The 72,089-nt window shown below is 42.6% G+C and overlaps 3 protein-coding genes across 4 annotated transcripts; all 3 read right to left on the bottom strand.

Moving 5' to 3' along the window:
• Positions 1-25,284: 25,284 nt before the first annotated feature.
• On the bottom strand, positions 25,285-39,102 carry LOC118232044 (toll-like receptor 6). 2 transcript variants are annotated; one of them, XR_004766205.1, is made up of 3 exons: positions 38,984-39,102; positions 35,083-37,674; positions 25,285-26,201 (listed from the first exon to the last, which is right to left on the bottom strand). XR_004766205.1 is itself a non-coding variant. In XM_035426583.1 (2 exons), exons 1-2 carry the CDS (start codon positions 38,995-38,997, stop codon positions 35,235-35,237), a joined length of 2,454 nt encoding a protein of 817 aa, XP_035282474.1. In that variant the 5' UTR covers positions 38,998-39,102; the 3' UTR covers positions 33,336-35,234. The 2 variants fall into 2 exon arrangements, 1 of the variants encoding a protein (XP_035282474.1); XM_035426583.1 differs by lacking the exon at positions 25,285-26,201 and having other exon boundaries at positions 33,336-37,674.
• tlr1 (toll-like receptor 1) lies at positions 25,665-30,533 on the bottom strand. Its single transcript, XM_035426584.1, has 2 exons — positions 30,435-30,533; positions 25,665-28,793 (listed from the first exon to the last, which is right to left on the bottom strand). Exons 1-2 carry the CDS (start codon positions 30,446-30,448, stop codon positions 26,354-26,356), a joined length of 2,454 nt encoding a protein of 817 aa, XP_035282475.1. The 5' UTR covers positions 30,449-30,533; the 3' UTR covers positions 25,665-26,353.
• Positions 39,103-42,023: 2,921 nt separating the features above from the next.
• Positions 42,024-58,589, bottom strand: LOC118232513 (Krueppel-like factor 3). The gene is made up of 5 exons (XM_035427566.1): positions 58,249-58,589; positions 46,842-47,304; positions 46,072-46,225; positions 43,357-43,514; positions 42,024-43,262 (listed from the first exon to the last, which is right to left on the bottom strand). Exons 2-5 carry the CDS (start codon positions 47,260-47,262, stop codon positions 43,081-43,083), a joined length of 915 nt encoding a protein of 304 aa, XP_035283457.1. The 5' UTR covers positions 47,263-47,304; positions 58,249-58,589; the 3' UTR covers positions 42,024-43,080.
• Positions 58,590-72,089: the final 13,500 nt, after the last annotated feature.

Here is a 72,089-nt window from a genome sequence, read left to right as displayed (position 1 = left end):
TGGTATAATAATAATAAAATAATAATAATATCCTTGCATTTATATAGCACCTTTCCGAATGCTCAAAGTGCTTTACAGTGAAGGGGAACTCACCTCATCCACCACCAATGTGTAGCACCCACCTGGGTGATGCACGGCAGCCATTTTGCGCCAGAAAGCTCACCACACATTAGCAAAGGTGGAGAGGGAGGGAACATATTAAAGTAACATAAAAGTACTCCTTCATCATTGGGCAACCAGAAGACGGTTTTTAAAAAAAGAATGCCTTCCTTTAAAATGTTAAATTAATGATATGCTAATTTAAAATACGATAGCAGGATTATAGAACAGTGCACCCATTCTGATCTCAGCGTGATTCAGCCAGTAAAAGCAGATCAGCCGACTATTCCCCGCTCCTATTTGCGGTCCACAGTGCGGAAACTGTCTTTCCAGGCCTACCCACTCCCGAGACTACAAACGCACACACTCAGGACTTTTTAATTAACCGAGCGCCGAGATAATACCTCAAAGGTCAACATAACGTTCTGCGCTTCAGTAACAGAACATCAGGCGAAGCAGCCACATCACACAGGCGGCCCGTGTGATGTGTCTGCAACTTCTTGAACAGGAAAAAAAAAACCACATCACACATCGCGGCATGTTGCGAAATATGAAATCGAAAGAAAGCTTTTTTTTATTTTTTCATCAACACAAACAGTGATGTCACAATAAGCTGTGGTATATTGTGGATATGGTTAGGGAAAGATTTTACAAGCCATTGATGAATTGCAATGATACGCAGCAATAACAATAATATCAATGCAGGTAACTGAAAAACTAAACATGATTGCAGTTAACCAACCAAACTGGGTTGCTACATCGTTACTGTGTGCCGCGTATGTAATTAATTCAATGAACGGCCCACCAGCCCAAACATGCATGTCATTTCCTGTTTTCAAGCAGGGGAATGTTGCCAACTCCAGCTCATTAAAGCTTCTAGTGTAAGGGATTAGACTCTGAGACAGGACAGAGATGGCAGGGAAACTCCAGAAATAAATCACATGTAGAGACAAACATGCACATCCACACATTCACACACAGACAGAGACATGTTCATTAACGAGACACATGCAAAATACACAGCCAAACAGGGTCTGCAGACAAACTAGCAGGACACATAAACAAAGATATTCTTATTAGCATGAACACTAGACATGCAGGTACACTGCGCACACACACACGCACACACACACACACACATACATGCACACAAGCACACACACAAACACACACACACATGCACGCGCGCACACACATCAACACACACACGCACACGTGCGCACATGCACATACCCACACACACACACCCACCCAAGTACATCTGATTTCTTTTCCAAACTCCAACAGTGGTGGTATTGTTCAATTTAACCCTACACTCTAATACCCCTTTCACATCCTAACAGTGACTGTACCTCTTAGCATCACAGTACAGTCACTCATTAGACCTTTATCAAGCCTTTGCTTAATCACTCAGAATATAAAGGGTTATTATTATTATTATTATTATTATTATTATTATTATTATTATTATTATTATTATCATTATTATTATTATTATTATTGTGACAGTGTGGTCGGCAACGGGAGTAAAATGTTTCTGCTGTAGTTTTCCTGAAGATTTAGAAGCCGGGTTATTCTCAGGAGTGTAGATGCTGTCAGCCCCAGTGATGAACAAGCATCCCCCCACACAATGGAGGCCACAATATTTATTTCCAGTCCCCGCTGTCATCTATTTTTCGGTCTTTCCTCTTAGCAGCATGCTTCCCCAGCCTCTTATACCCTAATGATGAACGATTAAAAGTCAAGGAGTGTTGACTACAGCACAGTCATATTTTATCCAGATTAATATTTTCTCATTTTTTTGTTGCTTTATCATTTGTTCCACAAGCAAAGTGAGGTGCTTTAATGTGTGAGGAATTTAGTAATGGGGGGCATATAAAGGTGACTACCAAACCAACATTTCTTTTCCAGAACATTCCCAGAATGTTAGTAAAGCTAGGGTAAATGTTCTCAGCCTGTACATTGGTGCAGTTTCCTGGGTGCCCCTTGAACATTTTCTATAAGTCAAAATTAACGTTGCAGAGATGATGTTACGCAGTGTTGCTCATTTTAATAGGAATGTTAGAAATGCTAAATCTTCGGTTTCACTATTTTAATTTGAACCATTATGAAAATGTATCTGACATGTATGTGCTTTTCAGAACTACATAGCCATCAGGGAATTTTGCCTGTAAATGTGTATACAGCATTCCTCAAATGCTTTTCTGTGACTTCGATAGAACCTTTTTTTTTTCAAAAAATAAATTCTTGAACTGATTGGGGTAGGTTTTCATCACAGCCTTATCTTACAACCAAACTATGAACCATAAAGGTTCCCAATGAAGTCTTCCCAATCTTACACTAGCTGGGTACCAGCAAATCAGCTTTCCAAACAAATGTGAGAAAGCATTTATCAGGATAAAACATGACTGTGTTCGCCATACTCAACACCCCTAGACTTTTCCCCTCTGAAGAGAATCATTTGCACATGGGACAGCCCCAGGGATGATATCCTGTAATAAATTCATATGCACTGGCAACACATTAACTTTGTCCATCAGGACACTGATCTTGAGCAGCGCTGTTCACTTTTCTTCTAAGAATATCGATCGCCTTTTCACGCATTCTTGAAGGTCCATTCTGTAATCCCAGCACCGCCCGACCCATTTCCCAATGCGCCCAGCTCATATCATCACTCCAGGCCTGGGCCAGTCCCTCACCCTCGGCCCATATTAACCTCCCTGGCCCGGCGAGTTCCGCAACACCTCTTCATCGATTTCCTATCGCATCATATCCATCACCATGGCAGCTTGCGTAGGGGAGCAGTGTGCTTGTGCCATCAAGCACAGCGAGGGCCTGTGGCGTAGATCTCACCACTCAACTCCATATACCCCGGCCCTTACACACACACACTCACACATACACAGAAATGTGCACAGATGCGCACACACACAGATGCATACACACAAAGACACATGCACACACACACACGTGCACACATGCACACACACACACACACACCTGCATACATGCACACACACACACACACACAAACACGCACACACAGACTTGTGCACACTGCACAGATGCGCACACACACACATACACACACACACACACACACACACACACACACAGCAGCGGCAGCAGCAGCAGCATTAAAGCCAGCCAAGTGTGAGTCGTATTGTCGAACCCTTCGTGATGTATTCCCTCATTGCTCATATAGGAAAAAGTGCTTAAGCTTTCCCTCTTTATGGCAATGTATAGCTTTTTCCTCCCCGTACAGTTCAGGCTAAGGAAATGCCAATTTCAGTGCAGATGGTTCCCCTCTCCCTCAGACAAATGGTCCTTCTGACCTTTGGATTTAAAGCCCACATAGGTGTCAAGAGGAATCCCAGTCTGAACTTGCAATGATACTGATCCCCACAAGACAGATCCATCACGCAAAGGGTAGGGCCGGGCCAGCGTGCCAAAGAATCATAAAACACCTCTCTCCAGGAGCTGTAGCAGGGGGACCTGTCAGACGTCTCTGAAGAACACCTCATACTCCCCTCTGGCTGTGCTGAGAGAGAGAGAGAGTAAAAGGTCATCAACACTTTCGTAATAGCCGCCCAAAACTTTCCAATTTCTGCTTACCTCTCCGGAACTAACTTTTCAATCTTTTTCTTTTTCCTACTGTATAATTTTTTTCCTCACTACGGAGATGAAATGCTAAGGTCAGATCTAGAGGGATTTCTGAGTTGCTGTGGGACTATGCAGTGCAAACTAATGACTGTAGTCAGCTTTCCATACATAAGTGCAAGTATATAGTATAAGACAATAGCAGCCTAAAATTATGCTAAGCTGTTGGAAATGTGAAAGAGCAAGAGTGAGCATTGCATAATTAGCTATAAATGTCACATATAACATTTTTATGTGAATGTTCAAAATATTGATGCAATGAAACATTTCCTAAATGTCTTCAATATTTGTTTTATGTATGAAATATAAAATTGGGAAAACCTACATTTAGTAGTAATAGCAATTAAACAATACATTTAAATACAATATGGAAGCCATCATTCAAAACCTCAAGACTGGAGAAAGGAAATAGAGGATTTTGAGAAATATGGATAAAATACCCATATTAAAATAAAACTTTTTCATGTTTCATTTAGGTTTCTGTTCCAAATGTATTAAGTTAAGAAAGCTTGAAAGGTAACTAAACAGCCTTGATGTAAGCATTACTCCCAGAAAGTACATTTCAGTTTTCCCAAAAAACAGTGGCATTTTTCAATTCTCTAACAAGGAAGTTCATCTCATGTCCTAAAAATAAGGGGAGGGGAGCTTTGAAGTGCCACAAATTTTTTGGTCCAATATTACAGCATGTTAGTGTTCACTGTGACCTCTCCCTCATCCTCATTTTGTAGGACTACTGTTCTCGGTATTAATAAATAGCAAAGAAAAGCATCAATATTTTCAGATATTTTCATCCATGGAGGGTAATTCACTCTGTTACAAAGAGCAGGTGATTCTTTGCCCGTTAATTATAAATGAAAGGTTAACGTCACTCTCTAGCACTTCCAGCCGGAGCAAAAAATGCTGACACCGTGCTCGTACACCAGATGCGCCAACTTATAATTGGTTCAGGAGAGGCTAGGAAGAAAGATCCGGAAAAAAAAAACAATATAAACAGCTTCACCTTTTGTTCTTGGATACCATTCAAAGTGTTTGAGCCAGAGCTGAAAGACTTAAGAGGGCGAGAGGAACCAAAGAAAATCATTAAAGATGAAAGCCACTGAGGGTGTCTCATTTGTGAGTTTGAAAAAGACGAAGGGTTGAGACAGAGAGGTGGAGTAGATATGTTTTCTGGATCAGTGCTTGTGTGTGCGTGTATGCGTGTGTGTGTGTGTGTGCATATGCGTGTGCATGTGCATGTGTGCGTGTGCATGTGTGCAAGGTAGGCCTGTAGTCTTCACCTGGGATGTAATATTTGAAATACCGACTAAAATGTGTTTAAACAGTGACCATTAGAAGGAACAGAAATGCCATGCTACTATGCTGTATATGACTATCAAAGAGGTGTTTGAAATAATAGGAATAAGTAAAATTATGTAATATTCATTATTTCTTGGTCCTACAGTTTAGTTCCCACTACAGTTGCTAAAGCTCCTACGCAAGTACTCACACACATTCAAGCGCATGAAGCAATAGTACTTACACACACTGTATGGCTTATACAACCTCCCAGTCTCCCCAAGGACATGCTAACATTTCATATGGGTTTCTACAGAGAGCCACAATTTTTTATATGCATCAGCAATGGGAAGAATACACATGGTAAAGCAAAAAAAAAAAAAAGATTTTATGCTCAAGTTTAGCTTTTATATTGCCTTATCCTGTTTCAAGTCATATTTATGTCGGTTGAGGTGCCATAACTCGAGGATCCCGCCACCTAATTTTCAGAGAAACACTGCAACTCGGCAATCTGTTGTTAAGGATTATCCAGTAAATGTCAGAACCTGTTTTATAGAGGATACTGAGCGCCTTTCATGTGAGTTTATGGGGGACAGCCTGTCTGCATCGTTTCAAATGGGCTTATGGTGAGAAGCGTACAATCTCAACAGCAGACTCAGTGTTTCTGCACAAAGGGCTTCAGGAACAGCAGGTTTATTTCAGTGCGGTCATAGAACAGATGTGTGGCAGCCAGCAACCAATGGCAGAACTTCACTTCGCAACAGGGGCAAAGAAAGGTTTTCAGTCCTTTCAAGATTTTAGGTGTCAGTGGTGGAGATTTCCACTATTCTATCTCTTTATCACACACACGCACACACGCACACACGCACACACGCACACACAACAAGGACCACAGGCCACAGGGCTGCAGAGATGCAACTCCTGTTTCATAATGTCCCCATTACGAGCGCCCTCAAGCCTCACAGCACCACGGGGACATCACTCAAGTGCCTACATTAATAAACAGCAGGGCCAATGTATTTCAATTTCACTCCTTTTAAGGCATGACTAACCATGTGCCCAGTTTTTCATTTTCTTTAATGAATTCTTTTTTCGCATTTTTATGAGGATCGGGACGATCGGAACGAGGAAGCGTTTTGAAGATGTGCTACAGAGAGAAGTTAATTGATTCCTCGGCTTCACAACAGTTGTAGTACAGCACCCGAAAGGCACAACTCTGTCCCGCCTTAGACACCAAACGGACAGAAAGGCAGGGGCAAAATGGCTGCCAGAAGGACATTTTTAAAAATCTAATACATAAAATGAGAGCTCTCTTCTCCCCTAAAAATTGCATCTGTCCTCTTGCTGAAGTATGCTCATTTAAAGACTTTCATCTCTTAATAGTCTCCAGAGTTCTGGTAACAGAATACATTAAAAAATGAATTAGGTGAATCAAAATTGGATCCAGCTAAGACATTTCTCCATTCATTTTGTCAATCACATTGTTTTCAGAACTCAGACTCGATTAATCTAAATAATTTAACAGACAAATTATCTTTCCTGGGATTATACATTTAATCCATAGGCTAAAATAATGTTAACTCACACCCTTTAAAGGTGTTTCAAGGGGCAATAAAAATTCAAGCAAAAAGCCTGAACCACATACTTTTCAGCCTTACAGAAATTAAGATAATATACATTAATTTATTATTTAATGGTCAAATTCTCTTCCCCAACAAAACACATGATCTGGTCTCATAGCTCAATGCCTTGTCTATACTAGGTTAATTGTGCAGGTTCATGTGATATATACAGTATATATACACAAGTCAGGGTTTCATAAATCAATGTCCAGGTTTCATTTGCTTTTGAATGAAATAATGATCCATTCTTTGCAGTGTGGATGCATAACACAAGACCGCTGGTGAATATGAACAGACTGCCATTATTTCTATGTATTACATTTCATATTTCAGGTGAATTCTCATTATGTGAAGCTTGTTATGTTGTTCTCTCTCTCTCTCTCTCTCTCTCTCTCTTTCTCTCTCTCCATCTAACTGTCAGGCTGTTTTTCTCATTACAGCTATGTGATGGTTGCTTGCAATTTCAGACATTTTCTGCTGAATTGGCCCACTGTACTGAAACCTGTCTGCCAAATCCCCAGTGACCCAGTCACATGACCAAGTTCCAACCGAGATTTCATGCTGAGAGTTCTGCACCAAGACAGCATCCTGTCACACACACACACACACACACACACACACACACAGACATAAACTGGACATATGCAGTATATGAACCTGTACAGCTACACACTAAACAATGACATATGAGAGAATCATGAAAATCATGCATTTGTTAATACTATAGAGGTATTATTGTCTCAAAAATAAATAAATAAATAAATAAATGTAACTGATCCACAAATAAATGTAGCTGATCCACAAATACATGCAGTAGATCCACAAATAAATGTACCATTGTTGCAACACTTGAGTATCATGCTGCAAAAGGGAAACAATCCTGATCTCATTTGCAGTTTGCACGTTGCAACACTTCAATATCATGCTGCAAAAGTGAAACAAATTTGGACAACAGTCTGCAGTTTGCAAGTTGCAACCCTTGAGTATTATGACATCAGACAGTAGTTTTCTGGTTACAACTTCTTATATCTAACGAGCTAGCTTGCTATAAGTAGCCACTTATTCAATACAGTCCTAGCTGAAGATACGTCCCACAATGAAGTACCGCAAATAACATATTGTCAACATACTTGGCCAGCAGCAGCTAGCCAGCTAACATTTGTTAGCGTGCCTTCAGTACTATAATGACATCAGCCTGTTATGCTGTAAAATGAGTGTTTGTGCAGAGCCTACAGTAAGCAAGCTAACTAGTTAAATATAAGAAGTTGTGTCGCAAGTCTTCACGGCTGGCCTTGTTGACCATACATTACAGATTTTTTCCTCAGCCCCTCTCCAGATCTAGACAATAATACCTCCATAGCCCAGTCAGGTCCACTGCACAACCAAACATGGTGGCATTCTTTAAGATGCACCAAGACTGTAGAAAGACACCCAAAGGGTTCTCATTACATTCTTTTGAGAATCCAAACTGTTAGGCCAGAAAGACCCTGCCCCCTTTTTACAGGCCAATTAAATGGACTGAATAAAGTCCTGCTGAGTGTGCCAGATGGACACTGTAGCCCTGTGGTGCTCCAAATGCCTCATATTCTTGTCCACTCATTCACTCACTCACTCACTCACTCACTCCCACTCTCTCACCCTGTCATTCAGTCCATTCCCATCTGTCTGATCTCTGTCTGGTCCCTGGTCAGAGGCGATCATGCCCAAACGCGTTTGCACGTCATTCTAAACAAAGCCCTGTGTAAAAGCCCCAAACACCGTGATTGCAATCAGCATCACCCGCATCAATACGGACAGCAGTGTGGCCCATGCTTTCGTTAGGACCTGTTTTTACAGAGCAGAACCCCAGACTGCATTCATATTGACAGCTGGACTTATTGCAAATAATGAAACGGTGAGACAAAATGGCTTCAGTGACCTGAATCTGATGGCCAGCAGTCAGGTCTGCCATTCGCCCGACTTCTTTCGAGTCAGTGGATGGGCAGAGATTTCAGACAGGATGATTTATACATAATTGCTTTCCAAAAATAGTCCACAGAACTTCTGCCATGATGTCTGAACAGATACTGACAGAGAAAGAAAGGAAATGAAAATGCTCAGAGTGCCTTTTCCATAACCACAAGGGATTGTGGACCGAGGGGATGGGGGGGGGCATTTTGGCGGTGGCGGATGGGTGGTGGAGGGGGGGTTTGGCTGCTGACTCATGCGGCAACACATTCTCTTGCTATTCTGTATTCCCCTCTTCTGTCGATATCCCCACCCCAGACGGATAGCGCCCTAGACGACCGTCCTTGTCATCTATGCCTTAAGCTCCTGTCAGAATCACTTGTGTGGTAGAAACTTAACTTTGGTACACTCACATCTTACCGGGACACACAGGTGTCCCTCAATGCCAGGCCCACAGTAGAGGCTGTCAACAAGCACCCTCCCTCCTCCCAGGACACCATTTTGAAAAGGATCAGAAATTGTGTATGTAAAGAGGAAGCTGCCCCTTTGGCCAGAGGGATGATGGAGGTGTGATATCACTGTTGAATTAACGCATAGCCAAAGCAACAATACTGTGGGCTGAGGCTTGAAGCTGTATGCTTTCTATTGAATAAGTCAGAAGATTGGAAGAATTACGGCAAGGCTGTACAGACTTGCGTGCAACCAGCAATGTCTCAGCTGAAAAAGCCAAGAAACCCTTCAGAAAATATGCTTTTTCAGCAGGGAATTGTACAGCAGAGCAAAGCAAAGGATTGTGGGAATGCTGCAAGTGATTAGAGATGCGTGTCAAAGAAGGCTGTAAATAATTAGTGATGTCTGACCAGAAACTGCAAAGAAAATAATGTAATTCATTGGGGAATTGGGGAGATCGAAGCGGGGAATTGTGGGAAGGGTACACCGGACTAATTGTGCAGTGCAGGTGTCTTGCAGGGGCTGAACTGATGGCTTTATGAAGGAGCTAATGTAGCATAGAGCCCACAGCTGCCACAGCCACTGGAGGTAGAGGATGACTGTTTAACAGGAACAATGACAAACAACCACAATGTTCAGTGAACTCTTCTTGCATATTCAGCCTTCTTACATATTCAGCCTCAGTTCCTGTCACAGTCTCTCAATAGACACTCTTCTGTTTAGCTAAACCCCCATTTGATTATGAAACTCACAGCTGAAAATATTTTGGAAGTCTTTTATCCACTTTCACATTCGATGTGACCTCATCTGTGTTGCTAAGCTATGAGAGTTCTGTTATGGTTTGTCTGACTAATTGAGATCATAGAGGCACTACTATGCAGCATTTATACATGAGCATTCCATCCTTGTTAAGATTCAAAAAATAAAACGTGTTGGTGTCATTTGACTTTTCACTTCATAGTCAGTTATTTTAAGTATTCTTTGTACAAATAACAGAGCAAGAGCTTTGTTATTTTTGGATGGGGTCATGTTGATCTAATCTGTGAAACAGGAAGTGACTCGTACACTCAACCTATTCTCGTAGTATCTGAACATCTCTCCTCTGGCTGTCTCTTTCTTTGGACTATGTTGCAGATCCCATAACTTCCAACAGCACGTGCATCAATTATTTAGCAACCCCCACGGCTAGAATTGGAACTTTGCCTGGGAACAAGGATTGAAGCAATTAATACAAACTGTGTACAAAGACTTCAAACATTAGGCCTCTGGACAAGACCCAAGAGTGCAGCTTTTAAACTTTCATTTTATGAAGAACAATAATTATTGGACTTCACGTCAACTGTTGTAAACTCAGAAAGATGACTCAACATTACACCCTGTGTCATTTCTGTCAAATGGCTTTAGTTTTCATAAACATAATTAAATATATATACATTAGAGACTGAATTGCAATATTAGCTTAGTACATTAACATAAATTGAACCACGCAGTGATGACGTAAATCGCGATTCTAAAACCTGATCCCATCAGTTATACTCAATTCAATGTGTGAATTCAAAGACAGCTTTTTAATGTGCAGGTGTCTGTGCTTCTAGCCCCTTGCCTCCCTGCTCTCAATATACCGCATATGGAACTTACACACAGACAGTAAAGCCGCATTTCCACCGCAGGAACTTTACCCCGGAACTAGGAACCTTTTGAGGAGCTCAGTGCGTTTCGACCGCAGAAACTATGGTCTAAATTAAGTTCCGGGGACTTTATTTTACCCCCAAAAAAGTTCCTGCTCGGGGGGTAGTACTTTACAAAAGTACCGGAACCTTTGGGGTGGGGCGCAAGCACTGAAAATTTCTGATTGGTCGACTACTTGCAGTGTTTTATTTCAACCGCCATTTTTAAAAATCTGCAGCCGCAAACCTATTTATTTTCATAATAACTTGAAATCAAACTTGTATGTTATGCGGCGCAGTAGCCTACTTTTGGTTATAGCCTGCCAACGTCTTGGACTTATAACGTGTGCTCTTCTGTTCTTGTCTTGCTTTAGTATTCGTTTTATAAAATGCTAAGCATTCGTGCTGGGACAGCATATTACGTACCAAAACATTCAAACGGTTTAATTCGGTTGCTGAATATTTTCTTCCGGATTTTCTTTGTTAGCCCGTTGTAATTGACTCAAAACGTTTGATACAGTTATGTGAGGTATGCGGTAGTTTACATTGGTGATACAGTAAAAGCAAACTGGAAATCACCTTCCGCACTTTTTGTCAGGGTAAAATAACAGGTTAATTCTAGTAATCGTCCCTTTTGCTTTTTCAGACTGCCTTAATTTCACTCTGCCATTCTTCAACTCCACAAAAAGACCAGGAAGACGATGGACTAATTTATGGTGCATGGTTCGCATCTGGAGGGCACCACTTCGCTGCTCGGCTAGCAGTAACTTTGAAGGAAAGCAAACGGTGGCTGTACCACTGCTAATTAAAATTTTCACGCAAGTCCGAGTTTTCTTTCTATTCTTGTCATTTTGCAATTAGCCTATACGGAATTGACGATGAGAAAGTAATCAATTCAACAGCAAATTGTTTAAACGTGTGCATGTTTTCTGCTGTTGTTGCCAGTTATTTGTGGAATGTGAATGCATTCTGTCGCCTCGGATGTCAAGACATGAAAGTGAATGTTCTCATAAAAACATAATGAATGTGTTTGAGAGGATATATAAAACAGTTACAATCTGACTATTGGCCTGTTATATCCTATTTGTTGCATAACAACGGTCCAAGTTCAACTACCAACGGCAGTTTTGCTTGACAACGGTAAAATATGCCCAAACGGCTGCGGAAGAATATTTCAATTTCAGGTGATTAAATCGATAAAAATCAATAAATACAAAAGTAACCATATATAGTCATTGTTGGTAACCCGTTGTATATAAGTGGAATAAACCCCTCCGGGCTGTCCCGGTTATTAGAAAATAATGTAGGCTACTTTGGTGGCAGTATGGAGTTACAGAAGAAATAATAGGACAGATGGACCGACAACAACGTCGCTTTTTCATATGTCAGTGGGCTAATTTGCCTAATCTTCGTGGGACTTTAGACCGCGGTGGAAACGCAAACAACAATGGGCTGAAGGAACCTTTTAGTTCCTTGAAAAGTAGTTCCTGGGACTAAAAGTTTCGGGTACTTTTGGTGGAAACGCGGCTTAAGAGAACGATACAGTACTGCTACAATTCACTAAACCGATGGACAGATCCCTACAAATAGCATTTGTGACAAGCATTTGCTGCTTCTTTGCTGCTTAGTCCTGTAAATTTGTCTTTAGGTGTAGACTAGTCTCTGTATCAATAATTTTCAGACTGTGATGAACGGATGTGTATCTTTTTTCTTGTATTCATCCTTTGACTTTTTGAATCGCATCGCCTGTTGTCAGGACCACGGGAACATGATGCTCTGTGCTATCGAACTGCCGGGGCAGGTGAGGTAAACTCTCGGAAGCCTAGCGCTCCTAGCTGACGCAGAGCCCATTCTCTTTCTGCCACGTTTACAGAGCGAGGCTTTATTGGTCCTGTGGCTCGGCCAACCCCCGTCACATGACAGCAGAGGACAAGTTTGGCGAAGCGGCTGAAAGCAGAGGTGCGGGTCAGTGTTTATTAGATGGATTGTACCGTCCTTAAGGCTGTCATTGAATCAGCAGGTCTGCACCACCGTAAACGTAAAAGCTGCGCCTGCACAGTCCGCCAGTGAGACGCTGCTGACAGAGTGCAGAGAGCATCTCCTGTGATAAATATCCTTTTCATGGGTGCTCTGTTGATTCAGCCATCCTTACTGCACTATTCAACAAACAGTACCTGTAATGGGGGCACGTTCCATTCATGTCTTTCTGCCGACGCAGCATGGCATTCCCAACACACACGCACGCACACACACACACACGCACACACACACACGCACACACACACACATGCACACGCGCACACGCGCACACGCGCACACACACAAATAATATGCTGGAGGAGCGAAGAGCCAAGCACACAGTAGACCGCTAATTTGTTGGCTATGGCTGTTGGATAATACTTCATTCACATATTGAATAGGAAAGAGTGACGTAGCATCTTTGTTTCGGCTCTCAGATAAATATCTAGGTACCTGCAGCTAATGGACTTCTGCAATCCGCAGAAGAAATCGCGTTGCTGTGTAGAATTTGGATTCCACACAATTTATTACATTATAGTAGTAATAACAGACTGTTTTCCAGTTAACATTACATTTACATTACGGGCATTTAGCAGACACTCTTATCCAGAGCGACTAACACAGCTTTTAGCATTTTTTAAAAACATAGTATCCATTTATACAGCTGGATATATACTGACACAAGGCAAGTTAAGTACCTTGCTCAAGGGTACAATAGCAGTGTCCTACCTGGGAATCAATAAATTATTCGTTTTGATTTCAGGTGAGATGACACATGACTCACTAATCCTGTGGACTAAAACCAAACACCATGTTCTCACTATTAAGCTACAGTCAATACTGAGAACAATGAGTCTGATGACCGATAATAGGGACCATGTTCGAATTAAATCAAACATGGGAATTGAGAGAAACTGACCACCGAGGTCACCTAGACCACTGAGACCCCTCTTATAAACCCCTCAACAGGGGGCAGCGTAGAGCGAGACGCAGCTCCCAGCCGGCTCGTTCGAAGAAAACCTGCAAATGTGCAATTTGTTTTAAAGCGAAGCGGGCCAATTTTCCCCCCCCGGCCGAGAAAAAGAATAATTTAGCGAAACAAACAAAACAACTCGCCAAAGGGCTTCGGGCATCAACAGCGCGGATTTCGCCGCCGATGTCTTAATCGCGCCTACCTGCGCCGGTAGCGGCTGGCTTCGCTATCAGCTCGGTGGCAGCAGCGGGGATGAGCGGAGTGGGGGGGGGGGGATGGGGGGAGCGCTCCGGGATGGCAGCAGACAACTGCCTGTCTGATTTATGCGCCCTCCCTGGCTCCCACTTGGCCTGAATGAGCGGGCTGTCATCCCTCCGGAGCGCTGCCGGGGCATTAGCCCGCGAGGCCCAGGGCGGCCGTAAATCACGGGGGCCCCACGGCTTGTAATTCACCGGACGGGCTCTCCGGCCTCAACCGACCTCCTCGCGCAACAGTCCCCCGTCCGCATTGAGCAAGGGAGAGGGCCGAGCTGCCGAAAATCGCTGAGGAGAACACCCATTCCCCCCCCCTACCCCCATACTGGTATCTGCTTATAACAACTCTGTCACCGAGAATCCAAATTGACCTAATGCATCAATTTACATACGTAACATTTCAGCATTTGATTGCTTCTTGCTTTGATACTCTTATCCAAGGAAGAAGCAATCACATGCTGAAATGCTCATATGTAACACTTTAATGTTTTGAGAGCTTATTCTTTCAATGCTCTTACCCAAGGAAGAAGCAATCGAATGCTGAAATGCTCACACGTAACATTTCAGCGTTTGATTGCTTCTCTTTTTGATACTCTTATCCAAGGAAGAAGCAATCTCATGCTCAAATGCTCATATGTAACATTTCAGTGTTTTGATAGCTTATTCCTTCAATGCTCTTATCCAAGCAATAAGCAACCAAATGCTGAAATGCTCATGTGTAACATTTCAGCATTTTGATTGCTTATTCCTTAGATGCTCTTATCCAAGACTATAAAGGCATGGTACACAAAGTGGAAATCATAAACTTTGACAACAAGGGCATGTGTATAGATAACTATTACCCTGGGCCATCCAGCAGAGCTGGGTTTCTCCCAAGATTTCTTCCCATTAGGGAGTTTTTTCTCACCACCGACTGAGTGCTTTTCATCCCACTGGGAAGCTTTTTTCGCCTCAGTTGCTGGCTTTTGGGGGGTTCAAGCCTGTTTTTTTCCCCCAATTCCACTGAAAGGTTTCTCTGCAAAAAGCATGATACAAATAATGTCAAATTGAATCGAACAGAATAACTGTAAGGGGAAAGCTGAACAGTAGCAAGACATACACTATGGCACAACTTATCTTGAAAATCTGAGCCTAAAATCTAAAAATAAAATCTTCAAAAATGAGTGGTTTCTTTTTCAAGGCTGTGCTTGCGATTAAAAATGGACGCTGCCCCGCTGTGTGAGCATAACGTCCTCTTAGATGTTTTAATCAAGGCCATGTTCAGCTGTGGGACGCAAAGTAGGAAACTAAGGGATACGTCAGACACTAACAATCGAAGAGCGTGCGCACCAGCGATCGTGATAAAAGTCGAATGCTAGCGGGGGTTGCACCCTTCCTACACTTCCTGTTCCATTGTTTGGGAGAAAGTGGGTCAGTTGCTGGCTGTTGGATTGAGTACAGAGAGGGAGAAAAGGCTTTAAGAGGAGGGAGGGGGAGAGCGAAAGCAAGATGGACAGAGATAACCGACAGATAGAAAATGAGAAAAATTAAATTAGGAGGAATAAATTTGAAAAGAGAGCCCCAACACACAAGCAAACCCATATCTGTTGGTGAATGCTTTGTTTTAACGAAGCCATCTGTTCATTCTGGCTAACAAGCACTTAGAACACCCTGCATTGCATCTACTGACAACACAACAATACAGCAATATCTCATAAAGTTTCAAAAAGCATTTGTAAATCAACAATCTGAAACTGCTTGCACTCATTGCTCTGACACTCATAAGTTCATTCAAAATAAACTACAAAAAAATACAGAAAAATACAGTATCTGACATAAAAAGGGAAGGTACAAGACAACACAACAAGACAGGACATACAGGAAATTCTGGCATTGTGATTTTGCCATTTAGATATGGTGCCCCAGCACAAAGGTGTCCCTTCTTAGTCTTATTAATGACCTGATCATGAAACCTTGCTCTGTACAGAGCTCTAAGGGTTCATCTAAATTTACAAGCTTATTTATTTGCCATGTTCTCTTAGCTTTAGAAACTTCCAAGGCTGTCGTGGTTAGACACATTAAGCCATGATAGAAGAGGAATGAGAACCCATGAATGTGTACAGAAGAGAAAATTACAGTACTACATGAGTGATGAAGTGACAAGCTCATAACAAAATATAGATGTATCACATATTCACTCAGCAGGGCTAATGTACAACCATGCAACTACAACTTTTCTTAGTCTGCATGCAGACGTGTAAAAACAAAATGGACCAAACATTTGCCGTGTGTGGGATGATTTTGTTCCTGGAGCCAAGGTTTCTGTCTGTCCAGGTTTTTCCGAAGCACGTTGTGTGGACAAGTGGCTTTTGAGTCAGGCAGACAGTGCACAGTTCAGCAGCACTGACAGCTGCGGGAAGCTTCATCGACAATTCGAGGGCCGAGAGGCAAACAAAATATGTTTGGACGCGTGTCCTTGATGGAACCACCAGACCAGGACCAGGAGCACGTACAGAAGTGTTCGGTCTGATAAAAGGTACAGTATGGTAAGGTTGTGCTTCCGATTCCCATTTAAAGTTGATGCAAACGGAAACAGACAGCGGAGAAAAGCAAGGGGGATGGGATTTATGGCTGTACTTAGGAAGATTTATTGGCAGCTGACCAACCGTTTTCCTAAATGACCTGGGGTGACTTTATAGCACAGGCAGTTGCAGGTGTTAGTGTCCAGACAGGTGCGATTTGGCACAGAGTTGCGTGAGTTTCAGGCACCGCATATAACAAACTGATACGTGCACGCCAGGGAAGGGAAAAAACACCTTCCTGCACCAACGTTTGCTGCCATCCTCCTAGAGAGAGTATGTGTTTTTTTCTGACTAAACAGAAAAAAATTTTCTTCTGCACAGACATCTGAGGTTTTAATTATCTGGTTTAAAAGTCTGATTAAACAACAAAGCGATGTTTAGATATTTAAAAAACATGCATTTCCGGTGTTTGCTTTGTTTTTTTTTTGTTTTTTTTTGCTTCGTCCTGTCAGACATGACAGGACATATGGGTCCGTGACTCACAGTTATTCACCAGCGTCCTTGTACTGCACAGCTTGTGCAAATGATTTGTCGTTCCGGCCGCATAATGAGAACGGCTTTAAAAAAAAAATACAAAGAAGAAAATCATCATTTAAATTCACACCGCCTATGATGAATAGATGCTCTCATGCACTTAAGAAAGGGATGGATATTGTTATGCATCATTTGATACAGATCATTTTTTCATCGGGAAAGCTCATTTTAATAAGGCCATGTTTCCTGACATATCGCTTGAAGCGTGCTGGGAAAAAAAACCCTGGTGGTTTTAATGGAAAAATAAGAAGAGTGGTTTTAACTGAAAGAGAAAATTGAAAATCATTGAAAAATTAATTGTAGTTCACCTTCCATTTTTCATGTACACTTGTATACCAAGAACTTCATTCTATTTTCTAGGGGGGGGAAAGGCAATCAGTGTATTTAGCTCTTCGCATCAGAGAAGGTTCCAGAAAAGGAAGGGTTGAAAGGAGTAGCGCTTTTGATACGGGGGAGATATGACAGACATGTCCCAGGCAATGCACACACTGATCTGTCTTTTCCTTTTAAATAAATGCACCAACTAAATGGATTTCTTTCTCGCTGTCCTATCTTCCCGACTACCCTTATGACAGAATAACTATGCAGATTGTTTGCCTTGGCAAGTGCAGCGAGAGGACAATGCATTTTTTTGTTTAATCTCCCGCGTTTCTCTGCGTTAAGAAGTTTTACGATTAAATCTGTTATAAATAAGTGATGTGGTGCGGGCCTAAATATTGAATGAGGACGCAATTACTCTTGGATGCTGATCCCAAGGAGGAAACGATCTTGCATTTGGCTCAGAGGAAACAATGTTTGGGCATCGGCAATGCACTTTACTTTCTTTGCAGGGTAAAGCGATTTTTGCGACATCTAGAAATGTAAACCAGTGGATTGTCTGAGTAGCTATGGCAGGTGTACCTCTTCCAATGCACTTCCAAAAGGCAGCCATTTAGTGGTTTGTAATATATAATGAAGTATTAGCAGTTTACAGTACAGTATGTCCATGGTTGTTTCCAGTTGTCTGCTCAAAATGGATAATCTGTGGACATGACAGATGAAAGAAGCTTTTTTTTATATAGTTTGCAGAGACCTTGCAATACATCAAAACAAGATGAAGCAGTAGGAGTCCTGGAACATTTTAGAATTCAGTTAATGACTTTCCAGTATAAATGAACAAAAACTAAGCACTGTGCTATAACAACAATCTCTCTCACTATTTCTATACTAATTTTGGACATGCAGTCTTTCTCTCTCTTTACTTTCCATTCATGCCTATCTCTCCCTTCTCATCCATAGTATCTCTCATTTACCAATTACATCTAGCCTTTCATTTCTTCCTATAGGCCGTCTCATTCGCTGCTCTCCACCACTAGCATCCAGTGCTCCACAGTGAGGCTTGACTCTTTCTAAGCCCTGAAGGACTTTGTATTATAATAGGATAAAATGGCTCTGCACTGCCAGTTTGTGTGACTGTGTAATATGACTTGTACAGCATATTTATTTATTTTCCATTTGCATAGAGCTCCAAGTGCTCCATTGCTCTGTATGTCGCTCCAGATAAGGGCGCCGACACAACAAACAAACTGACAAGCCAACTGAGAAAATACTCTTTCACTATCCCCGTCTGACTTCCTCCCTCCCTCCCTCCCTCCCTCCTTCCCCCCGTTCATTCTCGTACCTCACAGGCAGACGGTTCACAGTCGGCCTCCTGCGGATGTCATGTGAGAGATCACAGCGTACGCTAGAGCGACACATCTTCGGTGAGGCCCAGCGGGACCCGAGCAGCGGCACAAATCTGCACAAGGGGCCGCAGTGAGCATCGCCTTTTGGGAAGCGCGACACGCAGAATGTCTCGCCATGCTGTGAAAGCCTGCCCTCAAAGCATACGGCCACGGTGACGGAAGATGAAGAAAAAAAAAAACGATCCATGGCAGGCGGTGTCTACCACTCTTTTAAAGTGTAATTATAGCGCACAAAGACGCGCGTATATTCTGATTTGCATTTTGTTGCTGTCAGGGCTCCTAATTGCGCTGCACGCTCCGCTGCTCAGTTGATTTCCAGAGACGGTGTAAATGCAGCGTCGGTGCAGCTGGAATCTGCAGGAGAGTTGGAATTTAATTCATGGGAAGACAGCGAACTGAAAATCCCAGGACTGTGCCAGTCAGGAAACATTAATGAGCTCCTCTGAGTCTCTCAGGTAAGAAAGAACACTTTCCACTGTGTGTGGAATGAAGTGAAGGCCTTATTATGACTCTTTAGTAATGACACCACAATTCTTATTATTATTATTATTATTATTATTATTATTATTATTAGTAGTAGTAGTAGTAGTAGCAGTAGTAGTAGTAGTATTATTCACAACAATTTCCAAAGTAGAATACCCATACTGTGAGTACCCTGGGTACCTTTTATAGGTTTCTTTGGCCCTCTGTAAAATAAAACTCTCCTCGAAGGTGTCAGGGTAAATTTAGCTTTTGCTCCAGTCAAAGGTCACATTTGAGGTTCACCGCATTGGGGGAGTGAGACGGATCAAAGCTCATTTCGCACAATAATGACAAGCCTCCACTGAATCTCGACGGCGAGGCAAATCACTGTACAATCCATCAGCCGGATGAATTAAAAGCCCTGAAAGGCTCCCATTAATTCAGCATGGATCTTGTGTCAACGCAGAAATGTCTCGAGCGGCCGGGCGCTGAGCGCCGCGTCAAACACGAGCAAGCGCCGCGTAATCACACCAGGGAAAAAAACCGGAGTGTTTACTTCCAGGTGATGACACACAAGGTCGTGTGTCAGTTTACCCCGCTTTTGCTGAGTGTACCTTATCGTCTGTGGCGATCGCAACAATATTACTAGCCGGAGCACTTAAGTTCTTGCGCAAATTGCACAGGCCAGCACAATAGCTGCACAAATAGAACACATTTCCGTGCACTTCCTCCAGTTTCAGCCTCTAAAAGGCTGGTTTTATGACAGTGAAAATGGTCAGTGCTGAATGACGGTCAGGTAAACCGGAATATTTTATCGATCTTGGTGTACCTCGATCTGCCCTGCACTGCTCGCTCTGGCATTGGAGATGGGTCTGCTTACTGATCCGTAGGTCTGTCCAAAAAGCAGTATGTCTTTCCATAGTAATCTGTGCCAACCTTACCGTTTATGCCAGACCAATCCCAAATGTAACTGTAACCCTGGCTAAACTGAGTGGGAATAGCTAAAACAATGTCACATTGGCATACAGGCTTGAATGGAGGTTGCCTTCTCTGCCTACCTCTATTGTCAGCTTGTGATTTATATTTTTCTAATATTTCTCAAAATCGCCCTTCTGCCATTGACCCTACTATTTACCTCGGAAACTGGTCTCATGTATTGATTTTTTTCTAATAAAACTGAAATCCTGGAAGAACCTCTACTTAATAGGCCAGGGTACGGCACCTTCTGCGGAGTGAAAAGGTGTATGAGCGCCCTCACTTGGACTGAAGTAGTAGTACTGCTTTTAGAAACCTGCCTCTTGCTTGCACTAGGGGGTTTAGGACCACAGTCTAGAAATAGATCTGAGCTGACTCTAGCTGGATGAGCGTTTGCAATTCAGAGCCTAAAGTATTAATGTCAGCAAGAAACTGGGAAATGTAGGGCTTCTTTTGTGCTACATTTTCAGACGAGCACATTTGCTGAAGAGTCAAACCGTTTCCCCTCTTTCTACTGTTTGAAAAGCATAATCAATTACATTACATTACAGGCATTTAGCAGACGCTCTTATCCAGAGCGACTTACACAACTTTTTACATAGCACTTTACATTGTATCCATTTATACAGCTGGATATATACTGAAGCAATGCAGGTTAAGTACCTTGCTCAAGGGTACAACGGCAGTGTCCTTACCCGGGAATCGAACCTGCGACCTTTCGGTTACAAGCGCAGTTCCTTACCCACCGTGCCACACTCCGTCCAATTACCATATCGTTTCTTGTTTCGTTTTTCCGTTAGCAGAAAGCTTCTGAGCCGCTCTTAGAAAAGTTTAGCTCTTCTTCCTCCAGACAAATTAAAAATAGTTGTTGATTATTAAACCCTGTGAAAAGGGGGGGGGGGCTGTGGTTGGCTGCAGTGTGTCAACAGCAGATAGCAAACACTGCCTGCAAGCTGACTTGTGCCCTTGTTTTCTCTGGCTGTGTGTGTTGTGGTGAGGGACAGGATACATGCATTAGCCTACACTACGTTATAATCATTTAGCAAACACTCTTATCCAAAAGTGGAGATCATCAGTATTAGTCTCAGAAATGCAACAGTGTGAGAATACATTAAAGCACAGAGAGAACTATATACAGACTATACCTGCTGATGGTAATTTGGATAGTTTTCATGCATCTCTAGTTGGGAATTTGTCTAAGCACCACCTTCTAACTCTGTTGATGACCTCACAGTAACATACCCCTAGGTACAGTAATTTCAGGGGTGCAGCCAAATTATACAGTTGTGAGGCTCACAGATGATGTAGCTGCATAGCTTACAGTATCTAGCAAAAGCACTCCAGCTCAGTGTATGAATTCACTGAATCCAGACAATGCTATTAGCAACTGATTCATACAGCCCTGTTCAGTGACACAGAAACTGGCAATAGTGTTGGGGGGTGGGGGGATGATTGGGGGTGGCAGGTGGCAGGGTGATACCCGCCTCATTATGCCGTAGTGATCTGGTTGATTATACTCCTGTGGGCTGCCAGTTGCGCAATCCTCTGGCTTGACAGCTGGCTCGGCTGATGGATCTTTGAGACGAGGTGAAGGGATATACAACTGCGGAATTGAGCAATAAAGAAGAACAGTGATAAAACAGCGGGCACAGTGCATGTAAAGCACCCTCTTATTTGGCAGTGCTGTTTAGTAGATGGGCAGAAAATGTTTCTGGTGCCATTTTGTTGGGACAGCAATATCCACTTGCGTTCTGATTGGCTGCAGGAGGAATGGAACATCAGTCAGGCTATGGATGTCTCACAGTTGTGCCCGTCCCATCATCACTTTCAGTTTTTGTCAAAACGATGTTGCAACACGGCACAATAATTCAATATTGCGCTCTACCCTCCTCTATAAATCTACTCCGACCAACCAGATGGAAGAGAAATGAGGAAATGGTGATGGGAGAATTCATACGCACCGTTATTAAATACGCACTGCATCCCGAGAGCTCCAAGCCGCGCCTGAGTAGAACACGGCACATCTATCAGGCAGAAAAGGTTGTCAGAACAAATTGTGGAGCTAAACAGAGACAGAGCAGGAAAGCTCCCGCTAATTAGGAAGCAGAGTGGTTGCTGTTTCAACCACGGTGATTGATATGGTAATGAATCCGGAATGAGTAAGATCCGTCATATCCAAACTCGCGAGCAGAAGATCGCCAGACAGCACCGACGAAGACTTCTCCCTTGTTTGAAGGTTTCAGAAGTTTCAACACTTGAAACAAATGCTTCTGCCATCACCTCCGCACCCCAAGAGAGACGAGAGGGCAAAAGCGTTCAAACACATTTTATGAAGTATGATGAGCACATCGAATCTGCAGAAAAATAAGAACTTTGAACTTTGAAGTTCAAACTCCTTAGGCTTCCATGAATCATACATAAGGATTTGGTAAAGAAGCCTTTTTTTCTTTCCAAAGCATTCCTAACCAAATAGAGTGCACTGACAGAGATGACAAGAATTATACTCCATTCATATTCTATAATAAAGAGTTATTATTACTACTGTTATATAATATGATAACTTTTGCCTTCATTGGTTCCACTTAAATGTTGTTGTACCTTTGGTGCCCTAGAATTGCTCTGGGTGTTTTTAATAACCTATTGGCAAAGTAGCGGTCAGATACACATAGAGATTTTTATTGGACGCTGATATGTACAGTGGTGGCAAAGTTGTGGAGGACAAGGTGTAAGGTGGTTGTTATCCAGGTAAACATCTCCAGCGATGTAGTCTTCAGCCAGGTAGTCACTGAACTGAAAAGAATGGGAACTTTGGACATACAACAAAAGAAACATACACCATGGAACCTAATCAAATTGTAAATTTGATTATGTAATATTAATGTGCATTTTAAATAAATATATATATATATATATATATATATATATATATATATATATATTCTTTCTGTCTTTTCTTGTATACCATTTTGTAAATGTGTAAAAAAGAATACAAACACTGAAGTACTTATCAAAAGCAAGCACCAGAGATTTATGTCCCACAGATTGGGCCGTAATGCAGCTGCTGCCAGTTCTCAGAGCCTCATGCATGCATTCTGGCACCACTGCGGTGTCGTAACCCACCTGCTCGTCCCCTTCCTGGTCTTATGCTTGGGGAACAAGATGAATGAACAAAACAGTGACTGCGGTGACATCAAGCAAGAGATTATCTCTGCATTCCATCTGATTGCAAAACTCACTTTAGAAAGACCTGTGTCACTGCAGCACCCTTCTTGTTAGCCGCCTGAATTCTTCAGCTACAGTCCAGGAGACCAATCAGGGGTCACTGAGTTCAGGCTGCACAAGGCCATACAGGAAGAGAATAATAATCTGTGATTCATGCATTCATGTTGCGTTTTAGAGTGGGAAAAGGAAAAAAAGAAAAGGTTTCAGTGTTTAGCCTTTTCACTGAGAAGAGGGAATACATCAAAAATCATTTTTAAAAGCCTTAACTCATATAAATGCGTTTTTATTTTTGCAAGAATGCATATGTGGAAAAAAAAATGAAAAAGCAGAACACGAATGGTTTGTTCATTTAAAAGGTTTTTTTTTTCTTAGTGTTTTTTTTTTTTTTTTTTTAATTTTTGGGTATGTAATTGGGTGAGGGGGTGTTGAAAAAGTAACCGTGTACTGCTTCCAAGTTTCTTTGCAAAATCGAGGTTTGCCCATCAAATAGTTTAAAGACCTTTTGCTATAAAATGTTATATTCATAGCAATTTTAACAACAATAGTCAATAATTTACAGGTGAATAAAATTGAATATTTCATGAACATTTTGAAAACAAAACAGTTAATTCCAAATGTTTTTTATTTTATTTTATTTTATTATATTAGATTAAAGCAGAAGTGTTTCATAAAAGCTACCAAATTTAATCCTTCCCACTTACTTAATCCTTCGTCAGACAAACAAATATAGAACTCCTATAATTTACAATAATGGCTGTATCAAAAATATCTCTGGTGGTAGTAATCCGTTGCATTACTAAACCCAGAACATGTTGGCAATTTTTGTCACTCTGATTTTGGGATGCAAATGCAACTCTAAACAGAGGGAAACATATTAAGAGAAATTGCAATTAAAATTGCAGATGATAGGGCACATCGGCGGTTGATTCCAAAAGCTATAACTGTATTAATATTATGTTGACCTACCTGCTGGAAACAGCTTACAAAAGGTTTGCATGGTGGCCAGAAGACTGCAAAATGAAATTGCCCCTTCACTGCCTGATCCTGTCCCAGAAGTGTTGTCCATGAACATCACATGCTTTACAGGCCATCTATAAATGGCCCCAATTTCTTTTGTGTGTTCAGAAAGAGGCTTCGGTGAGTCATTTAACTTCCCCTTATGTGTTCCTTTTAGATTACAACTCTCACTACGTCTTGATTTGCGGCTTCAAAATGGCTTCAAAATATCATTCTGTGGGCGCCATTTGACATTTTGTAACGGTGTTGCTAGGGTATCATCTCTAATTTGTGTTGCGGTTAGAATCAGTATGTAATAATTCCATAAGAATAGTACAACACATTAACCCTGGAATGCCAAAAACAATATTTGTTTTTCAGGTTTTTCCAATTCTTTGCCAGTAAAGTGGTGACACATCAATTTTACAAGCTCCACGGTAATTACTTTTTATTTGTGAATGAGAATAGTTGATTTTTTTAAAATACAGCCACTGTGTGAGTTATATTATACAAATTAACACTGTTTTAATTTGCCTTCAAACACATTTTAGACAAACCCATCTTTCTAACTATGGGCCCAAAACACATTTTGATTAGGTAGCCTGTGTCTGGCCCTAACGGGAGCAATAGTGACTATCGTAGAGACTTCACGTAACACTCAGATATCTTCATTAACCTGAACACAAACGGGGCCCAGAGGCCAGTTCTTAGGAACAAGCTCTAAACCCACACTGCCCACAGACAGTCTGCTAGTTCAAGGGTTCCCTCTTGTGGTCAATGCCTGTTATTGGTCCAGGCTTTAATGAATGCACAATGAAATTTTTGGTTTTTAAAGGGGGGGTGGGGGGGGGGGGGGGGGGGGCGTATTGGGTTGGGGTTGTGTTAAAAACCCCATTTACTAATGTAACCACAGGAGGGCCTCTAATCTGGATGTGGATTACAGTGCTCTTTGGTTTACAACCTAAAACTCTTTTACATTTCCGTAGTCTGGCAATGAGGTTTCAGTTCATTTGCTAGTTGCATGACCCTGCTGTTGCCGCTAGCTACTCTAAAAGCCCCGCGTCTGTATGTTCAGCTGTGGAGGAACTTGAAACTCCTACTCATGCTGATGATGGGAAACAGACTGGGTTAAGGATATGAGGAACCTGTTGGGGATCTCAAGACTTGAGCTTTGTTAAAAATAAAAGTTGCACAATTGCACAGGAAAAAACAGTGCACAGGGCAACAAACCAAAGAGAAGTGTATGAGGCGAGGGAGTGAAATTAAAACACAAAGGCTAAACGTTCAGATCAAACATACTCAATATAACACTGTAACGAGTATCAGCATTGATTCTTTTGTTCACTTTCTGACATTTGAACAAGATAACAGCGGTTCGAATCAGTGGCTCCAGTTCTGGCATTTATCTGACAATGCATGTCCCTTAGAGATGACACAGTGAAGCTTCATTAGCTTGTCATGGATGGAGTTACCAATGAAAACATTGCCCTCCATAGTAAAATATGTCGAATTGTCCTAATAAGGGATTGACACCTGACACATGGTGGCTCCACCCATTTGGGAATCAGGAAACACATAGGAAACTTTAGAGCAGGGAAGAAAAGTCTACCAATGCTTCCAACAGGTAGAGTCTACCAACAGAGAATGGGTGATGAGGCAGCCATATTGTTTAAGAGGCCTTGAGGTCAAGTCCGCTTCGATTTCACTTGTAGCTCCTCGATTTCACTTGTAGCTCCAAAAGATTGTTTGACTTCTATGAACCTCAGTTGATGAGATGAGATGTTGGACTGAAAATGGAAGCCTGACCTCAGTCGGTTTCTACATGCAGAGAACATTTCTGTACAGCAGCGATGATTATCGTCTGTTACATCTTGAAGCAGAAAAATCTAGAGGTCTTGAGATCGGCTAATCTATCACAAGTCCCCCGCTATCAGAGGTTGCTGGTCTTGGTCGAGAGGCGCAGGGGGCAGGGGGGCCTGAAGGGCAGCCCGCAGGTGGGCCCAGAACAGCCTTTGCTTGTTGGGGTCCTGCGGCCACTCCAGGTAGGTGCGCCGAGCCATCATGGCCTTCAGCTGGTAGAACTTGGAGGGGATGAGGTACTGGGGCAGGGGCTCGCGGAGGACGAGGATGACGCTGTCGGAGCCGCGGGACAGGCGCTGGTGCTGGGCGAAGTAGAGCTCGTAGTGGCACCAGCTGCTGCGGACGAAGTGCGAGGAGAGCACGAAGATGCAGCGGTAGCTCCTCTCCACGCAGCGGACGATGTTCTCCACGATGGTCTTCCCCGGGACGAAGTTCCTCTCGTGGTGGCAGATGCGCAGCGCCCCGCCCTCCTCCAGGCCTGGCAGGAGGCGGCCATTCACCCAGTCAGCGTCCTGCTGGCTGTACGACACGAAGGCGTGGAAGTGGACGCCCTCCAGGTCCTCCCGGCGCCTCGTCCGACGTTTGGCACGCGTCCACTGCCAGGTCATTCGGAGGTACCAGGGCACGTCCAGCCTCTTGCACAGGACCAGGGTGGCCACGGCGACGGCAACGGCCGGGCAGAGGATGGCGGCCGCCAGAAATCCAGCGCTGCAGGATATGGCGGGCAGGCGGAAGTCCCTGAGCAGCTTGTCCCTCCAGGCCTCGGGATATTTGCAGCTGTAGGCCCGCGGCCAGTGGAGAAGTTTAATGGGGTGGCGCTGCTGCAGGGCCGCAAACTCCCTCAGGCCACAGGTGCACATGAACGGGTTCCCGCGAACGTCCATCTCCCTCAGCCTCGGGCAGCTGGCCACGAAGCGCATGGACGGGGTGTGGAGGGAGTTGTCTCTCAGAAGGAACACTGCCAGGTTTGTGAAACCACGGCAGCTAGGGACGTCCAGGAGCTGATTGGAGCTGAGGTCCAGGTATGTCAGCATGTCCAGATGGAAGAGTCTGTCTGGGAGGGCTTCGATTTGATTGTTATGCATGTCCAGAGTCTCTATGTTGAGAGGGAGGCAGCTGAAGACAGATTTGCCAAGGCTGTTGGAGGACAGATTCAAGTGTACTATGCTGGAAGGCCAGTGGCAATTCCCAAGTGTATCCGAGTAAAACAGAGAGTTGAAGCTGACGTCCAGGTGTTGCAGTGAGGTCATGTACTGTAGCCGTCTGCTTAGCTCCATTAGGTTCTGCACACGGTTCCCTTTTAAAATCAAAGTGTTAAGGTTCTGTAGACTAACACATTCTGTCCCACCAACGGAAAAAATACTGTCAGAAAAGGCATTGTCGGAGAAGTCCATGAATTTTATAGGGCTTGGTGCATTTGGACAGGTCATTTGTATCAATGACGTCTCTGCAAGGGTCAAACGCTCAACCCTCATATTGATGAAGAAATCATAAATGTTACCTTGGAAGAAAAAGAAATTAGTAATTGTGACCCCTTTAATGCTAAAAGACTGCAGGTGAGACTCTGGGTTTAACTTCTGTGGAGTGATTTGCCCTGTAATGGTTATCATATATATGCTGAGATGTTTAATGGTTGACTGGCGAACGATATTGAGCAGGTCAACAGCCACAGGCCAAGTCATCTCAATGTTAGTCAGGTAAAGATGTGAAGTTCTGATGCTCTTACTTTGTCTCAGAAATGTTGAAAGGTAGGTTTGGCTACCGTTGAGGCCCACTAGGTCCACTTTATCAAAAGCAGACAGAGCATCAGTGATCAGTGCTTCGTCTGTTGGACGGTTTGACAGAACGATGCCCAGTTTCTTCGACAAGATGTTTCGCAAGCTGTTGCTTTCATACGTGGTGAGGTTTTCCAACTGTAGGAACATGTTCTGGAGATGAATGTCAGCAATACTCCCAAAGTCTTTACTCTTTACCACTTCGGCACTGAGCCCCATGTTCTGCAACTCTTTTAGGGAATTGAACATCTCTCCAAGAGTCATCGTGGAAAAGTTATTGAACGTCAAGTCCAGGAACTGCAGTTTGGGCGTGAAGAGCAGGTAATCCTGTTGCTGCAGGTTCTGAAGCTTGTTGTGCGAAAGGTCAAGGTACTCCAGGTATGATGTCGATCTGAACGTATCGGGATTTATCTCTTTGACGATGTTCCAAGACACATTAAGGAATCTCAGATTTGACATTGTTGAGAAATCATCATAGGTAAGGCGTTGTATTCTGTTGTGGGAGAGATCTAGAGCCTCAATGGAGGGAGATAATCCCTTGGGCACTGATGTCAAGTTTTGAAATGAGAGGTCCTGGATGGTTCTCTGCATGTCCGATGCAAATGTATTTTGAACTGTGCTAACAGACATAATCCACAGAATCAACACCATGTTCTTCATAGCTGACCACACAGCTGTCTTCTCTGAGAACCTGAGATTTGCAGTGCTTTGTTGATGTCTAAATTGGGATAGTAAAAGAGAAAAAGAAGATATATTGAAAATCTTACCATTATAAATGAGCAGCATTTCCCTCTGTCATAAATGCATTTTTAAAGCTGAACACATTTCAATCCTGTTCCTCCAGATCCTGTTTCTCACTAATGAATTTCAATGACAAATTCTCCAAGGTGAAGAAATATTCTGCTTTAAATTTCCAGCTCGAGTGGTTAACACAATCATAATTAAGGTTTTTTCATATTTCAAGTCACCAAGTGACATTCCATTATCAACATTACATCATGTTGTAAATGAGAATTTGTTCTCAAAGGTCTAACAATCTCGTCAGAATTTTGTATGCAGTATATCTACATTATATGTGCACAACAAAAGCATTGCTAAGGTAGTGATTTCTAAAAGACCCTATTGAAAACGTATGTTTATTTCTATTACAAATTTGTCTACGAGTAAAACTTAAAATCAATATAGCTTCAGTTTCATTGCCTTTGGTATCGAGAGTGTTGACATTTGCATTGTCTCCCTTCTAGTTCTACCACAGATGAAAGCCTAGCTTTATTTCACTTTTTGTACAGGTTGCTGTTTTCTTCTGGAGCTTCATCAGGGTGAATGAAATGGTTAAATAGGAACTACCTCAGCAAGTGTTGTAGTATTATCTACAGTAACATATTTCTCAGTTGTGAATTTTTTTTTTTTTTCTCAATAAAATCCACATCTAAATATCTAGTTGGAAGTTGAAACTATAGGGCTCTATCTTACACCCGGCGCATAGAGGCGCCAAGCGCAACGCAAGTGTGTTTGTTAGTTTCAGACCAACGCAGTTGTCATTTTCCCGTCCAGCGTTCACGTTGTTTAAATAGCAAATGTCCTTGCGCCCAACGGAGCGACCATGGGCGTCTTGGTTTTAAAATTAGGTGTGGTCAGGCGCATTGCTACAGTATCTTGGGGCAGCGGAAAGCGATTGCGCGATTGACCAACAAAAACCTGGTCTTAAGTCAATGGCACCGTATTTTACTGATATTTTAAGGGCGCATTATGATAGTAGTATGCCCCTACGTGAGCGGGTGCACGGCGTGCGATATTAAAAAAAATATATTGTGCATTTTCTCTGCAGAGAAGCGTTCGTTCCTACTACTTGGCAAATCCGCCATTATAATAGCAATCCGCCAAGGTGCAAGCGCGCCTGGCTTTTAAAGGGACTGGGAGATGACACTCTGATTGGTTTATTTCGTGTTACGCCCAAAACACACCTATGATTAATTAAGAGACTAAGTACAAGCCTTTGAACCATGCGCCTTACTTTGCGCTCAGATTATCCGCCCTTAAACCAGTAAAAGTGGATTTGGACACGCCCTAAATGCACTTGAGGCATGGGCATAGATCGTTAAAATATAGCCCTTACAGTTAGAATCTTTGGATATTTAATGAATGAAAATTCCTTCAGTGGAATGAACATATATGATATAAACAGACACCAAGTAAATGACATTTGCAATATTTCAAAGCCAAACACACTTATGCACTTATGCACTCATGCTCATAGAGTTGCATGACTTTTTTAATCCAATGTATACGTTTTAGACGTTTTTAACATAGGGGTAGACGTTTCACAAACGCTTTTACAAACAACCTGAGTTCCACGTACCTGTCTGTCCACATGTTGTCTCCTCTTGGATCACACACCAGAATAAGACATGTCTTTGATACTGTCTCACCAGCTTCTCAGTGCTGATCGGCATCAAAACGAAATTTGTGGCAGGAAACGGTTTTATAAGGGGGGGGGGGGGCGAATCAACAGAGCAGCACTTCTGCTTGCTATGATTCACTGAGTTCTCAACTTCCCCAAAATATGAAACCTTGCTTTAAAAAAACGTACACTTCACAGTAAATGACTTGCTTGGAAGGCAATGGTTACAGCAAAGAGTCTCAGCTTGGGGTGACTTGAGCAGAAAGTAATGATATCAGTTTAAATGAGAACAGAGATCGATTTATGAGCCTAAGTAATCTAAATGAAGAGTGAATTAGATTGATTGACATGCAGGCTATTGACAAGTCTTAATCATTAATTATTTTTGAGCTTATACTATACATACATACTATACTATATGGACGGAGTGTGGCACAGTGGGTAAGGAACTGGGCTTGTAACCGAAAGGTCGCAGGTTCGATTCCTGGGTAAGGACACTGCCGTTGTACCCTTGAGCAAGGTACTTAACCTGCATTGCTTCAGTATATATCCAGCTGTATAAATGGATACAATGTAAAGTGCTATGTAAAAAAAAAAGTTGTGTAAGTCGCTCTGGATAAGAGGGTCTGCTAAATGCCTGTAATGTAATACAGGATACATACATTAGCCTACACTACATTATAATCGTTTAGCAGACACTCTTATCCGGAAGTGGAGATCTTCAGTAAATGCAACAGTGTGAGAATACATTAAAGCACAGAGATAACTATATACAGACTATACCTACTGATGGTGATTTGGATAGTTTACATGCATCTCTAGTAGGGAATTTGACTAAGCACCAGCTTCCAACTCTGTTGATGACCTAACAGTAACATACCCCTAAATCCAGTCATTTCAGTGGCGCAGCCAAATTATACAGTCGTGAGGCTCACAAATGATGCAGCTACATAGCTTACAGTATCTAGCAAAAGCACTCCAGCTCAGTGTATGAATTCACTGAATCCAGACAATGCTATAAGCAACTGATGCATACAGCCCTGTTCAGGGACGCATAAACTGGCAATGGTGTTGGGGGGTGAGGGTAGGGGGATGATTGGGGGTGGCAGGTGGCAGGGTGATACCCGCCTCATTATGCCATAGTGATCTGGGTGATTATACTCCTGTGGGCTGCCAGTTGCGCAATCCTCTGGCTTGACAGCTGGCTCGGCTGATGGATCTTTGAGACGAGGTGAAGGGATATACAACTGCGGAATTGAGCAATAAAGAAGAACAGTGATAAAACAGCGGACACAGTGCATGTAAAGCACCCTCTTATTTGGCAGTGCTGTTTAGTAGATGGGCAGAAAACGGTTCTGGTGCCATTTTGTTGGGACAGCAATATCCACCTGCGTTCTGATTGGCTGCAGGAGGCATGGAACATCAGTCAGGCTATGGATGTCTCACAGTTGTGCAAATTCAATATGTGCCCGTCCCATCATCACTTTCGATTTTTGTCGAAACGATGTTGCAACACCGCACAATAATTCAATATTGCGCTCTACCTCCCTCTATAAATCTACTCCGACCAACCAGATGGAAGAGAAATGAGGAAATGGTGATGGGAGAATTCATACGCACCGTTATTAAATACGCGCTACATCCCGAGAGCTCCAAGCCGCGGCGAGTAGAACACGGCACATCTATCAGGCAGAAAAGGTTGTCAGAACAAATTGTGGAGCTAAACAGAGACAGAGCAGGAAAGCTCCCGCTAATTAGGAAGCAGAGTGGTTGCTGTTTCAACCACTCTGATTGATATGGTAATGAATCCGGAATGAGTAAGATCCGTCATATCCAAACTCGCGAGCAGAAGATCGCCAGACAGCACCGACGAAGACTTCTCCCTTGTTTGAAGGTTTCCGAACTTTCAGCACTTGAAACAAATGCTTCCGCCGTCACCTCCGCACCCCAAGAGAGACGAGAGAGCAAAAGCTTTCAAACACATTTTATGAAGTATAATGAGCACATCGAATCTGCAGAAAAATAAGAACTTTGAACTTTGAAGTTCAAACTCCTTAGGCTTCCATGAATCATACATAAGGATTTGGTAAAGAAGCCTTTTTTTCTTTCCAAAGCATTCCTAACGAAATACAGAGCACTGTCAGAGATGACAAGAATGATGCTCCATACATATTCTATCATAAAGAACTATTATTACTACTGTTACATAATATGATACATTTTGCCTTCATTGATTCAATTGAAATGCTGTTGTATCTTTGGTGCCCTAGAATTGCTCTGGAGGTTTCTGATAACCTATTGGCAAAGCAGTGGCAAGCACCAGAGATGTATGTCCCACAGATTGGGCCGTAATGCAGCTGCTGCCAGTTCTCAGAGCCTCATGCATGCATTCTGGCACCACTGCGGTGTCGTAACCCACCTGCTCGTTCCCTTCCTGGTCTTATGCTTGGGGAACAAGATGAATGAACAAAACAGTGACTGCGGTGACATCAAGCAAGAGATTGTCTCTGCATTCCATCTGATTGCAAAACTCACTTTGAAAAGACCCGTTTCACAGTAGCACCCGTCTTGTTAGCCACCTGGGTGCATTCTTCAGCCACAATCCAGGAGACTAGCCAGAGGTCACTGAGTTCAGGCTACACAAGGCCATACAGGAAGGGAATAATGATCTGTGATTCACACAGATCATTATTCTCTTCCAGTTCAGGCTATACAAGGCTATACAGGAAGAGAATAATGATCTGTGATTCACACTCACATTGTGTTTTACAGTAGAAAAAGCATAAAATAAACAGTTTTGGTGTTTAGCCATTGCATTGACAACAGGGAATGCATCAAAAAGAATTTAAAAGCCTCAACTCATGTAAATGGTTTTTATTTGACTTGTGCAAGAATACATAAGTGGTAAAGAAAATGAAATAAAACTGAAAAAGCAATGGTTTGGTATGGTTTGTTCATTTAAAACTTTTTTTGAGTATGTGTTTGGACGAGGGGATGTTGAAAGGGAAACCATGTACTGCTTCCAACTTTCTGAGCAAAATTGAGGTTTGCACATCAAATAGTTTTAGATACCTTTTGACAAAAATGTTACATTCATATTAATTTTAACAATAATAGTTTATAATTTGCAGGTGAATAAAATGGGATATTTTCAGAACATTATTAAACAAAGCAGTTCATTCCAATTAAAAAAAAAAATAGATATTATATTGAAGCAGCAGTGTTACATACAAGCTACCAAATTTAATCCTTCCCTCTTACTTAATCCTACGTCAGACAAACAAATATAGAACTGCCCTCATTTACTATAATGGCTGTATCAAATATATCTCTGGAGGTAGTAATCCTTTGCATTACTAAACCCAGAACATGTTGGCAATTTTTGTCACTCTGATTTTGGGATGCAAACGCAACTCCAAACATAGGGAAACATATTAAGAGAAATTGCAAGTAAAATTGCAGATGATAGGGCACATTGGCTGTTGATTCCAAAAGCTATAACTGTATTAATATTTTGTTGACCTACCTGCTAGATGCAGATAACAAGGTGTGCATGTTGACCAGAGGACTGCAAAATGAAATTGCTCCTTTACTGGCTTTACAGGCCATCTATAAATGCCCCAATTTCTTCTGTGAGTTCATAAAGAGGCTTTAGTGAGTCAATTAACTTCCCCTTATGTGTTCCTTTTAGATTATAACTCTCACTACATCTTGATTTGCGGCTTCAAAATAGCTTCAAAATATCATTCACAAATATCATATCACCATCTGACATTTTGTACCTAACTGTGTTTCCAGGGTATCATCTCTAATTTATTTTGGCCCAGATTTGAATAAATGCACAATTAAATTTTTTTTTTTTTTAAGGGGGCGGGGGAGGGATTCTGTTAAAAACCCCTTCACTAATGTAACCACAGGAGGGATTCTAATCTGGATGTGGACGGTGCGCGAACGTTTAGAAGAATGCTTTTACATTTCCGTAGTCTGACAATGAGGTTTCAGTTCATTTGGTATTTGCATGACCCCACAGTTGTGACCTGCCACTTTTACAGCCCTGTATGTTCAGCTGTGGAGGCCACAAACCAAAGAGAAGTGTAAGAGGCGAGGACGTGAAATTGAAACACAAAGGCTAAACGTTCAGATCAAACATCGTCAATATAACACTGTATCGGGTTTCAGCATTGATTTTTTGTTCACTTTCTGACATTTCAACAAGATAACAGCGGTTCGAATCAGTGGCTCCAGTTCCTGCATTTATCTGACAATGCATGTCCCTTAGAGATGACACAGTGAAGCTTCATTAGCTTGTCATGGATGGAGTTACCAATGAAAACATTGCCCTCCATAGTAAAATATATCAAATTGTCCTGATAAGGGATTGACACCTGACACATGGTGGCTCCACCCATTTGCGAATCAGGAAACACATAGGAAACTTTAGAGCAGGGAAAAAAAGTCTACCAAGAAAAGGCTTCCAACAGGTAGAGTCTACCGACAGAGAATGGGTGATGAGGCAGACATATTGTTTAAGAGGCCTCGAGGTCAAGTCCGCTTCGATTTCACTTGTAGCTCCTCGGAAATAAAAGATTGTTTAACTTCTTTGAACCTCATTTGGTGAGATGAGATGTTGGACTGAAAACGGAAGCCTGACCTCAGTCGGTTTCTACATGCAGAGAACATTTCTGTACAGCAGCGATGATTATTGTCTGTTACATCTTGAAGCAGAAAAATCTAGAGGTCTTGAGAGCGGCTAATCTATCACAGGTCCCCCGCTATCAGAGGTTGCTGGTCTTGGTCGAGAGGCGCAGGGGGCAGGGGGGCCTGAAGGGCAGCCCGCAGGTGGGCCCAGAACAGCCTTTGCTTGTTGGGGTCCTGCGGCCACTCCAGGTAGGTGCGCCGAGCCATCATGGCCTTCAGCTGGTAGAACTTGGAGGGGATGAGGTACTGGGGCAGGGGCTCGCGGAGGACGAGGATGACGCTGTCGGAGCCGCGGGACAGGCGCTGGTGCTGGGCGAAGTAGAGCTCGTAGTGGCACCAGCCGCTGCGGACGAAGTGTGAGGAGAGCACGAAGACGCAGCGGTAGCTCCTCTCCACGCAGTGGACGATGTTCTCCACGATGGTCTTCCCCGGGATGAAGTTCCTCTCATGGTGGCAGATGCGCAGCGCCCCGCCCTCCTCCAGGCCCGGCAGGAGGTGGCCATTCACCCAGTCAGCGTCCTGCTGGCTGTACGACACGAAGGCATGGAAGTGGACGCCCTCCAGGTCCTCCTGGCGCCTCGTTCGACGTTTGGCACGCGTCCACTGCCAGGTCATTCGGAGGTACCAGGGCACGTCCAGCCTCTTGCACAGGACCAGGGTGGCCACGGCGACGGCAACGGCCGGGCAGAGGATGGCGGCCGCCAGAAATCCAGCGCTGCAGGATATGGCGGGCAGGCGGAAGTCCCTGAGCAGCTTGTCCCTCCAGGCCTCGGGATATTTGCAGCTGTAGGCCCGCGGCCAGTGGAGAAGTTTAATGGGGTGGCGCTGCTGCAGGGCCGCAAACTCCCTCAGGCCACAGGTGCACATGAACGGGTTCCCGCGAACGTCCATCTCCCTCAGCCTCGGGCAGCTGGCCACGAAGCGCATGGACGGGGTGTGGAGGGAGTTGTCTCTCAGAAGGAACACTGCCAGGTTTGTGAAACCACGGCAGCTAGGGACGTCCAGGAGCTGATTGGAGCTGAGGTCCAGGTATGTCAGCATGTCCAGATGGAAGAGTCTGTCTGGGAGGGCTTCGATTTGATTGTTATGCAGGTCCAGAGTCTCTATGTTGAGAGGGAGGCAGCTGAAGACAGATTTGCCAAGGCTGTTGGAGGACAGATTCAAGTGTACTATGCTGGAAGGCCAGTGGCAATTCCCAAGTGTATCCGAGTAAAACAGAGAGTTGAAGCTGACGTCCAGGTGTTGCAGTGAGGTCATGTACTGTAGCCGCATGCTCAGCTCCATTAGGTTCTGCACACGGTTCCCTTTTAAAATCAAAGTGTTAACGTTCTGTAGACTAACACATTCTTTCCCACCAACGGAAAAAATACGGTCGGAAAAGGCATTGTCGGAGAAGTCCATGAATTTTATAGGGCTTGGCGCATTCGGACAGGTCATTTGTATCAATGACGTCTCTGCAAGGGTCAAACGCTCAACCCTCATATTGATGAAGAAATCATAAATGTTACCTTGGAAGATAATGAAATTAGTAATGATGGCCCCTTTAATGGTAAAAGACTGTAGGTGAGACTCTGGGTTTAACTTCTGTGGAGTGATTTGCCCTGTAATGGTTATCATATATATGCTGAGATGTTTGATGGTTGACTGGCGAACGATATTGAGCAGGTCAACAGCCACGGGCCAAGTCATCTCAATGTTAGTCAGGTAAAGATGTGAAGTTCTGATGCTCTTACTTTGTCTCAGAAATGTTGAAAGGTAGGTTTGGCTACCGTTGAGGCCCACTAGGTCCACTTTATCAAAAGCAGACAGAGCATCAGTGATCAGTGCTTCGTCTGTTGGACGGTTTGACAGAACGATGCCCAGTTTCTTCGACAAGATGTTTCGCAAGCTGTTGCTTTCATACGTGGTGAGGTTTTCCAACTGTAGGAACATGTTCTGGAGATGAATGTCAGCAATACTCCCAAAGTCTTTACTCTTTACCACTTCGGCACTGAGCCCCATGTTCTGCAACTCTTTTAGGGAATTGAACATCTCTCCAAGAGTCATCGTGGAAAAGTTATTGAACGTCAAGTCCAGGAACTGCAGTTTGGGCGTGAAGAGCAGGTAATCCTGTTGCTGCAGGTTCTGAAGCTTGTTGTGCGAGAGGTCAAGGTACTCCAGGTATGATGTCGATCTGAACGTATCGGGATTTATCTCTTTGACGATGTTCCAAGACACATTAAGGAATCTCAGATTTGACATTTCTGAGAAATCATCATAGGCAAGGCGTTGTATTCTGTTGTGGGAGAGATCTAGAGCCTCAATGGAGGGAGATAATCCCTTGGGCACTGATGTCAAGTTTTGAAATGAGAGGTCCTGGATGGTTCTCTGCATGTCCGATGCAAATGTATTTTGAACTGTGCTAACAGACATAATCCACAGAATCAACACCATGTTCTTCATAGCTGACCACACAGCTGTCTTCTCTGAGAACCTGAGATTTGCAGTGCTTTGTTGATGTCTAAATTGGGATAGTAAAAGAGAAAAAGAAGATATATTGAAAATCTTACCATTATAAATGAGCAGCATTCCCCTCTGTCATAAATGCATTTTTAAAGCTGAACACATTTCAATCCTGTTCCTCCAGATCCTGTTTCTCACTAATGAATTTCAATGACAAATTCTCCAAGGTGAAGAAATATTCTGCTTTAAATTTCAAGCTTGAGTGGTTAACACAATCATAATTAAGTTTTTTTCATATTTCAAGTCACCAAGTGACATTCCATTATCAACATTACATCATGTTGTAAATGAGAATTTGTTCTCAAAGGTCTAACAATCTCGTCAGAATTTTGTATGCAGTATATCTACATTATATGTGCACAACAAAAGCATCGCTAAGGTATTACTGATTTCTAAAAGACCCTATTGAAAACTTATGTTTATTTCTATTGCAAAATTTGTCTACGAGTAAAACTTAAAATCAATATAGCTTCAGTTTCATTGCCTTTGGTATCGAGAGTGTTGACATTTGCATTGTCTCCCTTCTAGTTCTACCGCAGATGAAAGCCTAGCTTTATTTCACTCTTTGTACAGGTTGCTGTTTTCTTCTGAAGCTTCATCAGGGTGAATGAAATGGTTAAATAGGAACTACCTCAGCAAGTGTTGTAGTATTATCTACAGTAACATATTTCTCAGTTGTGAAAACAATTTTTTTTCTAATAAAATCCACATCTAAATATCTAGTTGGAAGTTGATACTATAGGGCTCTATCTTACACCCGGCGCATAGAGGCGCCAAGCGCAACGCAAGTGTGTTTGTTAGTTTCAAACCAACGCAGTTGTCATTTTCCCGTTTAGCGTCCACGTTGTTTAAATAGCAAATGTACTGGCGCCCATCTGAGCGCTCATGGGCGTCTTGGTTTTAAAATGAGGTGTGGTCAGGCGCATTGCTACAGTATCTTGGGGCAGCGGAAAGCGATTGCACGATTGACCAACAAAAACCTGGTCTTAAGTGGATTTGGACACGCCCTAAATGCACTTGAGGCCTGGACTTAAATCGTTAAAATATAGCCCTTACAGTTAGAATCTTTGGATATTTAATGAATGAAAATTCCTTCAGTGGAATGAACATGTATGATATAAACTGACACCAAGTAAATGACATTTTCAATATTTCATAGCCAAACACACTTGAGATAAACATGCTCATAGAGCTGCATGAATTTTTTAATCCAATGTATACATTTTTATATTTAGACATTTTTAACATAGGGGTGGACGTTTCACAAACGCTTTTACAGACAACCTGTGCTGCAGAGTTCCACGTACCTGTCTGTCCACATGTTGTCTCCTCTTGGATCACACACCAGAATAAGACATGTCTTTGATACTGTCTCACCAGCTTCTCAGTGCTGATCGGCATCAAAATGAAATTTGTGGCAGGAAACGGTTTTATAAGGGGGGGGTGGGGGGGGGGGGGGGGGGGGGTGGAATCAACAGAGCAGCACTTCTGCTTGCTATGATTCACTGAGTTCTCAACTTACCCAAAATATGAAACCTTGCTTTAAAAAAACGTGCACTTCACAGTAAATGACTTGCTTGGAAGACAATGGCTACAGCAAAGAGTCTCAGCTTGGGGTAACTTGAGCAGAAAGTAACAATATCAGTTTAAATGAGAACAGGGATCGATTTATGAGCCTAAATAATCTAAATAAAAAGTGAATTAGATTTATTGACATGCAGGTTATTGACAAGGCTTAATCATTAATGATTTTTTAGCTTATTGTCATGGTTCTGTGTTTCTGTATCTGTTTTTGCTTGTTGGGCCACCAGATGGCGGCACTTTTGTTTTGTGTCCTGCTCGTTCCCGTTAATTATATTATTGCTTTCAATTATTTTATTATTGTTTCTGATTGTGTCTCGTTGTTCCCACCCTGTTCTGGTTTGATTGTTAATTGTGCCCTCCTGTATCTTGTTGGTTTTCAGTCTATTTAAGTTCTTAGTCCCATTGACTCGGGTGCTGGTTCCTTGCGTTTGTTTCCGACTTGTGTTTGTTCTAACCGGATGTTACTGCCCGTGGTTTTGACCTGCTTGTGCTTCTGCCATTTGTTTTCTGTTCTTGTGAAATTCTGTTTTTTTTAAATATTCTTTTAGTTTTTGTTATATTCCCTTCGTGGTTCTTTGTTATGTTTTTTTTTTTTTTTTTTTTTTTTTTTTTTTTAGTAAAGTCTTATTTGTATCTACATTCTTGAGTTTCGTGTTTGTTCCCACTCTGCGCCTGGGTTCTAGCCCCCGTATCGTGACACCTATGCTATCATCTAGATGTAAATAATGTGCAGGAAATCATGCTTTGGGGGTAAAAGTGACAACAGGAAACAAATCTAATATTTATCTCAGAGTTTATTAAACAATTTATTTATAACTCAATGCTCAAGAATATATAATGATAGATCTGTACATGATATATCTGGCTTCACAGTTTGACGACTACTCGTCATTACACAAGTTCCCATCGAACTACAAATCTACCCAGCCTCAAGATAGAGTTAAGTTAAAAATGTGCATCTTTACCGAACTGCGTAATATTCATGTTGATAAACACAGAAACAAAAATCATGCTTTAAAATACCTTTAATTACCCATTCAGTCAAAGAATTGGATAAAAATATATTACAATGTGTTAAGAAAATTTGCTCAGTTAAAAAAAAAAAAAACTCTGGTGAAACCGTAGGGACTTCACAGTTTATGCCTGTTCGGTCACAGTACAAAACTTCACTGAACATACTTCTTAGCACCCGGGTAATCGCGGAAGTGTTTCGTGTTTATCTTGAGCAGCCCTATATCGACCATTGCATGTGGCATACAATACTGTATCTATGGAGCGCTTCACCTCCCCATAGCAATTTAGCATGAGGATCAAGAAGCTGACTATGTATGTAGAGCAGACCAGCATCAAATATGTTTTTGGATTCAAATACTTTTCTACACTTTACTGATCTTGTCCGGTGGATTGGAACCAATGAAATACTCTCAAAAAGTGTAAACCCCACCTTAGGGTCATGTTGACAGGCTCAATTACACCAAGATCAGTGCAAAGAAAAGTACTTGAATCCAAAACAAATACGTATTTGACCCATGTCTGATGTAGAGATATTTAGCATAACCTGAATTGTGAACATTTGATCATGGTACACAGAAAAACATGACAATATGAGACTGAGCGTGAAGTAAGCATGTTGACAAAACATCTGCCCCTGTTTTGCTCTGAGAGGTTTCACCGATAAAGAGCAATATATACACCTCATTATGATATGTACAGTCTGAATAATATATATGAACAACTGTTCCTTATCAAATATGAATATATAAAAATAATAATGCCCAGGACACCAATCAGATCGCATTCTCACAGACAAAAGTTAATTACATTATACCGAGTCTCCTCCATGTTCTCGTGTTTAAAGAAATGTCAGTAAGTATTATAATAACTACAGCTGCAAGCACAGCAGTAATGTGGGGGGGGGGGTTTGGGCAAGCGCAGACATCGGGAAAAGGCCTGTGTGGGAGTAGCCTGGCCTTCATGACAATACATAGACCGCAGATGGCATTTTCATAAACTATATAAATGGTTTTCGCCACAAGGAGGCAGCTGTGAGCCAAACATAGGGAAATATATATATATATATATATATATATATATATATATATTATATGGCCACCAATATAGGTAACCGAGTTACCTAATCTGAAAAGGAGGCTAGTCCTTGAAAGCATAAACAATGCTGCAAATTTTCAGATGATCAGAGTAGACTACGATTTACAGCTTTTGAACTTGACTAAATGATCATTTTACCATCACACCAGCCGCTCTGTTATATACTCAAACTTCATATTTGATTATGTAAATATGAGACAAGAAGACAACACAAATTTCAGATGCATCTCTTCTGTCTTCCAATCATTTTCAGTTTTAAACAATGCAGAGGGCCATATTGTATGCACTAGCCCTCTAAGGCGATTAGAATGTTCTTAAGTGAACATTCTAATGCTGATGTAACAATCACTACTGGTAAATGAAAGCAACAGAGTTCCAGAACACAAGAATGGAATTTTGAAAAAATATATAATCTTCAAAGGGTTAATCAATGCAATTTTGCCTTTTGTAACTGTACTGCTTTCTTAAGAGGAATGACTGAAACAAACATGCTGTTAGCCCAGTACAGCACTCTTAAATGGGCAGTCTTGGACAGCTACGGTACGTCCCAGGCAAATTCAACGTGCCAAAATTTTGCAAAATACCCCCCAGCACCCACTGACACACCCAACACACTGAAGCATTTATAGAGAAGCAGGAGGAGGCCCGTTTGAAACAGGAAGTGCACTCTGTGGGGAAAGTGACAGTGACAAGTCTTTGAAGTGCCCTTATTTCCCAAATCATTGAACTACAGGTACTGTATAAAGACAAAAAGGACCATTCCCAGACACATGCACCATTTCAGTAATTGCTAGTAATCCCCACTGCCCTGTAAAAAATTCTTAGGGTTGTGATATTTACTTGGCCCATTTAATGAACAAACCTATGGTTATGCTAGAAAATATTTTTTTAACAAAAGACAGGACTGGTTGAACGGATGTCATTTGTGCTACCGTGCAGCTTGGCTCAAACTCTCATCTCTCTTTCTCTCTCTTTATCTTTGTCTTCTTCTGGTTTGTAAAATTCTGAAGGCTATGGCCTCTTCAATTTAACCACAGTTTCTGGATTCACGAAGCCCCACTTCTCCAACAGTCCTAGAAAATTTGTAAATGATGACATAAGATGCATAACTGCAGAGTTAAGCACGTTGCGGCAAGACTGCATTTTGTGAGTTCCCTGACGCTATCCCTGTTGCTATCCATTTCCTGTTAGTTATAAAATGCGTGGAAACAATAACCCATCAATACGGAGCACGGATATATGAAAAGAAATATGATATAAACAACATATAGCAATACGCATATTGTAGCAGCACAGAGCAACCCTACAGTATTCTGCTAACAAAACGGCCAGATTATGTGTGTATCAACAATATGCAATTCTTTTTAGAAAAAAAAAGATTCACATTTAATTAGTCTCAAGTTTTTTTTTTTCTTCTTTTCTTTAAAAAAATAAATACATAGCAGAGGACAAACTGCTTATTGGACAGCGGGTGAGAGTGATTTGGCTCAGACCAGCTGAGCAGGTAGGGATTCAGGAAGGTTTAAAAGAGAGTTAGAGATAGAGGACTGGAGAGGATCATCAATATTCGATGTCTGTACAGGGCGCTTCTTGACAAGAACCCGGGAATGTCAGACGGGAGCTCTCGGGGTGACGGACGAGCTCGTTACCGCCATCGATAGTCATTGTCGTACCCCGCCGTCTTTCCTGGGGGCGGCGCACGGTTTCCGACTCAGACCAGCAGGTGGCGCTTCTTGTGCAGGGCCAGGTGGTCGGAGCGGGAGAAGCTTCGGTCGCAGTCGCTGCACTGGAAGGGCTTGACTCCGGTGTGCTTGCGGTAGTGGCGGGTCAGTTCGTCCGAGCGGGCGAACTTCCACGTGCAGCCCTCCCACGTGCACTGGTAGGGCTTCTCGCCTACAGAGGGGGAGCCAATGGCCTATTTTAGCTTCTTCGGGACGCACACGCGTTCGTTAGGGATTATTTTTGGGTTGTCGGGCAGGGATCTTACCTGTGTGCGTGCGTCGGTGGGCTTTGAGGTGGGAGCTCTTGGTGTACACTTTGTTGCAGCCACCAAAGTCGCAGTGGTGTATGCGTTTCCTCTTCGGGTCGGACTCTACGATGACCGAGGACTTTCTGAGAGTCACGATCACAGACGGGCTACTGCTCCTGGTGGGCGGGGGGGGGGAAAAGAGAAGGAAATCTGCATCAGCGCAGTCCGGGCAGGGAGCAAAACGGTTCCTCACAGGAGAAAAGGTCATTCAGAGTGATAAGCATTACATCCTCATTCAGCAACAGAACCACTGAAAGGTCATCACAGAAAACAAGTAGCATACTGTGTGGTAGTGAGGTAGACCGTTAAAGGGATCTATACCTGAGGAAGTGAAAAGTGAAAGCTTAAAGCAACTTGATTATACAGTATTTCCTAGCAGAACATTAGAGGACTCTCGTTGTTCTCAGCGTTCTCCCACTAGAGGGCAACACAAGACTTGCGATGACGTTGGCTTCTTTTTTCGAGCCACCAGAGAGCAAGAAGACAAACGCTCCTGTCAGGTGATAAAGTCTTCCAGCCCTTTGCAAGCGTTGAGCAAACCTGCGTTGCGTTTTCTGCGCTCTTATCTTGTTTTGCACTTTGAGTTCTTTTTTTTGGAAGCAGCTGTAATCTGGGCAAATAAACCGCCACGCCCGCCAGAGCAGCACTGTAGTTAAACATTTCCTGTCCCTGCCTCTCTTTCTCTCTCTCTCCGCCATACACACGCTCTCTCTAGGGTGTGGTCCTTTGGGGCACGGGTGGGGACATCAAATTAAAAATAAATTTAAAAAAAACAGTCACACCCTGAGGATGCCTCTACATCCATTATCATCTCAAATGATTCCGTGTCTTGTTTATGGCACGAGTATTTCCTTTTGGTAGCACACTATGCTGATACAGTTACACAACCTATACAGAGCCAAACCAAACATGCACACACACACACACACACACACACACACACGCACGCACACAAGTTCATATGACGTCTTATCTCATCTGAATTGCGACTGAATTGCATTACGCAATTTTATCAGCACACACAGTAAGTAAGCAGCACGTAATGCAAAGGTTTACATTCACTTATGCTGCCATAATACAATATTAATTAAACGCCTTAAATTAAAGGTTACCTTAAAGGCAAAACATCCATCTTTTTTTTCAGAATAATAACATGAATCATTTCAGGTTCTGCGTGCAATTAATAAAGTCTGTCTTTCTGTCAGTTTTGCGGCAGGCGCTTAGGTGCAACTTGGCCCCTGAATCACCGAATCGCGCACGTGTCAAAGATGAAAAGAGCGCTTCGCAATCTTTCATTTTTATCTTTTATTTGTTTTGTCTTTTATCTCCGAGCCTGCGTTTTCGGCGCGAGGAGGGAGCATACGTGCGCACGTATCGCCGCCGAGCGACTAGCCTGCCGGAAAAAAAACGGAGGGGGGAAAACACGACGGCAGACAGCTCGCAGGGCAAAAAAGCGATGACAGGTCCACCCCACCCACTTCCACAAGGGGTAATTACCTCAGCGCTGACACAATGATGTTGAGACCCAATCCTGGCAACTTGGCGGATAAACAACCTCCCTCATTCAACAAGCGCTGCCAAGCTTCAAAAAGGACAACACAACGGAGCCTTGTCATTACCGAGCTCCTCGGGAGATTCGTGTCGAAATCGAGTCACGCATGTCGCCTACAGGCTAACCGTGTGCATGTGTGTGTGTGTGGGTGTGTATGTGTGCGTGTGTGTTTGGGGAGGGGCGGGTGTGGTTCAGAACTCAGGCGAGAGTCAGGGGGTTTTGAGGTTGGGCCTGCGTTGACAGACATCGTATCGCTGCTACGCTCCTGAGTTCGGAATTCCTACACAAACCTTCAATTCCGTTCGAGTTTTTCAGATTAGGATGGAAACGCAACACCTGTTCTTTGTTCTTCTCTGTGACCTATTTTTTATATAAGAAATATTTTGAAAGCCAGAAAAAAAAAGTTTGAGGAAGCAGGAGACATTGGGAAGGTACAGACTGGGGTGATATGAACTATTTCCTATCGTATACCGATTTCACTGCAAGGGACAAGACAGAGAAACTATGTGACAACAGTTAGCAAAATAGGGTGTCTCATTCACAGGGTTGGTTTCTGGATGTGCTTACTGTATGCCTGGGTCTTATGTAAGGCTGTTATTTTTGATGACTAATACACAGAAAATCAAATGCTATTACGGACACACACACACACACACCCACACAGACCACAGACCGTATGCATGAGCATGTCACGAGTACACTAAATAAGGTTAAAGTTTTAGTATGCAAATTTTCATCGTGGTGGCCACACACAACCGATGTGACTGACACCCAAGAGGGTACTTCCTTAAATCTGTCCTTTGCGGTCACGCCAAAATGATTATAAACAATGTTTTGGCACAGGGCAGGGCAATTTGAAATGCAAATTTAACAACGCTGAATTTCTCCCACTGAATCTCATTCTCTGTTCTGTACAATTAACATAGCCACGTAGCCATATCTGACGGTGAACTGCACCTATAAGGCTATGTTTATAAGTGGTTGCTGTGCTGCAGCATGTTTAAGCTTTTACATATGTACCATTCCCCCAGGCAATTCATCTCATGGGAATCTGAGACCGTTACCGGTGAGAATTCTAAACGAAGCGTTAACAAAGAGCTTCAACGAGGAAGGGCGCTTACTCGCTGCGTATGAAGGGCTGCAGGGGACTGCCGATGGCGGAGGAGGAGACCTCGTCGAAGCCGGGGTCCTGGGCGTGCTCGGAGTACGGCTCAGACTTGACGGGCGTCTGCATGTCGTAGGCCTCGTACAGCTCCGGTGACTTCATCTCTGACACTGGACAGAGGAACAGAGGCGCGGGCGACGTGAAAAGGAGGCTCCGGTCTGCCGCTTTAGATATGAGCTCACGTTGCTTTAAACGGGCTCGCGTGCGTTTCTCAACCCTCGTAAGGGTGTTCCGCGCAATTTAAAGCCTTTCAGAATCACAGTAGTTTTCACAGCGTACCGCAGTCCCACTGGAAGTAGTATGGAAGTGGCACTTCAAATACAAATACCCCAACCCGATATTATAATGTATATTAACATATTTGAATAATTAGGGGGCCTCCTGGTGGTCGCAGGGCCCTAAACAGCCACTTAGGTCACTTATTGTGTCTAGCAAGGTCTGGTGACCAGACTGGTAAAGTCAGTTCACACTGGCACATCTGTGCATACACACCGAAGGAGCATCTCATTTTGCTGCCCATAGAATCAGTGTCTTAGTGCAATATCATGACGGGCCCTTCAGTCATGCAAGCAAGCAAGTGCAGTTATAGAATAATGCAGAGGTCTCCTACAGTATTTCAGTAATATAGGCAGCTTTAGCTACTCAAGTCTCAGTGTCTACTGCATTTCCATACTTCTATAACCACTGATTAGACAGAGCAAACTGGGGTGTCCAATCAGCTCTCACCTTGCGTGTGTGAAGGCGGGTCCAGCATGTCATCCCTGGACATAGGCGAGAGCATGACGGGCTGCAGGGGCATGTGCGGGGGCATCAGGAAGGGCAGGGGCTGCACCATGACGCCAGAGAGCAGGGGGACCATGCCGGGGGCGGAGCCCTGCAGGAGGGGCGCCAGGAAGTGCAGGGCGAGGCCGGGGTTGGCGTGGCCGTGGGGGGAACCGCCGTGCTGCCAGAGCGCCCTGGAGTCCCGCCGGTGGAGGGCGCCGTAGGGCGAGCCCGGGCGGGGGCTGTGGGAGGAGTAAGGGGGCGAGCCTCGCTTGGTGACGGACAGGTCCAGGGGGTCCAGCTGGGCGGAGTCGGGGGCGGGGCCGGGGCCGGGCTGCAGTTGGTGGAAATGGTCACCGTTCCCAGGGAGAGGAGAGAAGAGCATGCTGTAGGCCTTCGTCTGCCCGATATCTCTACCAACGATATCCTGAAGCAATGAATAGAGAGAGAGAGAGAGAGAGAGAGAGAGAGAGAAACATGGCGAGAGAGAGAGAGAGGCGGGAGAGTGAGAAAGAGAGAGAGAGATCTATTAGCAAACAGAACTCACATTTATAGATTTTCACATACTGCAACTGTTCTGAATTCTGAGGGCACTCGAATTAGTAATTTAAGCAGCCAGAAAACACGTAGTGGCAAACTGTGTTATCTGTGAAAATTTTCAAATCGGCAGTATCGCTGCCTGGACAGAAAAGAATGTAGTTATGATTTTGCGAATATTGAGCAGTGTGTGTATCTATTTTAAACCGCTCACGGTGTTTCTCTCAGGACGCACGTCCTCAAAACATGCACAAAACAGGCCAAATGGCACACGTAAGCTTTTCTGACTCAGCATTTACAACAAAACACGGTGGTTGGCGGAGGACAGCTGAACTTGTCGAAGGTCAACAGTCCAGCGCCGGCGCGCGGAGAAGGACCTCCGCACGTGTCACGGCCTCGCCGCGTTAGCCTTCCGTGAGCAAACATTGCAGGGTATTAGAACAACAGGAAGTCACGCAGGCTATAAACAGAAATATGAAAAAAAAAAAAATCTTCTCTCAGGGGTCATTAGACACATTTTCTGTGCTGATGCTTTTCGAATAGACGGAAAACAACAGCAGCCAGGATGTTACTAGGCCTCTCTCATGGAGGTGTTTGTTCTAAATTAAATCAAACTCAAACTTTTCCCATAGTGGACCACTGACTTTATTTGGAAGTAGCCATTTTTGAACAAAATGAAACGGCAAACATTTTAGTCAAACATTTGTTCAACTTATATACAGATATAAGTGATAAAGTCTTGTTTTGTAATCCAGTCATTTTAACTGCATGTACCGCATATGCCCCATTTATAAACACTTATGAAAATGTAACAAACGTTCATATTGTGTTCATATGTTTTTCATAAGCACGTAACATTGCAAAACATTGACACCGACTGATTCAATTATGTTATTCCAAGCGTTCCGAGCATGAACCTTCCAAAGGGGAATTCACTGGGACTTAAGTCTCAGTGCTTCCCACAGATCCCATACTGAGGTCTGAGAATACCCCGTGAAAACCACTGATTTCATGCCTTTCAATGAAAGCAAAATGAGCTGGAACGAATGGTTCTGGGGAAGAACGGTGTGTGAAAAGCAGGAACCTAAGGGCAGCGGTGAACCTTGGGGGCTAAATGTGAAAACCAAAAAAAACCCCATTCTGATAAGGATCAGACTCGCAGGCTACCTGTCAACAGCAAGACAGAACACGCTGCTTAAAGTGCTGTTGTGACATAAACGTCACTAGATACCGTTTTTAAACAAGGCAAACCGTTGTCAGAGGTCCCTGAGCATACTATAGGTAGGTTCGCACTGACGGAAAACTCGCTGTTGGTTAGACATATACGGGGTTAGTACTCCGTCAAGGAAAAATAACATAAACCCACTGACCCTATTGTTTATGCTGAGAACAGAATGGAATGCTGTGTTCAGTGAAAGGATCAGGATGCCTCACCTGTAATTCTGTGTAAAAGCATGATTTTACACAGCCTCGACAAGAGTCTGCATGACTGCTAATTATCCCAGAGTATTTCACAATTCTCCTACTTCCCCCTTACAGAGTACTATATATATATATATATATATATATATATATATATATATATATATATATATATGTATTTATATATATATGTGTGTGGAAAGAGCTCAATCTTACAAACTCTCCAGTGCCCGTGGCCCAACCAATAGGGCCATACTGGAGTGGCCCCTGGAATGCAGTTCTGGTCGTGACATGAATGGTCACAGATGAGGTTTTGGGGGGGTGGAGTCAGACTCTCCTCTTTAACTCAGAGCTCGTGCGGGTCATCAAACAGGCCTGGTGACACTGCAGAGCAGTTATTCTGAATACAGTCACACGCACACAGTTCTATAAGCTCTGCAATCTGAGGGGACGTAACTGCAAACAAACCGAAGGAATCCGCTTACGTTCTGTACAATTAAAAAGCAGGGGCACCACCCAGGACTATGGGCCCCATGAAGACCTCATGATGGGCCCCACCACCCCAGGGCCCATGGAATCATCTGTAGGGGTGTCCATCTTTAAACCTCTCCCAGAGTTCACACGATGGGGGGCGCTGCCTTTTGGATGAACGTTACACCAAAGTTCTCGCTCACTGTGATTACTGAAGATACAGTGGCACTTAATGCAAAGAAGGAGGAGCACCATGGTGCTCTGGCTCTTTCAGACGGGCCACTTAAATTCATACCTGTGCAGTCTAGTGTGAAATATGCCTTCTAGGAAATGGAGCCCTCAACATGGAAAGTTTGAAAACACAATGTCAAACAGCACAATGCATGTTTTTGGAAACATGATACAGTGACACTCCTTACCCAGTCCTCTTTCTATATTGTTTTGATTTGTTTTGAATGTAAAGCACTTTGAGCTACATTGTATGCATGGAAGATGCTATATGAATAAAGTTGATTATTATTATTATTATTATTATTGTTCCTTCCTTCGTGTGGAAATCTTTCACATTTTGTTGAGAGTAGTATAACACTCGCCATTAACAGTTCATCGGCTTAGTAGAACTGCAGTACACGTTTTATAGCGTATTGTGACACAGTAGCTTTATGGACACATTCGCGAAGATACCAACCAACCAACACCCCTATCCGTGAGGAGCATATCTTTATGTGATGCATAAGAGGACACCACTCAGTTCTAACACCTGGCCACGTATGACGTCAAATAGATACAGTGTTAGTGTTGTGCAATAAGAAAACAGTCCTTATCAGTAGTACGGAAGCACAGTGCTTAGAGAGGTGGAGCCGTTTCACCAGGAGCTCTGAAACTGCAAGGCTAAAATTAGCAGCACTCGAAAGTAACATGCTAATATGACGAGAGTGGCAAAATGGGTTTGGGGCAACGATTAAGCAATTGCAATATTGCCGCAATGTAAAAATGTAAAACGGAAAAATAATACTAAGGCAATGTAAAAATTTGGTTGGTTGGTTGGTTGATAGCAGTTTTATAGCCCACTGACTCAATTAAGTCTTTTTATGGCTTATGAACAAAGACTGAAGAGTTGGGTCTTTTTCTTCTAAATATTTTTAGACCAGTATCCACTCGCAAAAAAAAAAACAATGCCAAAAAAATGTGTGCCCGCTCAGACTATGACCACAGTAAACAAAAATAACTATCTGAATTTTAAGAGATGCCGCCCCAAGTCTTTTCGCGCACAGGTGTGAACACAGAGAGGAAGAGAGAGAGGAAGAGAGAGACAGAGCGAGAGAGAGAGAGAGAGAGGGGGGGGAGAGTGAGAGAGAGGCAGGAGAGCAAGAGAGAGAAAGAGAGAAACAGAGGGAGAGAGAGGGGGGGGGAGTGAGAGAGAGAGAGAGAGACAGAAACAGAGGGAGAGAGAGAAAGGGGCGAGAGTGAGAGAGAGAGAGGCAGGAGAGAGAGAGAGACAGAGAGAGCACACATTTACTGACATGTTCAATGAGAGGAGTGACTGGCCACTGTGTGAGATCCCCTGCCTGAAGGCATGCGGGGAGCTTCCTGCGAATGACTGACTGCTCGCGGCGCGCTGTTTTGGGCTTAGGCAAACAGAAGGCAGTCTAGCGCTGACCCATCCCTGTAATTACCTGGAAATTCCAAACGAGCCACCGGCGGGAGGTAACACGACCCCGCGCGCGCGCGCGCGTGCGTGCGGCGCGGCCGCCGAGCGGAGCGGCAGAGGCGCCGGGCTCGGCGCTCTCTCCGGGCCAGAGGGATTGTGGGATTGGATCCCGGCCCTACACCTGCCGTACCGGCGAGCAGCGCAGTGCAGTGCAGTGCAGTGCAGTGCAGTGCAGTGCAGTGCAGTGCAGTGCAGTGCAGTGCAGTGCAGTGCAGTGCAGAGGGCATCGCCGCCGCTGGACAATCTGTTCTCGAGCCACGCTACGTACACTGTCACCGACAGCCAGCGGCAATTATAATGCAGTCCGCCTTGCCGACCGCGCGCGGGTTTCTTTTGTTAAATGGCTCAAGTCCCGCTGGCTGGTTGGCCAGCCGGAAAAAGTGCCGGCACAGCAGAGACTCCATTTTCAACAGGTGGCTGAATGTTAAAAATAAAACGACGCGGAGGCACCGATTCACTTGTCACTACAGAGCGCTCCCTGCTGAAATACTACGGGCGGCGATCCCACCTCTAATCCAAATGTAATTTCAATACCTCAGCGCGTTCGACAAATCGTACGCTCACGCAATTACTGGCAATACAATTCTTTGCATTCCACCCCCTCTTTGTTCCCCATGGTGATGAGAAATGAGCTCAGCAAACGTTCTTTGTGCTTTCTAGTTAATCTACTTCCCTTTCCGTGAAGTAGGGATACATTCGATACAAAAAATGAATGTAAAATTTTAGTAAAATAATTATTCCAGCGTAAGAAAAATTCTAAACTGGGAATGACCACTTGACCTTGGCTTTCACGCATATGCTGTAAACGTAATCATGCTTTCACATGTTTGGTGTTTCAGAGCAAAAGAAAATTTTGTGATTAAATAGAAATGTATTTATATTTACCTCCAAGGTAATTTAAAATGACATTTTGATGTGTAAGTGATTTAGCAGATGAGTTCCATACAGAATATTGCCCCTAGACACTGCTTTTACAATGAATTATTTATTTTTTAAAAAGGACCCACACAAACTGTACCTGCTCTTTCAGCCTACAACACCTTATACAATACGCCCTTACCCCCTTTAACCCCCTCCCTTCAGGCCAGATGTGTGAACATGGCCGAGCTGAAGTCCGCTGTCTTTTAACTCACAGAGGACAATGTCCATCTCATTTAATAATTAACCCAGAATATGGCGCCGTATAGATAACGCCATACAGCATTTCAAATTACACACACACACACACACACACACACACAAGCACGCAAACATACACACACACCCGAAATAAAGATAAGGGACCGTTTCCGGGATGAAAAAGAGAAGCTTGCCCATCGAGAGACTTTAACACCATCGGTGTGAGAGGTGCCTTTCTTCAGAGGCGACAAGAAAGGTGTCCATAAAACGAAAGCACTAAAAGTAAGTAATCGCCACCGGTCTGTTTACACACCGTGTGTCTATGGCCGTAGTGTGCTTAGTGGGGAACTAAAAGACCACTTCTATAACACCTAGCCTAATGTCTCGCTGACAATAAACTGTAAACCCATAGGGGAACATTTGGGAACAGTCATCAGCTCTCAAAATAAGTAAGAAATCAAACACAAAGCTACGTCAGCACAACTGACAGAGTATAGCCAATGAAGCAATTAACTAGCGAATGGCTTCGCAAAGTATGAGTTGGGGAAGGGCTTGGCACATGTCCCACAATGGACCTTCAATACAGATGTGGTTTAATAATACCGTAGTAGCAAGTTCTAACTTACAGAACAGAGCATGTATAGAAAATGTTAATATCTTTGATCCTACATTTGAACACACGTTAGCATCCATTGTTTTTCCTTCTCGCAAGGGTTGGCTGTGAGCTTGGAATGTCTGGGGTCCTGGGCCTGGAGCTGTCGTAGTAGTGCTGGGCGGAGGGTCTGAACGGTCAAAGCCACACGCCCTTCCCCTGGGCTGCGGGAGAGACAGAATGGCGACCGGACAAGGGGAGCTATTGAGTCGCGCCCGGGAGAGGGATACCGCCCAAATCCTGGGTCAGTTTACGAGCAGGACCTGACAGACCCGCCCGCGCTGAAGGGGAAACGATCACCTGCCATTCTACTGTCCTCAGTTTGAGCGCTTCACCTCACATTGAGAAGAAAAGAAGAACTATTCAATGTGTCTTGTCTGGCTTTAACTATAAACAGGAGACACTCTAGTGCACAGTACTATCAAGAATATTGTCTTCTCTTACATCTTTCTGGACTGTTGAAGAATAATTTTGAGGAGTGGTTCTTATGTTTTCATATTAACAATATAGAGCAGGAGCAATGAGACAAGTCTTCTGGAAGTACCAGTTTTTTCAGTAAGGCTTAATGATGATTGATAGACTTTTTGCAATTGTTCCACAAGATAAATATACAGTAGGAATAATGAGTCACTTTGCATTAAAACATTGACATGTTAGGGCATTTATTTCAATCAAACGTATTCAGGAGCTTCGACGGAGGCGTTCCAACGACAGGCGCAGCTGGCGTCTTGTTTTAATTCCCAGCGCATCGCGCTCCACAACTGAAATCGCGTCTGCCGCAGATAAGGCTTCATTTGCCACCGACGTCTGCGCGCTCTGACCGCTCCCGTTAGGCAATCGAATCGCTGACGGTGCACCCACCCACAGTCGCGCACCGCCGCGTTTACAGATACTGAGGTCATTGCGATTTACGAAGAACGTTGCGCGAGAACTGTGTTTCTGTGGAACGACGCTGTCTGAGACGCGTGAACGCTGGCGGGCACCACGGGATTTTAAGACTCCAGCCACGGTTTCAGCAGCAAGCAATAGGCTGTTGAGGCCAGATCAATGAAATCTGGCCATGGTTTCAAATCTGCTCGTTTCCATGCGCTGTAGCTCTACTCTACGGGTCACACCCCAGTCCCCCCCCCCCCCCAAGGTCCTGTGGTCAGTGTGTGCTTTGGCTGAAAGTTGAGCAAACGTATTACAAACGACGGAGTTGACACGAAGCTCCGTTGTGCAACGACGTGACGGAAAGCAGGAGGGGATCGCCCGGCGCGTTTCGCCATTCCCTCACACACGTTCATCCCCGGACGTGCCAAACTCGCCGAGAGCGGCGGCCCCGATTCGGCCGCCGCGGCAAACAAACCCGCGATTACACTGATCCCTTTGTGCTTCGCGGGGACCGCGGGGCCCTGGCATCGGAGTCAGAGCCAAGATCAGTCACGCTGGCCGCAGTGAAATTCACAAAAGAAACAACATGCCCCGCGCTGAAAATAATTCGGGAGTCCCAGTACTAAAAAGCAACACGAGCGACAGCATTCCACAAATACTACAAAAAGACTCTCGCCACAGCTAAAGAGGCCCTTGACGAATTTTAGAACGGGTGCAATTTTTCACACAAATAAACCTAACCGGCAGAAGGAAGTTCCAGGCTTATGTTTGTTGTGGAATTACATGCGGCAGATTCTCTTCTGATTACACAACCCCGGCGCTGGAGACGTGAGTGGGGTATAATGGGAAATCGGAGCACCACCCTCGCCCAAGACAAGAATTCCTTCCTCCACACAAAATGGACAAAGGGTGTCTGTTCTCAAATGAGGAATTGTTCAAGGGCCCCAGCTTTCCCTCACCAAAAAAAAAAAAATCACACTGTCTATCACATGCCAAAAACCACCTTTATGAAATAGCCTAAATTCAGCCTGTTTGTTTAAGGTTGACAATGAAGAGCTTTACAAGGCACTGTTAAAACGCAATCCCAAGACTTTCATAATGAGTTTATAATGAGCCACAGAGGCTGTGTGCAGCAAAGAAGATTTTATTTTTAAAGGATAATGATATGTTCGCGGGCTAACTGCCAAGCTAAAAAGTGAATTGATTCCAAGTGTTCCAAGTGCTTAGCAAACAAACGAGAAATAACTACTGTATTAAAATGATTATTAATAAATGAATTATTGCAGCTATAATGTATATAAAGTATAACTGAAAAGTGTATGTGTTGGTCTCACAGTAATATGGGTTGATATTCTTCCTTTGTAAAATAATATGTGTACATTCCACAAAATAAAATGGTAGCCAATAAATAGTTCCGGCATGGCACAGGAAGAGGAATCATAATTGACAAGAAGCCTTTCAGAGCTGGTATCAGCTTTCATGAAATAGCTAATCATGTGAAAACGGGAGAAATAAATAATATCTGTGACACACCTACTCTATAAACCGCACAAAAAATGTATTTTTTAAATGTATGCATGTTATTTTTGTTTTGTTTTTGTTTTTTTAATGAGTAACAAAAAGTACGCAACTAAGCAGCAGTCATCATGGAAACACCGCTTCAGAAGAAAAGTCTTTGGTATTTTTAATATTTTGGAGGGGAATAACAGACCATACACATACACAATTATATAATAAATGATTGCTTATATAATACATCATAAATAGCATAAATACAAACACAAATAAATAAATAAATGACTTATATATTTCATAAATAATAGCAACGATGTTCAAAGTACTCCAGAGCAGAGCAGAGGGCCTCACTGAATGGACTGGAGGAACTGGGGGAGGTGAGGTCGCTGCGTGCACAGGCAGTTTCCTGTCAGGCCTCCCTCCTTTCCGTCTCACGGAACTTCAACGAACCCCAGAGAGAGAGAGAGAGAGAGAGAGAGAGAGAGAGAGAGAGAGAGACCCTCCTTTCAGCCTCCCAGACAATGGGTTCACCCCTCCCCCCCTCCCTTCCATGGCTCTTATCGGAACTGGCTGCTCGTTAAGTTCCTCTCACTGTGACTGGCCCCACCCTGCTCTGCCCTGCCCTGTTATGCTCCGCCCAAATGACAGACCAACCCAGTGGGAGCACAGGAGAAGCCCCACCCCTGGAGCACTAACAACTATGTTGTAATTCTACTGTAGCCGACAAAGAAAACACTTTAAATCTGGGGCACTGTTAAGATTTTAATTTTAATTTCATGAGTTGTAAATGGTCTGTTCTGTAACATGTTTCATTGTCTAATTAAACTGATATGTTATGAAGATAGAGAGAGAAAAATTAAACAAAAGAGGCTAATATTTACACTCGTAATGTCCAGGTAGATGTCTTTAGAAAAAGTCCATGGACTTACATGTGTATGAATGTCCATATATGACACTATGTTTATCTAAGGGTCAGCAAGTAAGGGTTAGATAGATAGAGAGAGAGAGAGAGAGAGAGAAAAAGAGAGAGAAATAGATAAAGAGAATATTTTCGTGTGTGCCTTAGTGAATTTTTTTTTCTTTGTCCTCTGATGTTGATACCACGCCTGATGTTTATGTGTGTGGTGTGGTGTGGCGTGTGTGAGTGAGTGCGTGCGTGCGTGTGTGTGCGCGCGTGTGTGTGTGAGTGTGGTGGTACTGGTGCTGTAGTGGCGCTGTGTGTGAACAAAGTATCAAGTAATGAAGTAAGTGGCTAAGTCTTAAGCCCCAGCTACACCCCCCCTCCCCCCCCTTTCCTAAACCCCACATCCCACACCCCTCCATGCTTCAAACAGGAAGTGAACTTGCTCGTGCCAAGCGGAATGTCTGACGCAAGCTTCAGCCTTGAAACAAAAGCTCAGGAAACAGAACCGCTGGAGCCAGGTGACACGGGGGTGGGAGGGGACAGAAAGAGGGAAAAGTTGGGGGGGGGGGGAGGGGGGGGGTTGTATGTCGGGAAGAGAAAGAGGAATTTGACTAGTCCCGAATGGTATCTGTTTTACAGCGCTTCAGAAAGGAAGGGTTGCCTCAAATGTATACCCAAGAACAAACAGTAAGGAAGGCAGATAGCATTCTGAGCTTAAAAATAGAAGTACTGACCTGCCCAACTGTCACCTCACTAAATTACATACAAAGAGCCTGCAAATTTCAGCCTTGCCTTTATCTACATTCAGACTGTCACTTCGGGGTGTGATTACAACCACAGTTCTGAAGTGCCCCTTATCTTCCGCGAGTGGGAAGGGGGTACCTTCCTGCTCGGGCCCAAAGCTCAGTCAGCCTGGAAGGAAACTGAAGATGTGGGATTTGGAAACATTGCCACAGCACACACAGCAACAATTTACCACAGAAATGTGGAATTGCTTCAATGTGGAAGTCAGTTGTTGGCCTAGCACATCCATTAAACCACATAGCACAAAGGGGAGTCACAACATGAACGTATCACTGCAGAAACCAAAGTAGTGCAGTTACTACATAACATTACTGTGTCATCGCATGGAAAAATAATTTAACTATGTCGTGGAAGAACATATTAAAAATAATATTCACATAATATCAAATATAATAGTATATAATGGCCATAACTTCCACTCAGTTTAGCGCCTTTTGCTCAGATTCATTTGTAAAAATATTTAAAGATGTTGCCTTAAAACCATGGTGACCATATAAGTTCCTATTCCATATTACTTCTCATACAAGATTATCTTACTTGTTTTGTTCACATTTTTTGATATTGCATTTGCATTTCATTGCTTTTAGTGAATAATAATAATAATAATAATAATAATAATAATAATAAAGAAAAAGAAGACGAATTCATTGTACGGTTGGTATATACGTCCTGCTGTACATGTGTAATGCTAGAGGTACATCTATTTCGGCTTCTCGTAAATTTAAGGGCACATGTGTAGTTTCTATCAACTGAATCTGGAACCTGGACCACGGTGTACACAATTGTGAAACATTAATTACATTAGCCAGTTTCAGTGCTCTCAGCAAATATCGGTATTCGCCTACGCACTCGAAGAATAGTATCGCTGTATCGTACAACCGGTAAGTCTCAGCACTGAATTCACCTGGACAGCGTGCCATCGTTTCTTTGATATCGCATTGTTTCAAAATCAATTCCTTAACTTTGTAAATATTTATTTAATTAAACGCCAAATTATTTACACTGATATATAACGCGTGTTTCTATGCGAACACAGGCCTAGAAAAAATAACAAGACTCTCAAACCATAGCAACCATTCACACCTGTGTACTCCAGTACCTGGCTCGGTCGCATTACCTGCTGCATGAAGTATAGTTTATAAACCTTGGACAATCGTACAGAGAAAACAAAAAAGTTTCCGCATGAACAAAAACGCAATTTAAAAATGTATAGGATGTGAAAAACAACTCGCTAAAGCAAATATCTCTATATCTGTGAGCGTGCTGGTCGCTTTAAACAGTAACCAATAAATACGATTAGCCTACAGGACAACCTCAGATAAATTCACAATAATTTAAAAGTTAAAAAAACACTGCTACTTACTTCACCTATGTTGCTGTGCGTTTATACTGTACTCCAATGTTAGTGGCAATGTGTATTCTCTGTCCTTATAAACTTCAGAATAACACTATTAACGTCGTTACAGCCGCAGAACGGAACTCATAAAACATGGAAAACGCAAACTGCTGCTTCACTAGGGTAATGAATTACGCTCACTTTCTTAAAAACTCCAGAGTGGATCGTGTGCAGGTCACATGACAGTTTCATGGGTTGTGCTCTTGGGTGGGGCGGGGCGACACCCATGGGAGGTGAGATTCGGGTCGCTGTCCATGCCAGAAGCGAGGAATGGAGATTGCGGTGATGCCGGAGTGCTGCATCTGTTTGCCGTCACAGCAACAGGAAGCGGGCGGGATCCGTCCCGTGCGTATGCGCGCCGTAAAATGAGCCAGGGACTGAAGGAGCTGGAGTGCAGTTTTAAAGTTGTCCGGCAGTTTTAACAATCGATTTCATCGGCCAGAAGTTCCAAGACTGCGCAAGAAAAAAAAAGATGGACATTTGCTTAACTGTAAAAAATGAAATTACAGAAAATTCAATATTATTTCACAGATTATGTTCTGTATGTTTAGCAAATGTTTGTGAATTTACAGCAATTAACTTTAATTTCTAATATTTTCCATTAAATAACCGTTATTAACCATAATCTAAGTTTACTATATTTTATGTTTTTTAAATGTTAATGCATCCTGTTTGAGCAGACCCAATTGTAATTTTCATCTAATCAAGTCCGTCATGTAAAATGAAAGTTTTTCAAAAGAAACCTGCCTACACAAATAGTCCTGTTTGCTTGAAGGCTGTCAGAATTACAATAGTGGCCTGGACATTGAATGTGGTTCCATGTCTCCTCTGTATGCCTGAATGGACCACAGCATGGTGTTGCACAAGTAAAATTATTTAAAGTGAAGATGTAATACAGAAGATTTAAAGCTATAGTGTCAGTTAGATTACCAGTATAGGTCCTGATGTTCTGGCAGCATACTGACTAATCAAAAGCTGTAGCTGCAGAAGTATATGGAGCAGAAATCTTAACCTGGCAAGCCATGTGCAACGCTCCCTTTGTTTCTCTCCGTGGAGTCATCAAGTCTGGGAAAGCCACCTTTCAAACTGTTTGAACTAGGGGCGTCGCCAATGGGTGTTGAAAAAATTGACTTTGCCTCACATTGTCACTGTTATGGTAATATTTGCCTGTTTAGCGATAGTCCACACAGACTTGCTGGAAGGGTTGGGCTCAATTCTAAGCTGAATTGAGAACTCCGAATAAATCCACATTCAATTCTTGAATTTGAAATTGAATTGAAAATGGTGACAGGGCATCAAATTTTATTTTGAATGTAAACTAATTGAATTTAATTCCATGGAATTCCAAAGTGTAATTGTTTTAATGTATCACTTTAAACAGTGTTCAATTTAATGTATATGACATATTGTTACAAGGACTATGCTTAAAACATGATTGAAACATTTGATTTTTAAACACTCAGTATTAAACTATGTTTGAAGCACAATAGTATTTTATTTTTAAAGATACGTTTTTATGTAGTTTATGATAATGCATTTCTATTTCGTTAAATAACTGAAAACAGCATTTCCCAGAGGTCATTTAGAAGATGACTAAGGAAGTACAAACTCAGGCCTTCTCTATCCTGTTCTTGTTAATCCATTAGGCCTCCATGATTCAAGGCCTGAAAAAAAAATCTAAAACGTGAAAACATGAAGTGAGGGCCAATGAGTTCTTGATTTTGGCACATTACATTAGCCATAGGCACTTGTGGTCTTTGAAAGACTTTGTAATGTCTGTTGAACACATTTTACCTTCGTCTGTGGATGCATTTCTGCCAGCATTTGTACTTAATTTTACTCGTTATCATTTAGACGAGCAACAAGGATGGCAAGGCTGCTTTCTGATATTGCTACAAAGCACCGTGTCCTGCTGGTCGACAAGACTGAGCTGCAGTAAGATGTCTGGACTGAGACTCGGTGAGTGAGAACTATTGGACGGCGTTCAAGAGCCTGCACGGTCATCAGCTCCCACACGGAATGTCCTGGATCAAATGAACTGCTGGCTCTCCCAGGTCTTACTCATTTCATTCTCTCCCACAAGAATCACTGCTCCCCAGTCAGCGCTGCTATTGGCACGGCACGGGGTCTATGTGGGCTTCTGCATTTTTATACAGTGAGATGATCCCTTGGCAGACCTGCGTATAAAGCACTGCGCGACTGTTCCCTTTTTCTTCTTCTTCTTTGTCTTCGTATCATATCGCTTCCTCTTAGGTATTCTTATGCTGGAAGTTGAATAATGGAACATAACCTTTCTGCGCAGTTATGACACACCACGGGGACATCATCAGAAAGTACAATTTACCGTCCTGTCATTGAGCAGACGCTTGCAGCCAAAGCAACATACAGAAGTGCATTTCATGTATAAGTAAACACCATACAGTAAGTTAGAGCTAGAGAGAGGTACAGATACAACCATGTAAGTGTTGCTGCCAAGGTGATTGCCTCAAGAACTGCAAGATAAAAGGAGAGAAGGGTTAGTATTTTATTTTGTTATTTATTTATTGATTTATTGATTGATTGAGAAATATGAAGCTGTAGTTTGAAACGGTGATTGAAGGAGGTGGTTCCACCGACAGGGGGGTGAGAGCAGAGAAGAGCCGTGTCTGTGAGGAGGAGCTGCCGGGAGATCGAGGGGGCTGAGACAGCCTGCTGGCAGCACGTTGAATGGAGAGGAGTGGCTGAACTCTGTGGTGTACTCGTTGTCTGAAGATAGGAAGGGGCAGTATCATTTGCAGCTGGATATGCCATGGGATGGGAGATTTGAATTGAATGCAGGCAGCCACCAGAATCAAGTGAAGTGTGTCCAAAACTGGTGTGGCACATGTGACTTTTGGTAGGTTTTGTTAAATATTGCTTTATTTGTTAATTTAAAAAAAACATTTCAATGTACCAAGGTTCGGCTAACATGGCGGAATAATCTATTTATTAGAATTTGGCATGGGGCATGAAAAGACAAACATAAATGAAACAAAACATAGAACTTCACGCCCCCCCCCCCCCCCCCCCCCCCCCCACCACCACCAACTCCAGGGTCTATCATCACTCCAGAATGAATTGGTAACTTTTTTCTTAAATAAAATAAAATAAAATAAAATAAAAAAATTCTCATTCATTCCACCCTTAACTTCCTTACAGTCTGAATATTTTTTGTATTGATTTACAACTTTCTCTCTCTCCCCTGAAGGAGTTTCTTAAAGTGTCAAGGAATGATTTATTTAAAAAAGGAGGTACTCTGGAACTAGTATTGCCTGCAGTGGGAGAACGGCACTGTAAGTGTAAGATTCAGTAGGCGTCTACAGTAGAGTCAAGCACAGCAGGCACATACAGTTCCGGCCAACTATGAATAAAATGGGCTGTAATTGCTACATGGGTCACCCGATATGGATGGAAACACCCTCACATTAAAGTCTCCACCTTCAACCTCGTATGCATTGTTTCATTTCAACTCCGATGTGCTGGAGTACAGAGCCAAAACAACAGAAAATGTGTCACTGTCCAAATACTTCCAGATTGCACTGTATGTTTGAGATGATGTGTTTGTGTTGTAGACTGTGGCACCTGTAGTGGTATAGATGTATGTTCCGAGATGTGGTATCTCTGTGTATTTAATTTCTTGGACACAAAACTTGATAACTCTGAAAACATATTTTTATTATGAAAAACACCAAGGTTCCACAGCCTCCATACCCTTGTCTGATACCATGAACAAGCAGGAATTCGTAGTATTTGTTCATACATTTTATGTTCCTTAAATGTAAGGTGTAGAGCAGTTTACAGAAGTGTGCCCCTTATCGGATCCCCCAAAGGAAAACAGATGGTTTACTGTGCTGACAGGGAGTCCGCAGGGTGTGATAAAGAGACAGTATTCAGTTGCAAAACACCCTACAGGATAAGCATTATGTAAACCTCAGGTTCTCCATAATACAGTGTAATCATGTTTGGTGTTGTTGTAAAGCCGATGACAAGGGGAGAAAGTTGGTATCTCAGCTACAAAGGTTAAGCCATTGTGATAGGCTTAAATAGGTAGCATAAGCAGGATCATTGGTGTACTGTTTTGTTTTGATTGTGACTTGGGGATTCAGGGTTGGTTCAGGGAGGCTCATCAATATAGTCATTTGCATACAGCCATTGCACTACGCACACCTTTACACCATTGTATATTGCCATTATTGAACACAATACAATACTGTACAATAAACTGCATTCACTTTTACCTGGCATTCCTTTTTGACTGTTATGGCTGCACACCTAGCAGTTTCAGGGTCCTAACATAAATATATACACTATACACTAGTGCCACAGCAACATACACAATTGTATCTATGCAGGCTACACACACAAGAGGCACGTCCGCATCTACCAAAATAGATAGCGATCCGTAAAGAGACACACTAGCGGGCCATCTCTTTCTAAGTAAAACGTTTAGCACAACGGAAAGGTTAAAACATTATTTTTGGGGTCAGATAACCGAGATATCATTGAATGAACCCCGTTCCAGCGGCAGCAGGTAAGACTACACACAATCCTATGCCGTTCAGATACTTTTGCTGGTTGGCGTAAACGTACTTCCTCACGTATACCTAATGTTTGCGTTGTCTACGTACTCTATTTAGAAGAATACACTATAAAATGCATTTTATCTAATGTTTGTTTTTGGTATGGGTAGCAGAGGAAAGAGAGTTCCCCAGAGAGAGAGAGAGAGAGGTGGCTCAAGCATGTGACGGCCCTGTGGCAGCATATTGTCACTTGCTAGGAGGCACAATGAGATGCATTCCAGATGCAGGTTTCGCCCCGATTGTGTAATGGGCCACACCCGTAAGACTCGCTCCCGACTCAAACATGTTTCAGCTGCGGCGTTAGGAACAGGAGTTTTTGTGTTGCCATATATCAAGAATCAATAAATCAAAGAAGTACTTTCAGGCATAATCATGTTCGCCATAAAGCAGCCAATGGTAATGTTTAAAACAAGCAAAATATGAGTAATTGTTTTTATTATACAATTTTTTTAATTAAAAATTTTGTCACAAACTTTTCAAGACCTTCAGCAACTTTGCACATTGACAGAAATGGTTTGAGCTTTTGTAGAGCTGTGATATGAGCTCACAAACACAGTATAATTTTACTGAATCACAGAACTGGATATTTTACCAGCTCAAACCTCCTTTTGATTCTATGAGACCAGATTAGATTACATTTTGATGAAATGAGTTGATTGTAAGATACTGATCAAGTTCAAGAGAAGGTGTGGTTGTGGCAAGTAACTGATACTTTCTTCTTATGAAAAATTCCTTAAAGCAGGTTATTCCTATACCTAGGAAAGGACAGTGAAAAGGAAAATCCATGCGAAAGATGGCCTTCTCCTTCCCCACAGGTCACCTAAGTAGATTACTAAATGTCAGGACCATCAGGATGATCCGTGAAAACTGTAATCCATCCCTAGTACCATGAACACGGCTGGCTAGCTGTCTTATTTTATCACTCTGCTCCACCTGCTCACCCAAACATCCTTAGATTAATCTTTTACTTAGCCCTTTCTGCTCTCACAAGGTTCCCTTTGGATACAAGACGTGGAAACAAGAACAAAATGATTTAATATTTTTCCAAAACCCGAAAAACATTTTTAAGACGTTATTTGGCTAACTGATTACTGTTACATTGCCTCCACTCAAGTTGAAATCTCTTTTTTTATTGTAATCCACATAAACCTAAAAGAAGACTGTATGGTTTTTACAAGTAAAAATGCACAGGCTGAACGCATTTGGACTTAAATAATTCGAAACACAATCATCTAGCGATTCGCTCCTAGTCATGTTGCTGTTGTTGGAAGTAGTTGTACTGATCCAGTGCGGAACCAGGTGTAACTGTACCTGTCTGGACCCACAATGAGTTTCCTGTGTCCGAGTTCCACGAAGCAACAATAACAGATGATGATTTCATTGCAAGGTCAGCCGCAGAGATCTTAAAGAATGACTTAACCACTTCAGTTAAAGTTTAATGTAAACAAAAGATAATTAGCAGACACTTCCCAGAAAAAAGTAAACACTGTCTTTGTAAATAACAAATATCTACTGGTCTCCATAGCTGAGAACAGCTTATCCAGTGGTGACCCAAGGGACCATGGTTCAATGTAAACCCACCCTTCCCATGACAGGATGAAGACCATTGTTTTTAGCAGTTGTGGAATTCTGGTCAGAGTTGGATAGTGACAGAGTCAAAGGTTTTAACCTGCTATGTCCAGATAGCAGGGCCTGGCCTTAGCTTATATACTTTAACTTTAACCTTCCTCCAGTGTCCGGGTCAAATCTGACCGATTTACAACTTTCCTAAATCACAAATATTGTGTTTTTCATCTGATTGCCTCAAGACCTTATGTTTCCTCCACACTAGGCATTTGAACATATAAAATTGCTGATCACCACTTTCACTGAATTTTGACTGGTTTAGTCAACTTTGTCACGCCTGTGGTGTTGCGGGTCTAAAATGACTGCCATAAGAAATGAATGGGTAAGACTATATTATGTTCATCCAGCAGATGGAAAACATCCCCATACACACACCCACTCACCCACACATCCACAACCACAACGCCCTCACCCCCCACCCATCCGCCCCCCACCCTTTCATCCATCCCCCCTCCACCTTCCTGCACACACACACATGGGGGTTGGTTCTCAATGCGCTTATGTGCCCATCTCCCCACGTGAACCACACCTTCCAGACTAAACAATTTGGTGTTAGTTACGGGAACCTATCTCATTCTCGTGCTCATGTGCCCATCCCCGCCACGTGAACCACATGGACCGAACATTTTAATTGTTTAATTAATACGCTTCCTTTTCCAAAATACAGCGGGGACATATTTCCCCATTAAACAAGGTGAAATTGTTTACGTGCGGTCATTTTGATTCATCATATGAAAGCAGAAGAGAAGACGGTTGGAGGGGCCTCCGTACGGCCAAGATTTTGAGATCCACCAAATGGAAATTTGTCAAGGCAAGCAGCATCATGAAATTTAAAACATTGTACAGCAATATCAGGATAATCCACCCCTTCTCTACCCAAGAGGCTGTACTGTGCAGCTTCTCTACCAGGTCCTCGTAATCTGTCATCTAGACTATTTTACCTTTGTAGCACCTTGCAGGCTGGCAACCAGTCCAGAATGCAGCTATCTACAGTACCTGGTCTTCAACCTGCCTAAATTCAAACATGCTATTTCACTGTTTAAACACCCTTCACTGGCTTCTGGTGGCTGACCACATTCAGCACTGTTCATTTAAACCATTCACACAGACATACCATGCTGCAAATGGTACTGCCCCTTTCTATCTTTAGACAATAATCACACCATACACTCCAACCAGACCTCTCAGTTCAGCATCCTCCTGCCAGATAGCTGTCTCATCCTTAGACTACAAGCTTCTCTCTGTTTGTGGAACTTCCCAAATCAGTCGGTAAGGCCGAAGCACTGGCTGTGTACCGTAAAAACGTCTCAAAACTCACCATTTCAAATGACACCTGAATGTTTCTATTTAATTCAATGTTTTGATCTAAAAGAAGTATCGCCTTGCTAGCTGGCTGTCCAACATATTTTTGCACCTGGCAGCTGCTGTTTTGGTCATTTGGCAAACATAGTCTAAATGTTTGCCAAATGACCAAACTGTAAATTGCAATAAACAAATGTTCTCTAATGTGTTGTTTGACACATTGGCAGATGCATGTATTCTTTAATAGTGCTAAAAGCTGGGTAGTAGAGAGTTGTTTGTGAATGAGTGAACAACTATTTTTGGTGAATGCACAGTCTTCTCCCTGAAAATTGTTCATTTGTCAACCTATTTTACATGTTGTAGACACGCTTATTTATGTGTTGCCCAATGCCTGTCCCTCCTCTATTCCTCCAGTGTCCTAAATGATGTTGATGGCATACACAAAAACTATTTCAAACTCAATTTGAATATTTTATGTAAGGTTGTGTTGTCTGTTTGAGCTAATTACTGTCACTGAGTCAAACAAATTATTCCAAAAGTCTTTCAATCATAATTTCACTTGTAGGTAGTTCCATGCTGCATGACTCCAATTGAATGAACATAATGAATGAACACTGAGTGTCAGGCTCAGTGTAGCTAGTAGAGCAGCAACCACAGGTTGGAGCAGCAGCATGGTGTGGTTCAGAGCAGCAACAACATGCTGTGCTGCTGCTTCAGCCTGTGGTTGCTGCTCTGAACAACAGGAAGGAGGAGCAGCACAGGCTCAGTTCAGAGTAGCATAGTCACCATCCAACTTTTCTTTCTAATCTTGTCCTACCATCTGCATTCTCGGGACAAATATAGAATTTTTATTTAGCGGCTATTTCTGCATACAGAGAAAAGTGTTCGCTTGTCAGCAGACGAATCAGTGTTTTCTAATGTTTAAAATGTTTAACATTAAAATGTTTTGGTTAATTTATTTAATAGAAAAATTTAGTATAATCATCCTCTCAATAATACAGATTATAAGGATAACTCACTAAAGAAAGATTCTTAAAAAATATCCACACTTGGGTATAGCATGACCAAACATAGCTACCTCTTTTTAGCATTAGAGCAGGCCAGGGCATGCCAACAGACAATTGGTGCTTACTAACAGGTTTCTTTGTACATACATTAAATGAAAACATGCATTCCAGACTATCTGCTTAAATTTACTGAAAACTACATGCATCTGGTGAGGGTTTTCAATTCACTGCAATTCCTGTAGTCGGACACTGAGACACACATTCCTGTAACTGTGCTGATGATAAAATTTTCCTGTCACCTGATGCACTCAAGAACATTACAAATGTTAAGCCCTAATAGTCCACTGACAGTGTAGACTAGCTTGTTCTGCTGGAACAGTGGAGCGGCTTTATTGAGCCCAGACAGTCACAGATGACGCAACAGTGGAAAGAATAATGCAATGAATGATGACGGCATGCTATCCGCTGCCCGTGGCAGAAGGAGTGGCGTGCCGCATAGTTGAGGTTTGGGAGAAATGCAAGAGAGCCAAAATGGTCGAAACGGCAATGCTGTGTTTAGCTAGTTTTACTTTCAAAGGCGGTCACAACTGGACATTTAGCGTTGTGTGTTTCTGAGGGCTCAGACATTCCTTAAACTTTCCCAGATAGCAATGACAATCAATTCAGCAAAAAAAGAGATGCCTTTGAGATTCTGACTTGAAAGGTGATGTGTATTCTATCTCAACAAAAAATGTTTTCAACATGCAAAAATGCCAAGTTACTTATGCATACTATACAAAACACTGTCTATAAGTCAGTAATTAAAACTTACAAAATCTAGGCCTATCGTTAAAAGTATTGATATCAAAATGATTCCAAGTTGCAACAAACAATATTGGCTATTTTAGCTCAGACATATTAAGCAAGGCCTATTCCAAAACAATGCTCACCAATGTTTCCTAAATAATAATAATAATAATAATAATAATAATAATAATAATAATAATAATAATAATAATAATAAGCATTATTATTATTATTATTATTATTTATTTTTTATTTAATATTTTGTTAAGAAAATTGTGTTCACAAATAAGATTTTTAGAATTATTTTAATATTTGCTTTAAAATAAATAAAATTATTAAAACATTTTTACTTATTTGTCTAAACTTTGTGTGACTCACAAACATACAGTCCATTAATGGGGAAAACAAATGTCTGGATAGGTTTGTAAGATTCAGTGTTCATTTAATAGATCTAAATATTTGAGACTTTTATCTGTATTTAGTTATTCATCTCTGCATTTCTGAAATAGAGCAAGATGATGAGAACCCCTCCCCCACTCCCCAGTCAACAGTTTGTCTGGCAACCCTTCCAGCCCTCCAGGTAGACAGTTTCTTGGCATCCCTCATTTTAAGTGCAAATATGAAATATTGTGTTGATGGAACAGAAACAGACACGGAAAGTGTTGTCTCTCCTAACCCCTTTATTATTTAATACATAGTTTAATTTCCTGGTATCTGCATCATGGATGTGTCATCAGATAATTTATATTCAGCTTTCAGAATGTGCTACAACTGGATGAACAGCACCGCCAATTCCTCAGAAGCAGAAATGCTTACTTTGGTCCTATTCACCGCGCGCCTGTCACAGACACCCTGCCAAAAGTTTCTTATTAAAACAGTTTAATTACGAACTTGGCATAGAGATAAGGTGTCTTGCAGTGTGCTTTTATGAACTTTGAAAATGATTGACTGAAAAGTTTTACTTGAATCAGATCAGATCAGTGATGTTTCAAATAGCCTTTTTTCATAATGGTGGACAGTTCAATAGGGCAGACCACAATTAGGCCAACTGGGAAAAAATATGCATGTACTGTACGTTCAGGGGACGTTGTAGTTTTAAACAGGATACCTCATTGTACAGTTTGCACAGGCAAGTTCTGAGGACCAATTTGGCAGGTCTTTGTGTTTGAATTTAAACTCTATTTGACTGTTCTATTGTTTTTACCGCATTTAGCTACGGTATGAGGGCAATCAAACACTCCCCCACGTTGCAACTTTGAAAATTAACACCTCAGGACTGTGTCACTCCACCCAAACACGGTTTGTTTTCCTGCTACACTGTCCTTGGTGGTTTACTCGCCACACTCCTTGCAGTCATGTGACTCATAGTACGATCACCTGCCACATCTGTTTCATCTTATCTTTCTTCGCCCTTCATTTGCATGTTATTTGAGAGAGCCGCTTCCCTTGAATGCCTGTGTTCGTGCAGAGTGCATTGTTTGCGCAGGGCTTCTGCTATTTCTCAAAAATGAATAACTTCAGATAACTGCCAAGGGGCACTTTACGCTGAGTCACGCTCGTGCGTGAGTTCAGATACAATTATGTGCTTATCGTCATTTTAAGTATTCAAGCCTTTTCAGTTTACATGGATGTCCTTATCCAGGGCAACATTAATAGCCTGAATTTTATACATTTACCCTTGTATACATCTAGCTAAAACATTTTTTTTAAGCCATTCATGTTGAACACATTCAAACATACAAAAGCATTCCCCCGCCTGAGATTTTACCGATGACTTTTTGGTCTCAAAAGCGAGTTATCTGATGACCATACCACTCAGCTGCATTCAAGAGCAGAACAATCTAGCAAGGCATTACCCCATAGCTTCCACATTTCTGTGGAGTTACCTTCCACAGGGTGTTGGAGCCAAGTGGAGCCTCACAGTCCTTAAAAAAGTATGAAGTAGAGGTGGGGGGGGGGGGGGTGCAGTACAAGACAATGATCTCCAGGTCAAGGGCAAGGGAAACACAGAAATAGCCTAGTAGATATAATGCCATCACTGCCAGACACCCACCAATTAATCTTTTGATAAGTGATAATTGATTTTGACCACGTGACCTTCCTTGGCGATCTCATGTCACATGTGCAGCCATGCACCTGTAGCTATGAAAACAAAAGGTTTTACATAGTTATGGGGATAATCTGTCAATTATTTGATAGATTTTATAGACAATACTATTCATTAGATGCCATAACAGTACTGCAAAGAGAACCTGTCCATGGAAAAGGCTTGAATTTGGATTAATGTCCTTCATTCTTCATTTTCATGAAAAACCTTTGATGAGCAAGACCTTGCAGCTTCCATGTGACTGACTAAAACACATCACATGATCACATGGAAGCTGTACCGCCTTTCTGCTGATTGGCTATCTTATCAACACCTAATAAATAAAAGTAATGATGTTTTGTCCCTGGAAAATTTCACAGAAAAGAAAAAAATATGAAAAGAAAGGCAATAGACCACATGGTGGTGATGATCATTATTGCATTTCATGTAATCTCTCTGCCCTATACAGTGTCTATAGATACACTACATGCATTTGGACACCCCTTATAATTAGTGGGTTTGGCTACTTCAGCCCCACCCATTGCTAACAGGTTCATAAAATCAAGCATACAGCCATGCAATCAAAGTTTGGTGTGGAAGAACTTGACTGGCCAGTTAGAGCCCTGACCTCAACCCCACCAAACACCTTTGGGATGAACACCAATTGTGAGCCAGACCTTGTCACCCAACCTCAGTGCCCGACCTCACTAATGCTCTTGTGTCTGAATGGAAGCTAATCCCTGCAGCCATGTTCCAAAATCTAGTGAAAGGCCTTCCCAGAAGAGTGAAGGCTATTATAGCAGCAAATGGGGGGACCAACACCATATTAATGCCCATGGTTTTGGAATGATATGTTCAACAAGCACCTAATGGGTGTGACGTTCAGGTGTCCACAAATTTTTGGCCATGTAGTGCATGTCACTTTTCATTTGAACACAAGAAGTCAGAATGAATTAACATTGCTCGCTTGCAGATGTGCAAACACTGGCTGTGTATTGGTATGTAGCACATTTTTGGCCTTAAAATTTCCCCTTGTGGCCATTTAGTATAAATGCACTCTTTATGAAATGCATTTTGGCTAAGATCTTGGATAAAATGAAACATTCTGTCCAAAGTTGAATAGTTAAGCACTTAAATATACTCCTCTTGAACTGGTCTTTAAAAAAAAAAAAAGACTCCTATTATTATCCCCTTCTGAAGTTTTAAATCACATGCATGCATTAGCTCTGTTCAATGCTCCAACTCAAATATAAGGGTACATTCAACATTTCAGGTTAAAAACTAAATAACAAAAAATAACTTCAGCGTTGGTAAATCATACTCTTTCAACAAATTGACAATATCTTGATTTGTACAAAATTTTGTGACTGATACCTTAAAGCTATTACAACTTTGATCTTTGAGATTATATATGAAGTTATTTCTTGACACTACTATATTGACATATGTTTCCAGAAAATTAAGCAGTTAAAACACTGAACTGGAATTTGTTTACTTGCGTCAGAAACTGTTGAGATTGCTAAACTATTGTAAATAACAAAATACTGTACACGTACAAGGGTTCATGAACAGTGCAGATACATAAACGGGCTATGTCAGTATAAAACCAATGACATATTGTGCTTATACATGACTGGTGTTAGTGCACATCCATACAAGTGATATTAATTTTTTCTAACTTTCTGTGTTCAGCTAGAAATTGATAAATCTATACAATATGGTTACAATATGTATTTATACACATATGTGGGTTTCAATCAATATAATACAATTGCAATATGTCGGAGTTTCATAGCTTATAGAAATAAACAATTTGATCTTCAACTCTTACTGCAATTAAGTTCTTCACAGTAGTGTATAGTTACATTGTGTTTTGCTTCAAAAGTAACATGACGCAATGTGATCACAATATATTTAGCCAAATGTTGATGGATACCAAATGTTGACTAATCTAAAATAAAAAATAAATGAAAGACTTCCACGTGAGACCACTGGCAGTTGGGCGTTCCTGGTTATGAGTGCTTGGCCCCTTAATTGCTGCTTGCAGCTATATTGTTATTTATGTATGACTCATGGTGTCTTCAATCTGTGAAGATTTAAGCATGGAAGGAAACTCCACACCCACTTTTTTCAGCAGCAATTAAGTTTTTGGTGTGCCTTTGGGCAACATGAGATCAGCAGTATTCACTGTTAGAAAATTGAAACAAAGAAAACAAATGAAAACTGCAATATATGGAAAAAGATGCTGAGGCCTTTTGTCTTGGTAATCATCTGCAACACAGGACAGGAGAAGTGCCCAGGGCACCTCTACATGTTCCCATGGCACTCACTAGCCAATGGCTGAGCTACTTTCTGCCAGTAGCAGGCAGAAACACACAGAGACAGTGCTGCGAGCCAATCACA

Source organism: Anguilla anguilla, chromosome 7, assembly GCF_013347855.1.
Source record: "Anguilla anguilla isolate fAngAng1 chromosome 7, fAngAng1.pri, whole genome shotgun sequence".
Taxonomy (NCBI): Eukaryota; Metazoa; Chordata; class Actinopteri; order Anguilliformes; family Anguillidae; genus Anguilla; species Anguilla anguilla.
Note: the sequence above shows the minus strand (reverse complement) of the source record. Positions and strands in the feature narration are given on the sequence as shown.

Bases quoted from the DNA above. Each gene is read 5' to 3' on its own strand.
- LOC118232513 (XM_035427566.1), bottom strand. From the start codon at position 47,262: ATGCTCTTCTCTCCTCTCCCTGGGAACGGTGACCATTTCCACCAACTG. The intron at 46,226-46,841 runs GTGAGAGCTGAT...TCCTCTGTCCAG, and splicing joins CCCGCCTTCACACACGCAAG to TGTCAGAGATGAAGTCACCG. The intron at 43,515-46,071 runs GTAAGCGCCCTT...CCCGCCCACCAG, and splicing joins CAGCCCTTCATACGCAGCGA to GAGCAGTAGCCCGTCTGTGA.